This window comes from Marmota flaviventris, chromosome X (assembly GCF_047511675.1).
Source record: "Marmota flaviventris isolate mMarFla1 chromosome X, mMarFla1.hap1, whole genome shotgun sequence".
Lineage (NCBI taxonomy): Eukaryota > Metazoa > Chordata > Mammalia > Rodentia > Sciuridae > Marmota > Marmota flaviventris.
The window spans coordinates 46,787,271-46,859,359 of record NC_092518.1 but is presented as its reverse complement, the minus strand read 5'-3'; the positions used below and the strand labels follow the sequence as shown (position 1 = coordinate 46,859,359).

Genomic DNA, 72,089 nt, shown 5'->3' with positions numbered 1-72,089 from the left:
CATTTTGTTACAAGACATAATGATTGCCCATCATGATTACGATGGGCTACTCAAGATGGTCATTATTGGCAAAACAAAGTGGCACATCTGAAAATTCCCACTGAGCCAGGACTGGTAGGGGTGTTGGGGTGGGTCTATCAGTTCACTGTGGGCTACTGGGAAGGCAGGAATCAGATGCCTGCTAGCCACTTGACTCCTACTCAGACCTGACCCACCACAAGAGTCCCCACAGAAGGTATCACAAAGGCATCGGGGGTGTGGTGCCAGTTCCTTCAGTAGGACATGTGAAACCCGCCTGTGAGGGCATCTCTTGACCTCTGTCATTTAATTGAATGCCTCTCTGCACAGCACACCTAAGAATGACATGTTGTAGAGAGAAATCAAGATTATAGAAATGGCACAAACAATGCACCTTCATCCTTACATATTGCTCTGCCCAGGGCAGGTAGGTCTGGATCCCCAGGGGATCTGGCCACCTTCTCCTCCAAACTTAGAGCTAGATTGCCCCAGAGAATGGCGGGGATGTGTGCATCTCCATGTTTCCCTCCACAGAGAGAGACGGAAGAATGTAATTAATCCTCTGGTCCTCACCCAGACACGGCCAAGTGATCACTGGCTACATCCAGGACAGGAGCCCCAAATGTATTCTTCAGAGAAGACCCCTGGTCTAGGAAGCATGGAATAGCGTGATGTGGATCTCACCCATGCCATACCTCAAGTATCCTAAAGGACACTTCTTTTGCTTTCCACTCAAAATCTGTAATGTAATGATCACAATATGTAGAGTATATTGGCCTGTTCCTAAATGATGGGACGTCTCCTTCTGATGCCTCAGCTGCTGCTCCGTTACTACCACCATGGATATTAAAGTCATAACAATGGCCATAGTTTTCATTGCCTTACTGCCATGTCCCTGATACAGTTCAGAGTATGGATGGCCCCTCATCTTTCAATGTGTAAAACATCTGCTGCCACCATCCCCAACCTACTGAACAGGAAATGAAGGTTCACATAGGTAGTCACTTGCCTGTGTCCACACACCTTCTAATTACTAAATCTCATATCCTAACTCACATCTCCCTCCTGTTAAAACCAGTGGTCTCACTTCCAGGAAAGGTAAACTATGGCAGAAGATTCTGGTGCCTGTTCTTGGGGATCTGGATGAGGACAGCTTTTCCTATTTCATTAGGCCTGTCAACTGAGATCTAATCAGGAGTCCTGCCTGAGTTCATTCTTTTATAAATTAGGACACAAAAGATATCCTACACACATAAGGATGGAATGATGATCTTCCTCTTTCTCATGCCTACTCCATGGGGACAAAATATTAAATGAAAGACAAACAGAGCTAGTGAGCGATCCACGCATTTGTCACCATGTCCAAGAGACACTTGGTGATATCAGCTGGGTGGTTTTCACTTGTGGTCTGAGGTGTGGTTCTAGTCAGATGTGAGCAGGAGCAGAAGTGACCTGAAGGCTCTCCTGGCCTGGCTGCCAGGTAGACTCACTCAGCTGCCTGGCTTTTCTTGCTAAGTGCCAGATCTTTGAGGCACATGGACTTTTGAGCTCCGGCAGCCTCCCCCCGTCTCTTGAGGTCATTACAGCATGGTGGTGTTTGTGATCCCAACTTGAGCACCCAAGGATGAGAGTTTCAGGAGACACCCATGGAATGAAGTCTTATTCATTCCACTTCCACTAGGAGGACACATGTGTACCTCACTACTGTCACATTCTCTTGCCCCAGCAAAACCCGTTTTCAGCAGTAGGAGTTTGTTCCATTCTCATGGTATGAGGCTGAACACTTTTATGGAGGGAGGGAAAGAAGTTATTGACAAAGGCCATGTTTAGAGGAGTCCTAGCACCATGGGGCTTTGGTGAACCCATAGGACTGTATAGACTGGGAATGAACACCAACAGTGTAAACAGGCAGCGCTCAGACACAGCAGCTTCCCTTTGAATTACTTATTCCTAGAAACTACAGAACTGGACAGGTAGACAGGGATCTGTGGACAATGTTATGACCTTAGCTCTCTTGGCAAGGACAGAAAACAGAAAGCTACCTAAAGGCCCCTCAGAAAGAATGAAAGTACCTTGAGCCACGTCCACATATGGGAATGTATCCCACATTCCGGGCAGGCCTCGAGGTCTTTACATCATATCCAGGAATGAAAGCATCATCACTGTAATGTTGGGCTTGAGACCAGCGAAGCCACCAGGCCCTCTGTCCTCCTCAGCTCACAGAACTTCACTCATGTCCTTCTGGCTCATTTTAGTACTGCCCCCAAGGCACGCCCTGCTGTTTTGTGGGCATGTCTTGTCATTTCTGCCTGCAGAGCACTTCCTCAGGCAAGCCTTGGCTGACTCCCCACTCCCTAAGGCCCTGTTTCCCTGCCAAATCCTCTCCAGGTTCACCTTCATTCCCTGGTGTGCAAAGAAGGGTGCATCAGCTTGCTACACTTCCTTGCATGGCTGGTTGCCTCTCCAGGTTGCTAAGCCAGGACCTCACCCTTGTGCTACTCTATCCAGGACTTGGAGCAGTGACTGCAAACCCTGGAACTCCCATGGTGGGCAGATCACCTCTCATGGCATCTTCGGTGCTGGATTGTCCTACCTGTAGCTTTCCTCTTCAGATGTCACCCTTGGTCAGGCATTCCCTAATTGTCAGGAAGTACATGCTTCCATTTGAGATACACTTCCTGCTTTCTCTAAAATTTCAGCTATGTGGGCTTCTTAAAATGCTGACATTATTGCTGTCAGTCTCCTGCTCTCCAACTACAGCAGAGAGGTACATGCGAAAGAAGAAAACTTTAGTGTGGTTTTCAAAAAGAAATGGGAATTCAAGGGTGGAGGGAGACCAGCCAGCTCAGCTCAGGGATAGCAGTGGGGTTTTGTGGCCCCCTGGGTGAAGTCTCCCCAAGGTCTCCCCCGGGTCAATTCCCCCTGACTCTTCCGCATCTCAGGAAGTGTACAGAGCTCTTCTGTTCCTTGCTGTAACAGGTGTGTCCTCTAGTGCATACGTAATGACAATTGAATTCTGTAGTGTCCCACCTATCTGAACGCCTCTGCTGTGGGCATGTGAGGGAAGGAATGATGGGAATATTTTGTATGATGGGGAATCTGTAGCTCATGAGACTTCCTCCAAAGCTCTTGACGGACACAGGCAGAACCCACCTATGCATCAGAAGAGCCACCATGTATTAATTTACTTCTGTGCTTGCTCATTGCCTACGAGGCTCCCAAAGCTGCTCGTGATAGATGTCATCTCCTCAAATCTGGAGTCGTCATCCTTTTGTGTTCACTGTTGTGAAGCCAGAGGTAGCACAGTGCCTGGAGCATTGTGTGGGTTGTCAACAGGGAACTGTGGCCTTACTGAATGGGTCCCTCTTCTGATTTTTATGTTTCCTTAGATGGCCAAGTGTATCTACTAGAACTGGTATAGCTTTCAGTGCTCATGTGTCCATGCCAGATGCATAACAGAAATGAGTATTTCTTATGGTTTGCATCTGGAATGTCCATTGAAAAATCGTGTCCCTATATCCTGTGATGTAGGAAACAGCTGTCAGGACAAAGGCCATGAGGAGGCCCTGAGGTTCACACATGTCAACTCGTGTGTTGAAAGCTTGATCCCTAATGTTCCTACATTCAGGTTGGGGATTTTGGGGTCTCTTTTGACCATGAAGTCTCTGATCCCATTGGATCCCAGCATTGCATCGATGGAATTGTAATAGAAAGGACTCTTGGGAGGTGATAGGAACTTTAGGAGGTAGGGACTAAGTGGAAGAAAAGGTCACTAGGGCCTGTCCTGGGTGGGTATATATTTTGGCTCTCACATGAGCCGTCATATCTCTCTCTCTCTCTCTCTCTCTCTCTCTCTGGTTTTTGGCCACAGGAGGTGAGCAGCTGAATGCCAACACATCATCCCCGTCATGATTTTGTGGCTGACAGTATTGGACTGAAACTTTAGAAACAGGGAACTGAAATAAAGCCTTCCTCCTATAGGTTGCTTTTCTCTGGCATTTTTCACAGTGACAGACAGGTGACTATTATATTACTGAAGCTAGACAGAGGGAGGTTGTAGAGACTCAGCAAAAGGTTCAGGTGACCTGGAAAGGCTGAGGTTGAGCCTTGTTGAATGTGGTGCAAGCCCCGACCAAAGCAATCATGAAATTTTGTTGTCTCCTGCCAACGTTCCTTAGAAGAACCCACGGGTATGCTAGCAAAAGTTGGAGGATTGGAGGTAGTGCACGAAGGGCATTGCCCTCACCTACACTGGCTGAATGTCACACTCACTCATTCTCTATGGCCCTCCAACTGACCATAGATAACAATGTGTTGCTGCCACAGGCAGAAATTGAACTCATTTGGGGAATGTCTCCCTAGACCCACACAAATGTGGACGGTGCAGTCCTACATCTGTGCTTAGAATTGAGCCGAAACCTTAGAGTTTGTAAAGAAACCTTTCACAGGGAATGGTATGCAAATCCTTCCAAATTGTTTCACATCTTCAGTTCTCTGCTGAAATCACTTTGACATTCAATTCACCTCGATTAATGTGTTCTGCACTCTCTCCAGGGCTCCCAACACTTTGTCTGCTTGTTGCTATAACAACCTCTGGAGACATCAATATGCACAGGATGCCGTACAGCTGAACTGAATTTCCCTTCCAAAGAATGCTATAATCTCTTTGGCCATATCCAAGAGGGGCTCTAGTGTGAAAGATGAATATTTTGGCCTCACGACTAGGGTAGCAACATAACTGCTTGTCAAATATTGAAACCATACTGCAATGCTCTGGTTCCCACACAGCAAATTGGAAAGGGTCCATCTTGGGCATCTCTATTGGGGTGCCAGTAAACTAAGCACGTCACCTGCAACACTGAGGCCAGAGGCACCAGGACCTACACACAGGCCTCCCCCTTGCTTTCTCAATGAGAAGAGGCTTCAGTCTGTCTGCACTGTCTGATGGCTATTGCCCCAGCAATACCCGTGCCACCACCAGAATGCTTTGCTTCCTTGAAATCCCCTCTGATAAATTAATTAGTCTATCAAGTTATCATTGATCCTTACAGAAAACCTCAGGACAGGACAAAATTCAGAAAAGTTCTTTGCCAGGGTATAACTTGAATGTCCCTGGTCCACCAACCCTCATGCCCTGCTAAAGCTCGTGAACATAGCCATGTCTCTATGCAGTCCTATCTGAATTCTGAGCTTCTGAACTTCCACCTGAATCACCCAGTATACTCTGCCTACAACATTATAATTCCCAAGGTCATTTTGTCAGTCACCTACTTCCTGAATCCATGCTCTACCTTCCTTAAGTTACCATCAGTAATTCACTTAAATTGGTAATCCATCAAATGGATTATTCCACTCTTGAGGTTGTCGGTCTCATAATTTAATCTCTGCACATTCCTGCATTGGCTCATGAGCTCTGGGGGGGCCATTCCAAATCTAAACCGTACTAAGGGAAGTGAGAGTTGAAGGTGAGGGTTGGCGCAAACACTCAGGACATTTCATTCCAAACCCCGTCACAATGGACTTGGCTGAGCAGTTGGTTTGGTTACCTAAAGGATGAAGCTTTCCACCACGTTAATTGGTGATGAGTGGTCGAAACTGGAAGCTGAGTCCCTGCCATCCAGCCAACAGGAAAGCAGGCACAGAAAGGGCTCATGTTGTTCATAGATGTGGCTTATCTGATTATCCAGGGAAACAGAGCTGTGGGCAAATGGTTCCAAGCACCTCCTCCGAGTCAGTCTGTTGTCCACCTACAAAACTTTTCCATTGTGCCCATAGAGGAGTCACACCCAGCAACCATATATGCATGTACCAAGAGAAAAGCAGGAAGGCCACCAGCCAGGCAAAGAAATGAAGAGGAACATCAGGTAGAATGAGGAAGAAAGTACAGAAGAGAAGTACAGCTCTCATAAAAGTGGAGGGGCAATGTGAAAACACAGGGAATGAGGAAAAGAAGAAGCACTGCAGTCTGCACAGAGGCAAAATTACTATAAGAGAACACAGTTGTGCTTAGCTTCAAAGCAAGTATAATTCTCTCCATGGCTGGTGTTGTGGCTTCTCTAAAAGCACAGCAACCTCAAGCGTCAAAGTGTTTGTCCTGGGATTTGTGGGGAGGTTGTTGGGATTTCTTTGCCTCTTAAATCTCTGAAGAGAGCAGAGGATGAGAGTCCTGTTCATAGTAACTAGATCAGAAACCAGGTGCTTCCAGCAGAGAAACCATTTTCACTTGTGGAAGAGGCTGTTTCACCCAGTCTGGTACAATCATGGGACTCCAGAGGGAAGACTGGGAAAGGTAATGTATGAAATGCTGCAAAAATTAGCATATGTTCCTGAGCCCTGACACATTTCTCCAATCAGAGATGTGTGTCCCCAGCACGGTGACCTCATGTGAGGTACCTGGGAATGAGGAGTGACAGGGACAGCAAGTCTCAGGTGCCTGTATAGGGCTCTCCTAGGCAGGGGATTCTGCCTCCCACTGCCCACGAGCAAGAAGGACACTTTTCCTGCCAAGCTCTTCCAATGGCATTGTGACTAAGGCACCACAATGGTGATCCAGCTCTCCCAGCCTTCTCCTTCCTTTATCACTCAGCATCTTCACCTTTGGAAGCTCCCCTGAGAAAGTGGGATCACTCAGCCCACCATTGTCATTGACACCACTTGGCTGTCAGTGGCAGGACCAAACTAACCTATAGGTAAATATGAGGTTCATTTGCTGCACATGTCCATTCAGAATTCACCATTGAGTTAGCCCATCATACATTTCTTCAAGGGACCATAGGATGACCTTCCTTGCTAAGGGGAAAAACTTCTTGACTCACATGTACGTCACCGTCATTGAATGCTTAACTCCAAATGTACAATATTTTGGCATCCCCTTGCAGGTACTGTAGGCATCCCCCTTTTCAAGGGCTGCTGATTGCAACTCCTCTTCTCCTCACTTCCTCTCGATAATCCAACTCCCTGACACACATGTTCCATCACACCTGGTGTTTCTCCTTGCTACAGTCAATGAGATGATCAAAAGTGCATGGGATCTAGGAAGGCACCTGCACACTCTATTCTTTGTCCACTTTTGACAACAGGATAGGGAAAATGAGTTTCCAGAAGGATAATGACAAGTCACATTGGGTGGACAAAGAATCCTTGCTAGCAAGTCATCCTTTGTATAGACTAACACGCCCCCAACACCCCACAGGCATGCTAACAGCCCAAGCAGGGAGATGAGGCCCATCCTAGGAGTGGAAGGAATCTCATGCTAGTGGGATTCCAATCATAACCCAGGTCTTGGGATTACTGGAGGACAGCTCACTGTTTGTTGTCCCAAAGGAGCCCACTTTCTGAATCTGGCAGCACGGCATTGTCTGAATTCCTCCATGCCTCCACCCCATGAGGGCAGGACTCTCAGATTTCTTTCAACCACTGCTTGAGCAGCTGCTTCTCCAGTTGGCACATCTCCTTTTGCTCCTGCTGCTGCTGCTGGTGCACCCTTTCAGGCAAAGGCCAGAGTGGGTGGTGCCCAGACTGAAGATCAAGCTGATGAGACCCTGCACTAGCATTTCTCAGGATACAGAGTGGAGGGCAGAAATGCTCAGCCTTTGGCCCTGGAAACAGCCACATGCACATGGGAACCGATTCTGAGCTCTGTTGCTTGTGGAGTAGACTCTGTCTCCCTTTCCACTGGGTAAGCTGCCACATCATGGCAGTACCTGCATCTCTGGTGCCCCAGGAATGCTTTCTTCCTCTGAGGGAGGCCCAGCAGCTCCCCCTACCGCTCCCACAGGGTCTTCTCCTCCCTGTATTGCTGCTGGAGCTGCCCATCTGTCAGAGGGCATGGAGGCTGGAGTCAGAATGGGATTCAGACTTCTGAAGCCCTTCATTAGCTGTTCTGTGGAAGAACGCTGAGGAGCTGCCATGCCCTCCTTGGAGGACTCTGCAATGGTCACCTGAGAAGATCCTGAAACCAATGCTGGATTCCATTTATGAAGTGGATCCACGGGGATTGAGTCAGAGCTAAAAGCTGTGTCTTGTTCTGGTGTCTAGCCTTGAGGGTGAAGCTGGGGGTTTTCCAATTGCTAGGAGGCAAGTAGGAAAGTGTGCAGCTAGAAGGTGCCAGATTGTAACAAAGCGTTCTGCCATTGCTTCATACTCTCATGTCCTTTTAAGACAATGTCCAGCTTTACCTCTTCACTTAACCTTCCTCCCCTTCTTCAAATTCCTAATCTTGGAAATATCTATCAATGTCCATTTTTTTCTTGTGTTATTCATAGAAAACACTTGTACTCCAAAACCTAAATATGCTGCTCATACTTATACATATGAGTTTTAAGGCCAAAACATCTACTCTGGTTTATATGTAAACAGGTATAAACATTTCAAAAAGTTATGTTGGAAATGGCATATACAATTTGTAGGATAAAAGGTTTTTGCTGAAGTGCTTTGACCATGATTGAACCCACATTGGAAAATACTGTGATTCTTTTTTTCAGTTGTAGATGGACACAATACTTCATTTATTTTTTTGGTGCTTGGAATCAAATCCAGTGCTTCACACATTTTACTTCACACATTTTAGTCAAGTACTCTTCCACTGAGTACAACTCCCGCTTAATATTGTGCTTCTTCATGTTTATAGTTTCATATTTCAAATCTTGAAATTAATGGGGATGAAAAAAAAATTAAATTCTTAGGATTTCAATGGCAATGTGTTTCCTATGCATTCAAAGTAGGATACCATCTTTGTTTTAATTTGTTATACATGACAATATAATGCACTTTGATATATAATATATATATATACATATATATATATATATATAATTTTGGTATATTTTATATATATATATATATATATATATATATATATATATATATATATATATATATATATATAATTTCTCATTCTTCTGGTTGCACCTGATTTGGAATCCCACTGATTCTATTGTTATATATGAATGTAGGGTAATTATGTCTGATTCAGTCTACTATCCTTCCTAGCTTGCAATACTTTCTCAATCATGTTGTGTATCTGTGAATTCAGTGATCAAACACCCTGTCTTCTTTCATATATAGTTGTTCTCATTGTTTTTACAAAGGAAAACGTAGCCATGTATTATTTCTCTATTCTCTGTCAAGAAATTGTTAGGATTCAAATTTCTTTCTGTCAATTTTCTGGTTTTCCACCTGTGGAAACATGAGCAATAGAAAACATTGCTCTTGTACAAAACATCTCATTGAGAAAGAAGAGATGAACCAATGCCTACTCCTCCATTTGAGGCCAGTAGTGTTGCCAATGTTCCCCCATGACATTAAAATTCCACTACAAGTGTCTGACCTTAAAGTCTTATCCACACTAAATGAAACAACCATTGTAATGTGTGAATGTGTCTGCAAAAGCCACATAATACATCCTTTTCCTAGTACATTTTTCATTTTCAAACATTTGTACTATCACTTAAAAAAATCTCCTTATCTCTTTGTCTTTTCCATATCTGGCCAAATTACAAAGACTCCTGTTTATCGTTCTCCATAGTTCTCATATCTGCTGGTTTCTGCTTCATAGGCTTCTAAGCAGCAGGAGAGCCCTGTTGAACCTTAAATCACTTTCCTTTCAATCTGGCAACAGGTTGAACCCTGGCATCTCGGTCAGATAACTTGATGCATGCTTATATTCATAGCTCACTACTGGAGCAGACACCACTCTGAAGTCACTACTAAAATTTTGTTTGTACGTTTTTTATTCTCACTTTATTTAGTGTTGTATATTTATTCTCTGAATAAATTAAATGTGGGATGACTATTTGGTAAATAAATACAGAAAATACCAATTAAATTTGTATTTCAGATACATGAGTCATTCTTAAGACTCCGTTTCATGGGACATAAACTAAAAATGATCCATTTTTAATTCAAATTTATCTGAGCATCTTGTATTTTATTTGGCAACCCTATCTATAAGGAAACACAACGGCTTTGGGTCCTGTCCAATAAAACTTGCAATCTAATTAAAATAAGGTACTCCTGTTTATGTCACGGTCTCTGTTTCATGAGTCATGGGATTTTTTTTTTCCTCTAAAAGAATAATTCACATTTATTGTCTGCCTTCTGATGTGGCTGGGATGACCTGGGTGTGAAGTGGGACCTGGGTATTCTTTCAGGCATTTTTGTTTCTTTCATCTGTTGTTCTTAGATATACATGACAGTAGGGTGTATTCTGACATACATACATGCGGTGCAACCCATTACAATTTTGACCCCATTCTTGTGGTTGAACATGATGTGGAGTTACACTGATCATGTATTCATATATGAGCATAGGAAATTTATGTCTGATTCATTCTACCAACTTTCCTATTCCCATACCACCTCCCTTCCCTTCATTCCCCTTTGTCTAATCCAATGAACTTCTATACTTCCTCTCCTTCCCTTTCCTTGTTATGGGTTAGCATCCACTCTTCAGAGAGAACATTCTACCTTTGGTTTTATGGGACTGGCTTTTTCTTTTTTCTTTTTTTTTTAATATTTATTTATTTATTTTAGTTTTCGGCGGACACAACATCGTTGTTTGTATGTGGTGCTGAGGATCGAACCCGGGCCGCACGCATGCCAGGCGAGCACGCTACCGCTTGAGCCACATCCCCAGCCCCATGGGACTGGCTTTTTTCACTTAGCATGATATTCTCCAGTTTCATGCATTTACCGGCAAATGTGATAATTTAATTATTCCTTATAGGTGAGTAATATTCCATATACCACACTTTCTTTATCCATTCATCTGCTGAAGGGCACTTAGGTTGGTTCCTTAGCTTGGCTTTTGTAAATTGAGCTACCATAAACATTGATGTGGCTGTGTCACTGTAGTATGCCGATTTTAAGTCCTTTGGGTATAAACCAAGGGGTGGGATAACTGGGTCATGTGGTGGTTCCATTCCAAGTTTTTGAGGAATCGCCATACTGCTTTCCAGAGTGGTTGCACCAATTTGCAGTCCTACCAGCAAAGTATGAGTGTACATTTTCCCTCACATCCTTGCCAACATTTATTGTTACTTGTATTCTTTTTTTTTAATTTTTATTGTTGGTTGTTCAAAACATTACATAGTTCTTGATATATCATATTTCACACTTTGATTCAAGTGGGTTATGAACTCCCATTTTTACCCTGTATACAGATTGCAGAATCACATCAGTTACACATCCATTGATTTACATATTGCCATACTAGTGTCTGTTGTATTCTGCTGCCTTTCCTATCCTCTACTATCCCCCCTCCCCTCCCCTTGTTACTTGTATTCTTAATAATCATACTTCTGACTAGAGTGAGATGGAATCTCAGTGTAGTTTTAATTTGCATTTCTCTAATTGCTAGAGATGTTGAACATTTTTTCATATTTTTTTACCATTCATATTTTGTCTTCTGTGAAGTGTTTGTTCAGTTCCTTTGCCAATTTACTGATTGGGTTATTTGTGGGGTTTTGTGTGTGTGTGTGTTAAATTTTTTGAGTTTTTTATATAACCTGGAGATTAATACTCTATCTGATGTGCAGGTAGCAAATATTTTCTTGCATTCTGTAGGTTCTCTGATTATGTTCTTGATTGTTTCCTATGCTGTGAAGAAGCTTTTTAGTTTGATGCCATCCCATTTATTGATTCTTTTTTTAATATTTATTTTTTAGTTATAGGTGGACACAATATCTTTATTTTATTTTTATGTCATGGTATCGAACCCAGTGACTCATGCATGCTAGGCAAGCACTCTACCTCTGAGCCACAACACTAGCCCCCAATTTATTGATTTTTTTAATTTTACTTCTTGTGCTTTAGGAGTCTTGCTGAGGAAGTCTTTTCATGAGTTGAAAAGATAAAGAGTTGGGCCTACTTTTTCTTCTAGTATGCACAGGCTCTCTGGTCTACTGCCAAAGTCCTTGATCCTCTTTGAGTTGAGTTTTGTGCAGGGTGAGATATAAGGGGTTCAATTTCATTCTACTACATATGGATTTCCAGTTTTCCCAGCACCATTTGTTGCAGAAGGTACCTTTTCTCTAATGGATGCTTATGGCGCCTTTTTCTAGTACAAGATAACTGTATTTATGTGGGTATGTCTCTGTGCCTTCTATTCTGTTCCATTGCTCTTCAATTCTTTTTTGTGCCAATACCATGCTGTTTTGTTACCCACAGATGTGTTATATATTTTAAGGTCTGGTATAGTGATGCCTCCTGCATTACTTTTCTTGCTAAGGATTGCTTTGGCTATTCTAGGTCTCTTGTTTTTCCAAATGAATTTTGTGACTGATTTTTCTATATCTACAAAGAAAGTCATTAGAATTTTAGTGGAAATTGCATTTAATCTGTATAATGCTTCTAGTAGTATGGCCATTTTGACAATGCTAATTCTGTCTATCCAAGAGCATGAGAGGTCTTTCCAATTTCTAAGGTCTTCTTCAATTTATTTCTTTAATGTTCTGTAGTTTTCTTTTTTAATTTATTTTTTAGGTGTAGATGGACACAACACAATGCCTTTATTTTTATGTGGTGCTGAGGATTGAACCTGGGTCCCACCCTTGCAGAGGTGAGCGCTCTACCACTGAGGCACAATCCCAGCCCTGTAGTTTTCATTGCAGAGATCTTTTGCCTCTTTTGTTAGATTGATTCCCAAGTTGTTGTTGCTATTGTTGCTGTTGTTTTTGCTGCTGCTGTTTTTGAGGCTATTATGCATGGGATAATTTCCCTGGTTTCTCTTTCAGCTGATTCATCATTGGTGGATAGAAACACAATTGACTTACGGGTGTTAATTTTATACCCTGCTATTTTGCTGAATTAATTTATGAGTTCAAGAATCTTTTTAATGGAGTTTTATGTGTCTTCTAAATATATAATCATTTCTTTCTTTTGTCTAATTGCTCTGGTTAGAGTTTAAAGGACTATGTTGAATAGAAGTGGTGAATAGTGCATCCTTGTCTTGTTCCAGTTTTTAGAGGGAATGCTTCTAATTTCCCCCCATTTAGAATGATGTTGGCCTGGGGTTGAGCATATATACCTTTTACAATCTTGAGGTATGATCCTACTATTTCTTAGTTTTTTAGTATTTTGAACATGAACTGATGCTGTGGTTTGTTAAATGCTTTTCCTGCATTTATTGAGATGATCATATAATTCTTGTCTTTAATTCTATTGATGTTAATTGATTTCTGTATGTTGAACCAAACTTGTATCTGTGGAATGAACCCTACTTTTAAATATGTTTTTCTATGCAATTTTCCAGGACTTTTTAAAGGATTTTTGCATCTATGTTCATGAGGGATATTGGTCTGAAGTTTTCTTTCTTCAATATGTCTTTGTCTGGTTTTGGTATCAGTGTGATACTAGCATCATAGAATGAGTTTGGTACGTTTCTCTCCTTTTGTATTTTATGGAATAATTTGAGAAATATTTGTGTACATTCTTCTTTTAAGGTCTGGTAGAACTCTGCTGAGAAAACATCTAGTCTTGGGCTTCTCTTTCTTGGTAGGCTTTTGATGGCATCTTCAATTTCATTTCTTGAAATTGATCTGTTTAAATTGCGTATGGACTCCTGATTCAGTTTCGGTTAGTCATATGTTTCTAGGAATTTGTTGATGTCATCATTTTACTGGAGTATAGTTTGTCAACATGGTTTCTGATTATCGTCTGTATTTCAATAGAGTCTCTGATGATATTTCCTTTTTCATTGCGAATTTTCGTGATTTGAGTTTTCTCTCTCTTTTTCTTCATTAGGTTGGATAAATGTTTATCAGTTTTATTCATTTTTTCAAAGAACCAGCTTTTTGTTTTATCTATGTATATATATTTTTTTCGACTTCATTGATTTTGGCTCTGATTTTAACTATTTCCTGTCTTTGACAGCTTTTAGTGTTGACTTGTTCTTTTTCTAGGGCTTTGAGATATAATATTAGGTTATTTGGTGACTTTCTATCCTTTTAAAGAATACATTCAGTGTAATGAACTTAGAACTGCCTTCTTAGTGTCCCAGATATTTTGATAAGTTGTGTCAAAATTCTCATTTACCTCTAGGTATTTTTATTAAATCCCTGATTTCTTCTACTATCCATTGGTCATTCAATAGCATATTATTTAGTTAAGTGTTAAAGTAGCTTCTATTTTTTATTTTATCATTGATTTCTAATTTCATTCCATTATTATCTCATAGAATGAAAGGTATTTTCTCTCTCCTTTTTTTGTATTTGCTAACTATTGCTTTGGGGACTAAGATATGGTCTGTTTTAGAGAAGGATCCTTCTCTAAAATATATAAACATAGATAAAACAAAAAGCTGGTTCTTTGAAAAAAATGAATAAAACTGATAAACACTTAGCCAACCTAATGTGCTGCTGAGAAGAATGTGTATTCAGTCATTGATGGATGAAATATTCTATATATATCTATTAAGTCTAAATTATTGATTGCTTTCATTAGTTCTATAGATTCTTTATTTAGCTTTTGTTTGGAGGATCTATCTAGTGATAAGAGGGGCATGTTAAACTCACCCAGTATTATTGTGTTGTCTATTTGATTATTGAAATTGAGAAGGGTTTCTTTGATGTACATAGGTGGTCCACTGTTTGGGGCATAAATATATATGACTGTTATGTCTTATTGATGTATAAGTCCCTTAAGCAGTATGAACTGACCTTCTTGAGGATCTCTAACTCTTTGTGTATTTTCTCTCTGATTTCATTTCTTATATTATCTTTCACCTCATATATCAGTTTAACCATGAGTTTTCTGAATTCTGTCTCTGACATTTCCTCTACTATGATGTCAGTAGAGTCTACTATTGAGGTAGTCTGGGTCATTTGGGGTGGGTTTTTTCCCTTGTTTTTTCATATTGTTTTTGTGTCTACCCATCTATCTGGATAGATCTGATGCTGTAGAGTTTCTACCTTATGGGTTAATAGTGTCACTCTATGTTACTAGTACCTCACAGATTGGGGAGGGGAGCCCAATGATAGAAAAAAATGTATGCAAACAATAGATAGTAGTATACTATGTACTTAGTTCCTACTTTGATATTTAGTATTAATTGGTACAATATGTAGGGATAGTGGGATCAGCAATCTCCATCAGTAAAAACAGTACATAATCAGGTATTATATCTGGCTTAAAATCAAACAATAGATGTTGTCTATGCCTTCTACTATATTAATTTTTGCTGTGACACTGGTGGTAGGGGTAGATGTTATATACCTCAATTGGTATTAAGAAGTGTCAAGGGTGTTCACAATTTCAAAAGGCTGAATAGGGCAGATGCAGTGGTAACTTAGGATATGTTGTTAGTTTGAAAGGGGATGAAAAAATAGAGCTGGGCACGGTGGAGCACACCTATAATCCCAGTGGCTTGGAAGCCTGAGGCAGGAGAACTGTGAGTTCAAAGCCAGCCTCAGCAAAAGTGAAGCACTAAGCAACTCAGTGAGACCTTGTCTTTGAATAAAATACAAAATAGAGCTGGGAATGTGGTTCAGTGGTTGAGTGGCTCTGAGTTCAATCCCTGGTACAAAAAAAAAAAAAAAAGAGAGAGAGAAAAAGAGGATGGAAAAAAATAGAATATAAAGGAGGAGAGGGAGAATGGAATTTTGGTGTCAGGAACAGAGAAATGAGAAGGAGACAAGAGAGATAGAGTAGTGATAAAGATGATACAAAACAAAATCAAAATAATCTAATCATAAACCCTAACCCTCAAAATAAAAATAATGGGAAATAACACCTTCAGAAACAAAGCAAAACCAAAAAAAGTACAACAAAAAAAGAAGGAAAGAAAAATAAAAAGAAAAACAAGGCTAGAAATGAGGAGAGAGAAACAAATATGAATATGTGTGGGAATCCTTGAGTCAGTGCACATTCAAATAAAACAAAAATCCAATATGGAAACCCAAAATCAAAAAACAAAAGAGAACTACTGCCACAACAAACAAGCCACAGCAACAACAATGACGACACAATAAATGTTAAGAAATTAAGGAGTATTATCCACTAGTGTGGACAAAATTGTCAGTGATTGTAAGTGTTCACTGACTGTGCCCACTTGGTTTTCATTTCATTTCTTCTTGATATATGATCTAAGCTTGTGCGTATGGGACATAGGTTGTGTGTCCTTTTAATTGTGTTGTTCACTGTGTTGAAGATTGGGGTTTAACACTTCCTAATTTCCCTTCTTGGGAGATTAGTGTGGGCAGGTCTGGGGTGCGGGCCTGGAGGCAATGTGGCCTTCTGGGGAAGCTGGGTTGCAGGCAGGTGGAAAAGCAGCTGGCCACCTCTGGGTGTAAGTAGATCAGGGCCATGTGCTAGATCCTGGGATCTAGTGGGAGGCTGTATACAAGACTGGGCCAGTCTGGCTCTAAAGCAGCTTGCAGGGGCCCGGACACTGGTCCCAGCTGTTCTGTGCCAGAATCTGTGGGCCAGATTCAAAGCTGTATGCTAGCCTGGGTGGGTCTGGCAGTGAAGCAGAGGCCTGAAATACAGAGCTATGGGCCAGTGTCTACACTGTGGACCTAGTCGCAGAAGGATGGGTTGTGGCTGGGCCAGGGAGGGGGTTGGGAGACTGGGGACTGGGTCACTGAAGGGAACTGTTGAGTGCCAGACTGGCTTCTGCTCTGGCAGATCCCAGGGACTGGTAGATACCAGACTGGGGAAGGAGTAGGGGACTAGGTTGGTGCAGTGACCTAGTGAGTGGGCCCCAGGAATTCAGTGGGTGCCAGATATGCTGGTAGGGTGAGCTGAGAGCAAAATGCCCTCACATCTTCTTCCAACCTTCAGACCCACTATAGCTGGACCATCAGTCCCCACAAGCAGTAGGACTCACAGAACTGGGAAAGCCCAGCTCTCACCATGCCTCTCTAACCTGTGTTCCCCTGGGGGAAACGCTCCCAGTTTCTGACTTTCCACAGGTTTGCTAAGCTCAGACAGGCCCACACAGACCTAGCTGTTCCAGTTTCTCTAGGCTCCACCAACTGCAGTCCCAAGATGGCTTCTTGTTTGTTCTTTAAAATGACCAAAACATGGGGACATATCCCTCTGTAAATAAAGAATACTGCCTGTTTCTTTTAATGACACTTCAGCTCATTGGGGCACTGTTTCTAAGCCACATTATTTGTGTCCATTTTAGTGATGGCAACTGGTCCCCTAATCACTATGAAAGGGCTCTTGTAGCATAAAATGGACAGTTGTCCCACTCAGTTTCTTAATTCTTGTTCCATTAGATAGCAGTTCAAATAGCTTATATTTTATCAATATGAAGGCTAGCTATAATGAGGGCAATTGTAAAGGAGATCACATGATCTATTAATCTAATTTGTTTAAGCCAAACATTATTAAGTGCTGGGATCTCTATGACAGCTTTGACCAGTTTTTCTAGCAAGTCTGAGGTACAAGTTCTGCAGGATTAAGGACACAGGGAGTATCTGAGTGTACTAAAGCCCTAGAAACACTCTCCCTGGAATTAGAAAGAATAGAGACAATTAGAACTTTTCACTTTCGTGGTCTATACCAGGTTTAATTCTTGCCATTACCCATAGAGAGTAATATCAGTACAACATCTAACTTATGAGGATCATCATGTCAGTCCATTTCAGCACAAGGATGAGTCAAGTTTTTTGTAATGTTAAATTACATCTTAGGGGTATTTTTCATTAGTTTTTATTGATTTTATTTTTTTAATACATGACAGCAGAATGCATTACAATTCTTATTACACATATAGAGCACAATTTTTCATTATGAAAACTACGTATACTTTACTGGGCTACTGAATTTTAAAAAATAAAAAAAAATCATACTCTCAAAAGACATTTGTCACGAAGAGTCTCACTGACAGATTTGGACACATGTCTGACTTGGAGACAGAATGTATTCAATTGCACAAGATTCCTCATATTATTACTTTCATGTGAATTTGACACCAAACTTGAAAAGAATAAAACAAACATTTTATTAAAGCCCTTTTGAAATTGTACTAGTGCAGCGAAATTGCAAATAAACAATGGCCCATAAGCCTGTCATTAAAATATAGACAGAAACCTCAAGACCTTTTTCATGTGTATGTGATTGCTTTTATAAACACGTTTTAAGTTGGAACAAAGGACTAGACTACTACTTCACCAAGTTGGAGGCTGTCCTCGCTGCTGTAAGCTGTAGAAGTGAGCCTCCTTCAAGATCTGATTGATTTGGCAGTAATGACCTTGGGACAGCATATTTTCCTCATGGAAGAACTGACGGGTGTTCAAGTTGTATTCAGCAATAATCTGGTTTAAGCTGCTTTCTGGTCCACCTGCTTTCACTGGGCTATGAATGCTGCTGATGTTCCTTTCAATAACACTGCTTGAAGACTACAGATAGAAAGGCAGAAATAGGTTACCATTATGCCACAGTCACATTTTTCATATTCAGTTTGGAGAGTAGCAGTATCAAAGTCCATACAAGACTTAAAGGTTTAGAAAGTAAAGTCCCTGAAGGTAGTTAATTCCACCCTCACATCAACTCTATAAATGAAGCTAGGATTAACAACCACTATTTTACAGATGAGGAAACAGATCCCTGATTTGCCCAAGTCCCATAGCTAGGAAATGTCAGGGTGAGGACAACATAGGCCTTCTAATTCCAAATCCTTCCATATATCCTCAGCTCCTGCTTATACCACTCATTCCAAACATCAGATAAGTACTTTCTCCTCCTCTAAGAGAAATACCAATTGATGTTACAGAATTTATGAGAAATTAAGATCATAAAAAGTAAGACAGACTGTGGGTATAAGTTAAGATGAAGCAAATAAATTGTTGTATACATATATTCACTCACATATATGCATCCATATATACATGCAAATATGTGATGATTCTGTACAAATCTCCTGATGGTGAACATATACAGTCCTCCTTTATCAAATCAAGGTCCACATGTGTGCTGACAGGCAGTGGACATAGTTTTTTTTTAAATGAAATTTAGGTTTACAGTTGGCCTTTGTGATGCTCAGCATTCATCAGTCTTCTATCTGTGGATTTGGTCCAGTTTGTATGTCTCTTTTCTCTTAAGATTGTTTTTCATAACTTGGCATGGTGGCACATGCCTGCAATCCAAGCAGCATGGAAGGCTGAGGTAGGAGGATAGCAAGCTCAAAGCTAGCTTCAGCAACTTATCAAGACCCTTAGCAACTTCATGAGACACTGTTGCAAAATAAAACAATAAAAATAAAAAGATTGGGAATTTGGTACACTGGTTCAGCACCCTGGGTTTAACTGCTACTCAAAAATAAATAAATAAATAGAAAGAAAGAAATATTGTTTTTCATTGAAATAACATCACTCACAGTCTTTATCATCTCACAGAAGCCACTCAGGGATCCCTGAACCCAGTCATATTCAAGATTTTCTTGCCTTACAATGTTAGGGTTCTCAAAGGAGGAATTCATGGCAAGACACCTTATCTAGAGTTAACATTTCACAGTGTTAGTGTTGTATTTCTCACAAGGCCATCTTTTCTAAAAGCAACAGTAATATGACTTATACCAAGAATCATCATGAGCCAGGTCATTTAGAGCTACACATTTTTTTTATAGTTGTCAATGGACCTTTAATTAATTAATTAATTTATATGAGGCTTCAAGAATTGAACCCAGTGCCACACATATTAAGCATCAGCAGAGATGCTTTGAGTCCAGCAGAGATTTGCCATATTCTATTTGGGATAAGTAGCTGAGCTACAACACCAGCCCTAGAGATCCTGATCTAAAGTTATACACTACATTGCCCAGAAAATTTGGTGGGCAACCTACATTGCTCTTCATGCAATTATATTCCTATGTTAAAAGAACTATCTATGAAAGGGAAAAGAGGAGCAAATGAAGCCACATGTAAAAGTCATCAGCAAGGGCCATCAAATAGACATGAGGACTAGATAGCAAAACAATTGCAAAAAAATTAACCAATTATTTTGCTAGCCCTGAATGTAAAAATCTGGAACTCCATTGTCATATGATTTAGTTATGAATTTTCATAAATTAAGTAACTAATGTATTGGATAAATAACCCACCGCATGCATCTGGTTTCCTCTCAGTTGGCTTTCTGCACTGCTTTTGCTTTCAAGTACTGTCTGAAAAATAATAATGACAAATCATTTCCAGTGAATCCAATATTTATCTAACATTACAAACACATCCACTTTACAGTGTCATTAGGATGATGCTATGGTGAGAAACGGAATAATACACTTAAATTCATAGGGATAATGGAATCCTTTAGAATCATTGTGAAGAAAAACTGGATCTATCCAATATCTGTGCAATTTAAATAGTTTTATTTTTACTTTATTTGTGTAGAGACACAACTAAAACTGTTCATTGTGTGCTGCTGGGTAAACGCTCTAACACTGAGCTACATCCCCAGTTCACATCAAAAAAATTCTAATAACTGAAAATAAGAATCAACTAAAGATTTAAAAACAGCACGGTAGTCAAAGTGAACTGTAACTATCACACAATAAAACCTTCAGAGCCATTAAAAATGATAGTTTAGTTGCATTTTGCTAATACAGGAAGATGACCCTAACATCACTTGGGAAGATGGAAATCAGTACATGTAGTTTCTCATGTGGTTTTAAAACATTTTTAAAACATTTCTGCTGATTGGGCATGGTGGCTCATACCTGAAATACTAAAAGCTCAGTCTGAGGTAGGAGTATCACAAGTTCAAACCCAGCCTCAGTAATGTAGTGAGACCCTATCTCAAAATATAATAATAATAATAATAATAATAATAATAATAATAATAATAATAATGAAAAGCCTTGGGGGTGTGACTCAGTGGCCCTGCAGTTCAAACCACAAAACAAAAAAAAATATGATGAATATGTATAAATGTCAAAAACAGCAATACAGATAAAGATTTCAAATACTCTTTAGTTTTATTTTTGGGGTATCTTCACATTCTAACTCATGTACAACAAATCTATTACTTTCGGGAATAATAAGATTTTATTCATAAGTAAACTACAATATGCTACTATAAAACCAAGGAAAATCTGCTTTAGAATTCAGTCACTTCTGAAATCCATGCCAAGAGTTATAATGAACTGTTATGCTATAAATGGGATTTTTAGGAAGAAGGTTTATTCTTCTTTAAACTACTAAAGAACGTCTAAAGCTCATATACAATAACATCACCTAGTCCAAGAGTGCAATCTATGTAATAAACATAGCCCATACCAGATAATCTGTGCTTTGTTGCACTTCACCTTTGTGAATGTTCTTCCTGAGAGATATCCAGCTGCATGAATTGTTTTATTCTCAGATTCACTGGAAGAAAATTTTTGCTCCTTAACAGTATATGGTTTTAACTGTCACAACTTCAGTCTTTATTAAGAATCATTTAACCTTGCTAAGCTTGATTTAAGAAAGGAAACATTTTTTTTAACCAGGATGAATGAGATACTAAAGGCTTCATGATGGAGAAAGACTCATAAAATAGGAATCCTTCTCATACTTCTCTTAAGTGCTCATAGAAACTTCTCATCAGAATGCCTATCCGACTGGACAGCTACAAAGATCACTGCTTTTTTCTCTGATTTTAAATATACACTTAATGCTTATCTCTGTGCCAGGCAAATATAGTATAGAAGTCCTCATAAATTCATGTATGTGGCAAAATATTATCACATCCGTGAAGACTCTGAAGGACAGCTCAACAAGCAAAATTCACAAAGGCACATCACAGAAATCCTGGGGCCCAGGTCTGTGTGCAAAGTCGGGATTTTAGGTGTATTTGGGCCGTAATGAAATCTCCATGTTTACCCCATCAGCAGAGATGCTTTGAGTCCAGCAGAGATTTGCCATATTCTATTTGGGATAAGTAGCAGAATCACATGTGGGGCTTTTTGTCAGTTGGACTCACAGTTACGTGTCAGGGCCCCACTTCTGAAAGGCTCTTGAGTAGGTAAAATTTGTTATGACTCCAACCATTGTCTGAACAGGTACTTGCATATCTATGTGCAAGGATGAACTTTGCCAGGACTATGTAGGGATTCAATAGGTAGTTCCTGAGCCAAATCAAGGAGAATGCTTAAAAAACGACAGCACTGTGTTTATTTCCAATGAGGGGAATGCAGCAAAGAATGCTGACTAGAGAAAGGGGAGGTTTCTTAAAATGAAAGGCACATGAACTAGGCCTTGCAGGGTGGAGAGAATATTAATAGGCAGAGTGTGACCAATGGGGAGAAGAAGAAGACCACACGTTGGGTGAACAGTCCTTGAGGAGACAAAGTTAATACCATGTTGTGGCCAGTGCCTTCCAGAGAAGAGAGACTGGGAGACAAAATATGCAAGAAGAAGATATGGCTAGGTCATCAGGGTCCTTGGATGCCATGCTAAGAAGTCTGCAGGGACAGCTATTTGCCATTCAGAGACCAGCTCAGATCAACATTGAGAAGACAGTGAAATAAGAGGAAGTGAATGCAGATTTCAGCTTGGAATAAAGGTGAAAGAAGAGACACAAGGTTAGCTTGAAAGTGGAGTGAGCACATTAGCAGGTTAGTGGGACAAATTCAAATTCAAACTCTTCAATTCCAGCACTGTTCAAGTTTTACAAAATCACTAAAACCATCCCTCAACTGTATTTTCACTTTTTCCAAGGAGAAATCAAGAATTGACTTCTATTTAATAACATATGTTTTGCTTGAAAATGTATTTTCCATCTAAAAATAAGAGCAGTAAAATTATTATTTCTTGTTTATATATGTGGAATAAATATCTAGGACCTAATTCCTACTGATTGTGTTTTAACAAACTCTGTTTTTCCTTTCCATAGTCCTGTAGGATACTGATAATCATGCTGAAAGTCTGGGGCTCAGAAGTCTCTGAATTCAAGGAACACTATTTTTAAAATAGTTTCTTGGAATAATATTCTTCTCGTTACAGAGATCAAACTGAATCATTTAGTTTAGGAAATGAATGAAATGGAGAGAGGTTATCTGACTATATTTCCTACCTCTGTATTCTGAAAATCCTGAAAGAGAAAGTTTCTCTTAGTCCTTTTGAAATGGGAGCAGTGGTGATTGTCTTCTAAGTTGCTATCTCTTCTCCTTTTCCTGCAAATAGATTGCAAAGAATTGATCTTTCGATACCTAAATTGTAAGCCTATGCCAATACATATTTTTGATTTCTTGTCTAAGAAATTATGTCTGCATCTGCTGCTCAAATATATTTACAGTTGTAGGTACATTCACAAGCACTCAGGAAAATTACAAACAGGAACTCTCTGTATAGTGATGCTCTAAGTTTATTTTCCCCAGAGAGCTTCAGAAGTCACTGACACTTGCAAATGAACACATTTTTATGGCCAAGTTTTCAAAATTTATCTAAACATGTTCATTGTCTTCATTCCCTGAAATTACAGTTCCAGGTTATGTAATTTTAACTCCCTCCTTATGATAACTTTTAAGACTTTTGAAGCTTCCAGTGTCTATTTGCTCTTAAAGCCCTTATAGAGTGGTATAGAGACACTGAAGAGACATTCCTTGTGTGTTGTTAGAACATTACTGTTGGCTCTGTCAGTGAGTATTATGACATAGAGTTGATTTCAATTGATTGTCTCCATGAGATTGTGGCTGATGACATCCTTAAAATATTCTTCTCTCAACAATGTTTGTAATAATGTTAAGATTACATCTTCAGCCCCCAATCCCCTGATATCAAGTAATCAGATTGTGGTGTTTTACATTATGATTCTTGTAGACACCCTGTAACCAGACATTATTCTCATCCATTTTGCTAGAGATCACTTCTACATGTATGGCACTTCTAAGGATATAGCACAATGTAGTAATTTTATGATTTCTTTTCTCTCTGATCTTCCTGTCTATGAGATTGTACACAAAGGTAATCTTAGAGATCATGTAGATCAGCAGATTTTAAATTCTTTTCTAAAGTAAAACAAACAAAAACCTCTTTTATACAAAATAATATAATTCCCCTATATTTTAATAAAAGGGGAAGATCTTTTGTTGAGAACAGGGGTTCTTTAACCACACCCTTCCCTGGATCTGCTTCCCTGTGCCAACCACTAGTTTGGCCTGACTTCTCTTCTAAAAATTGAGGAAATGTCATACCTAGAAAATTAAAGTGACTAGATATTTAAATAAGTAAATCTGGTAGAGTTGAGACTAAAAGGGAAGTTCTCTTGAGACCTAGATCTCTGTGGTCAATATTTAAATAGTAAATATGCTGTATTGTTACTATAACCTCACAAAGATTACTACATAATAAAGAGTTTTGAACCTGAAAAGGCCAGGGCTATGTCCTGAATCTGTTAAGAACTAGCTAAATGTCCCTCAGTAATTGAAGTGGCAAAGCTATTATAGGAAGAGAAAATTTGTGAAGAACTGGATATCCAATCAAAGAATGTCTTTATCCAAAATAAGTTGTCAATATAAATAAATGACTTCAGATTTTTTGTGTGTGCTATGCTGCTTAAAAGGAAATTTTCTTCTGTAGGAAATATGTCCACACATGTGCAGTATGCCAAAGGAGCAGTAGAAATATTATCTGGACTATATCACTCCTTGGTATTTATCCTAAAGAATTAAAGTCATCATACTACAGTGATACATGCATGCCCTGTTTATAGCAGCACAATTCACAATAGCCAAATTATGGAACCAGCCTAGGTGTCCATCAATGGATGAGTGGATAAAAAAATGTTGTCTATACACATATTGGAGCTGTAAGGAAAAAATGAAATTATGTTGTTTGCAGGAAAATAGATGTAATTAGAGACATTTTGTTAAGCAAAATAGGCCAAACTCTAAAGGTCATGGGTCATATATTTTCTTTCATGTGTAAGCAAGAGAGGAAGAAGGAAGAGAAAGGTGAAGGTGCTGGGGTCTTATAAAAACCAATGGAGATCAGTAGAGGAAAGGGACCAAAGAGTGGGTGGGATACAGGAAGGGAAGAGAGAAGTTTTAGCCAAGTTACATTATTTTATTGTGTGCATGTATTAAAGTGTAACCAAAAATTCCATCATTATGTATAACTATAATGCACTGATAAATAATGTGGAAAGACGGAAAAATAAAAATATTAGCTGGACTTGGGGAAAGAAAGAACATTATCATTAAGACCAGGTCACTTCAAACATACTGTTTACTGTCAAGTGACTTGTGTTCTTACTTGCAATATCATTTTGGTATCTGGGCCCCTAAATTCTTATTAACATATTCTTTTTTCACCCCCTCCCTGCACCTGACCAAAATCAATAATCCAATGCATCAGGCTAACTATAGTTTTTCAATACTAGATCAAATCACCTTGAGATGCTTTTCAAAATCTCAGTTCTAAGAATTGACTATTATCCAGGATAGGGTTCTTGCAGGAATATAGTCAATCAAAACATGGAATAACAATAAAAGTGTTCCTATATATATCAAGGGAATTCTGCAGTACCTTATTTACTAAAACCTCACAAAGATTACTATCGGATGAAAAAAACAAACAAACAAAAAAAAAAACTTTGATCCTGAAAAAACCAGGACTATGTCCTGAGTCTGTTACCAGCCAAATAAATGACTTTCCATAAGTGAATTGAGAAGCCTGAAGCCAGTAAAAATTTTCAAGAAATGTGGTTGACATAGGCAAATGCTGACTACAAAATACTTAAGTGAAAAAAATAATCAGGCAGAAAACTATTGTTTGTATCATAATCCAATGTTATGAAAACACTGATTTTATATATATGTGTGTGTATATATAATATATGCATTCATATACATATAAAAATGACTGGAAATGCAAATATTATTTTACTCCACAATACTTATTCAGTGCTCAGTACATTCAAGGTGCTTTTCCAGGTGCTAAGGATAGAACCGAATCATCCACCACAGTTCCTGCCCTCTTAAGGGTGAATGGTGATGCTGTCTTTGGATCATGGGTTACTGTATTTTGACCTAGAGTCTTACTGAAACTTTCAACATTTTACAAAATATTTTACTTTTTAAACAACAACAACAACACAAAAAACTAAAAATATAAAATGATTTTTCAAAAATGGAAAAATTAATTTTAAAAGCAGGATGTTTAGGTAAGATGCAGTATGAACCTCATTTTTAAAAATCTTATTAATAAAGTCCAGGGAAACATCCCAATCTATTAAAGGTTAACTCTGCATGATGGATGCATTGGATTATTGATTTGGGTCATGTAAGCAGGGCTGGGGGTGGGGGTGGGGCCGAGGCAGTGAAATAAGGATATAGTAAATAAGAATTTAGAGGCACAGTCACCAAAACTATATAAAACTGGCTTTCTTCATTATACATTATTTGTCTTCAACAGTGAGAATGAATGATTATCATCAAGGATGAATATACTTATAACGCCAGGGCCAGTTGGGGAAAGGAAACAACTAGACCTTTCAGAGATGCCAAAATAAAAGGTATCTAGGCAGCCTCACAGGAGAATTGAAAATTTGAAAAACAAAAAGGTTTTGTTTCCTGATGGTGAATTTTCGCAAGGGCCCTCCCATAAGAGAGCAATCCAGCCCCAAAACCCGGTTGGCCTGGACACCGGAAGAACCGGCCTTTCTCCAGGAAAAAGTTCTGAGCCGCTTTTTCTAACGCGAGGGGCGGGCCACCAGGCGGGCCACGAGGCGGGCAGGCCACTACATAGCGCAGCACTGCCATCTGCAGGTCAGGGAGACAGAACGACACCAACCCAGGAAGAAAATCCATCTTTTCTGATGATTTTCGGTCGAAAACTCGGAGATCTAGGCTAAGGAAGCCAAGAAGAATGAGCTGGTACCAGCCAGAATGGCTCCAGCAAAGAGTACTGGCTCAGCAGCCTCCCCAAGTCAGGCCTTCGGAATCCTAACAGTAACTGGAAGTTCCTGTGTCATCTAAAGCATACAGACCAGTGGGCGGGGCTTGCCTAGGATTGGCTAGATCTGGGCCTACCCATGTGGGCACCCTGTGAGGTTGCTGTCAGTCTCCCTCTGGGGAACACACGAACTGTCCTTCCCAATTCTGATGTTATTCAGCTAAGGGATGGGACTGATGATGTCCAGGACTTGCTGACCCCATTCTCCACATTCAAGACCTGCACCAGTTGGGTCATTCTCCTCCCACTCACCTAGCCTTTGAATGCACTTCTCACATGTCACACTCACTGTCTTCTACTCAGTCCTCACCCCTCTGATCCTTCGTTGCGACATCAGCGCCCACAAGGCTGAACAGGCCACAGCCCAGAGCTTCTCTGTCCTCAGGGATATTCTCTGCCCTCCTAGGTTTCCCTACCCATGGTCATGCACTAGACGTCATCAGGGGAATCTAGGCCTGTCCATGATATCCATTTCTCACATTCCCTCCTCTGATCACGCACAGAACTACCTCCTGTTCTTCCAGCTCCCTCTCTAATGCCCCCTTATGGACAACCTTCTTTTTTTTTTTTTTTTTTTATTAGTTGCTCAAGACAATACAATGATCTTGTCATATCATATATTGCCATTCACCAAGCCCGTCCTTACCCAGCTTACCCAGCTTACCCAGAGCAATTAATTCTCACCTTAATACACATCCCTTCTGCTCCTTTTTCCCTCCTTCCTAATCTCTTGGTAACATCCCTAAATGGACAAACTTTCTGAATATTCCACATCTCTATTCCCTATTTTTTTTTGTTCTAAATAGTTATATATGACAGTAGAATACATTTTGACATATCATACATAAATGGAGGATAACTTCTCATTCTTCTGATTGTACGTGATGTAGATATACACAGGTCATGTAATCAAATGCATATAGGGTCATAATGTCCAATTCATTCTACTATCCTTCCTTACCCCCATGCCCCTCCCCTCTCTTCACTCCCCTCTATCTAATCCAAAGTACCTCTATTCATCCATAGTGCCCCCCTTATCGTAAATTAGCATTCACAAATTAGAGAAAACATTAGGCCTTTGGTTCTTTGGGATTGGCTTGTTTTTCTTAGATATTCTCCAGCTCCATCCATTTGCCAGCAAATGCCATAACTTCATTCTTCTTTAAAGCTAATTAATATTCCGCTGTGTATATATACCACATTTTCTTTATGCATTCATCTGTTGAAGAACACATAGGTTGATTTCACAGTTTAGCTATTGTGAATTGAGCTGCTGTAAACATAGATGTGGCTGTATCACTGTAGTATGTTTGCAAATCACATACAAAAACATTAAAAAGATAGTGCACCATGATCAAGTGGGGTTCATCCCAGGGATGCAAAGTTGGCTCAACATACAGAAATCATTAAACATAATTCATCACATCAATAGATTTAAAGATAAGAATCATATGATCCTCTCAATAGATGCAGAAAAAGCATTTAACAAAATATAGCACACCTTTGTGTTCAAAACACTAGAGAAACTAGAGATAGTAGGAATATACCTCAACATTGTAAAAGCTATATATGCTAAACTCAAGGCCAACATCATTCTAAATGGGGAAAAATTGGAAGCATTCCCTCTAAAAACTGGAACAAGACAAGGATGCCCTCTTTCACCACTTCTATTCAACATGGTCTTTGAAACCCTAGCCAGAGCAATTAGAAAGAAGAAAGAAATTAAGGGGATATGAATAGGAAAAGAAGAACTCAAACTATCACTATTTGCTGATGACATGATTATATACTTAGACTATCAAAAAATTCAACTGGAAAGCTTCTAGAACTAATAAATGAATTCAGCAAAGTAGCAGGATATAAAATCAACACCCATAAATCAAATGTGTTCCTGTACAACAGTGATGAATACACTGAAAGAGAAATTAGGAAAACTACCCTATTCACAGTAGCCTCAAAAAATACTTGGGAATCAATCTAACAAAAGAGGTGAATGACCTCTACAATGAAAACTACAGAACACTAAAGAAAGAAATTGAAGAAGATCTTAGAAGACAGAAAGATGTCTCATGCTCTTGGATAGGCAGAATTAACATTGACAAAATGGCCATACTATCAAAAGTATTATACAGATTTAATGAAATTCCTATTAAAATAATCTCTATCGTTTATCTACAGTAATCCCCACAAGCATCAGTACCAAATCTTCTCATGATGTTCATTGGTATTTCCTTGAGAAAACATAAGCAATCAAAGAGGAGTTCATATCACTTCCCTACACTAGATCTGTACTTGTGACCTCTGTTGACCCTGTGGAAGAAGTAAAGTGTGGGGATCCTACCTGATGCCAGGCCCTTGTCAAGGACCAAATTCTGATCAGACTCTGAACTCAACTAGGTCCTGACTGACTTGACTTTCTTTCTTTCTTTTCTTTCCTTCCTTCTTTCTTGGTACTGGAGATTGAACTCAGGGGCACTTCACCACTGAGCCACATCCCCATTCCCTTTTTTAATATTTATTTTTTAGTTGTGGTTGGACACAATATCTTTATTGATTTATTTTTATGTGGTGCTGAAGATTGAACCTAGGGCCCCACACTTGCTAGGTGAGTGCTCTACAGCTGAGCCACAACCCCAGCCCTTCTTTTAATTTTTGATGTTGAGAAGCTGGTCTTGAACTTGTAATCCTCCTGCCTCAGCCTCCCATATTGCTGGGATTATAAGCAGGCACCACGATGCCTAGATTAAGTTCTGACTTGCTGCACCCCTCCCCTGACTCAGGCAATGGCAAGGCCCTACTGAGGTGGATGGCGCAAGGTGTCCATCCTCTGGAGGAGCGCAGTATGTTTCTGGAAATGGGCTGGTTTGTTTTTGTATTCCTTTAATAAGTATAGTTGCGACTTCTCATATGACCATTAAGTATGAAGGAAAAAACATGACTTTCCCAATTAATGCAACTACTTCTAAAGAATAAATCTGTTTGCTCTAAATGCAACGATTCAGCTGTGGAACATAAATTCTTAATGTTTAATGAAAAACCCCCTGTAGGAAAAACAGTCAAGGAAGTTTTTGAGAAATTAAATTAAAATCTAGAGAAGAAGAATTAATGTTAAGAAGACAGATTAGTGCTTAGTACTGGGCAACTTGTTCGTGTTCCTGTGCACAATGGTTTGGTGCTCTTGCTCTTGTTTGATTAAAATTAGTAGCCTCTCTTTTCAAGTTAACCACTTGCCATAACCGTGGCGCCAATTCTAGTCAGTAAGTCAAGAAAGAATAGTGAAGGTATAGGCCAATAGTCTGGGACATTTCTAACTATTATTAAAAGCTAACTAAGCAGAAACAGCTCAAAGCAAAACGCGAACTGAAAGGAAAAAGTCTTGCTTATGCCTAAGCCAAGTTACATTCTTCTTATCTAATTGTAGCTACGTAATATTTTGTTTCTTTGAATAATGATTCCTGTTTTGTAACCACAAAGTACTGTGAGCCTGCCAAAATGAAATGTATATATGATTAACTTCACAAGTAAAGATTGGGATTCAGCACCTTCACTTTTGTGTCTGTGTTGTTTCTCCACCCCCTTTCACCGACTCCTCACCATCCATTGTCTCCTGAGACCCCCTGTTGGAGCTGGACTCCGACACTGACTCTTGAGCTTCTGTGTTGGTTTTTGAATTGTCTAATTTTATCAAGAATCATGAAAAGTCATTTTAGCCAGAATTGCTTATCCTTGATATCTGATCACCCTCAATATCTAATCAGGTTTCTCATTGTCAACCATCATCCAGGTGACATCTGATCACTCTGGCCTATCTTCAATAAGAATCTTGTTAGGTTGGTTTAGCCAGAATTTGCCTTACACTGATATTTCCTCTTAGTAATTTTTCATCCATTGACACCCTCCCACACTCTGTTCCTTGGCAATAAATTTCTATTTTTCCTTGTTATAGATGGAGTTGACCCCAATTACTCTCTCCTACTACAAAATGTCATTGTAGTAGTCCCTACACCTATTCCAATGGTTCAGAATTAAGTTGTGCCCTACCATTCTTTAACAAATGTCAAGAGTAAATTGTTTTTAATAGTCATGGTGTCTACAACTCATATACAATAAAATTCATAATTGGACCCCTGGACTTGTCACCCAGGACCCAAGTGAGAAACTTTGAAGCCTGACTTCACTCCTGAGTGACTGATTAGGAATCTGTTAGTGAGTCAGACTCCTAAACATTGCTCTTGGTAAACATCGGTTGAAGCTGGCAAGAACAGATTTTGATTCTTAAGATTCTGAGTATACTCTGCAGCTGAGTAAGGAGCCCAGGTTTCTTCATTTGAAAGGCACCTACTGGGCTGGAAGTCCTTCTTCCTGACTGTTTGCAGTGGGTTGGAAAACTCTTCCTGACTCTTTTGTTTCAAATAGGGAGCTACTTCCTGATTTTTGGTCTGGAAAATTTTTCCTGGCTTTTTATGAGGCTCCTCTTTCTATTTGATATTGTTTCTCCCATGCTGAGAAGTTCCTTATTGAATTCCTGCTGACTTATCTGTTCCTATTTATTTATTTATTGTGCTAGGTATTGAACCCAGGACTTCACACATGCTAGGACAGGCACTTTACCACAGAGCTACATCTCCATCCCTGTTAACTTCCTTCTTGATGGCATGTTTTGTTGAGGATAAGTTTGAACTTCAATGGCCTCTTTGGGAAACAAGAGCTCCCCAAACTGGCTTCTTTAAGAATCTCCCTTCCCATCATCTCTGCTCCTCCCTCCTCTTATTACATTAAATCCTCTCTTAAACTTCCTTGAATCTTTTGATATGTGCCCCTTCAAACTCCTACCTCCTCCATCCCTCCGTTTATTCCCGCCAGGCTTTTCCCTTCCCAATTCTTCCCCTTAGCTTTCTATAGGCATTTGAACTTTACACACCCTCTCTCCCCAACTGAGGTCTCTCAAGGGTCTCAGAGTACCATAAAAGCAACTGCCTGAGGCTGAAAAGGCAAAAGACTATTTGAAAATAGATACAATGTTTTATCTGGTCATATCAATTTTGGAGACATCCAGAAAACTTCATAATGCCACCCCAGTCTCTCCCATAACTGTAGTTCACAGCCTCCATAAGATTGTATGTCAGAACAAAAGAAAATATTAAAATTCTCCACAAATATTTATAACAAAAAAATTTAGCCCTTATAGAACTGGCAACCTCCACTTGTCCAATATTTTTTTAGAAACACAATTCAGATAAAATATAAATAAACCTCAAACCTGTTAGAATGGCTACTATCAAAAAGATAGATGACAACATGGGCTATCAAGGATATTTGTAGCCCTTGCAAACTGTTGGTGAATGTAAATTATTACAAGTATTATAGAAAACAGTATAAAGTTATCTCAAAAATTTAAAAATAGAACTTCCACTTGATCAGGAAATCACACTCTGGATCTATATCCAAAGAATATGAATGAGACATCTGTGCCCTATGTTCGTGGTAGCACTATTCATGATATTTAAAAAATGGAAACAATGTAAGTGTGCATCAACTGATAAAAAAAAGAACTTATAGTGTATATACACAATGGAATACTATTTTGTCATTTATGATGAACATTATGGACAGTATGTTAAGTGAAGTAAACCACACACACACACACACAAAAAACAAATACTACACCATCTCATTCATATGTATAATCTAAAATATTTGAACTCAGAAGACAGTAGCATGGTGGTTACCAGGGGCTTAGGTATGTGCACATTAGGGACACTGGACAAAGAATACAAAATTTCAGTTTTGTATTGTATTATATTTTGTATTTGTATTGTATTTTGTATTGCATTACTTCCTGGGTAGAGGGAATTCAAGAAATCTACTGTATAACATGGTGACTATCATTAATAATGTATGGTATTTTGAAAATCACCAATATTTTAAGTGTTCTTATCACAAAAAATGCTATGGCAATGTATATGTTAAATATCTTGATGAAACATTCTTTAATGTATACATATTTCAAAACATGCTAGAAATAATAAATGTACAATTTTCATCAATTATAAAACAAAAGTAACCATATATATATTTATGCACACACAAACACACATACACATGCACACATATGTACCTAAAATGCAGAGATTAATCTGGTAAGTTTTGTAGTACCATGTTAACCGATTAATGGCTAAAATTTTAGAATAAAGTGTATAAGACCAATTTTTGCATCTATTCTATATATGTATATTTGTATATAAGTATGCTATAAATACATGATATTTCTCTACTTATGGATAGTATTACCAAATTAAATTATCAAACCCCTTAATGTGGTTCTATTCAAATGGTTTAGAGATTAGTGAGTGTTTATATGAGCTAAATAAGCCTAAAACTCCCAGAAATATAGAAACTAAACCAAATGTGTTTCAAGTTCACATATCTTTGAAAATTATGAGTACTTTAACACTGTTGGCTTAATAAAAATAGTTGTGTTTTCAGAATTATCATGATTAATTACAATACAAATGTACATTTTATTATAGTTGGTTTTACTACTCAAAGTTAATAGTCAAACCATAAGAATGGCATCATAATTAAAATAAGTTATACTCTATGTATGTATAATATGTCAAAATACACTTTACTATTAAGTATATCTAAAAATGAACAAATAAAAAAACTGTTCAAAAAAAGTTAACAGGTTAATAGTTAACAGGGAAATAACTTGAGATAATGGCTAACTTGGTGTTATAATTTCTCTGCTTAAAAATTGGTTTCCAAAGTCTTTTAGGTAACTTGTACCCTAAGTACTATGCTAAGTTAAATAAAAGATATTTGTTAAATATATGTCATTCCTAAGGAAGATATATTACTGAAACATTCATTACTAAGCATAAATTTAAGTTTATGCAATTTTGGCTTATTTTTATATGATATAAAATGGCTGCATATCTTTGTGTCTTTTAATAAATATGTTCTCTTTACCACATCAAATAATTTTACTATAAAGAAACATATTTGTCAAAATTTGTGAGATGATATATTCAGAAACTTAATAGTTGGCTATAGAATTCTGGCATTGAGAGATAATTTACAATTTACTTTTCAATTTTCAAATTGAAATTTTGTACAAATCATTAGAAATTATAATTAAGATACATATGTAAACCTACTAGAATCTATAAGGATAAGTAGAAATTATACTGCATGAAAAGTATGTACAGAAAGTAATATGAAATTTTGTTAAGGGTACAAGAGAGTAACTTTTTTCTTGTAATAGAATGACTGTTCCAGAATGAAGAGAAAAAAATGTTAAGACAAAACTTGAATGAATATTTTTAGAAATTCTAGAAAGTTTGGGAAAAGGAATCTTGGAAAACAAATTTTGTGAGTAGTCAAGTGGGCTAAGATTTCAATGGGTTTATTTAAAATTTTATTATAAAAATGAACTTAAACATGAAAGTACACTGATGCAAAACTAGAATGACAAAGTATTCTTGTATTAGTGGCCTATTGTTTTGTTGTTGTTTGTTTCTTGGGTTTTTGTTTGTTTGTGTGAAGCCCTTAGTTCGATCCTCAGCACCACATAAGAAAATAAATAAATAAAATAAAAGTATAAAAAATAGTCTTTCTATGTAGCCCAGGCTCATCTTGAACTCATGAGCTCAATTGATCTTCCCAACTCAGCCTCCCAATTAGCTGGGATTTATAGGCCTTTGCTATCATATTGAGCTTTATAGGCCTATCCATTTTTCTTTTTTATTCAGAGTGATTTTCTTTTTATTTGTTCTTATGAGAGTATTTTGACATGTTATACATACTGTTGTTAATAAGAGATTGTGAGGAGCCATTCTGAATGAACATGCCTTCCAGTCCTGAAGCAGGTGGCTCTGACCAGTTAATACATTTCGTAGTGACTTGGGTGTTGTTCCAGCTCAGATAGCAAGGTGGATCTTCAGGTGTAGGCGTACCTGCTGGGGTTGAGTTACACTCATCTATTCCCTTGTAATCCTATCCCTTCTGTCCTTTATGGGTAAAACTTTCTAAGAACAGTATCCCCCCAAATAGAAGCTCACTTCCAAATGTGCTATCCTTTCTCTCATCAGCCTCTCATTACTTTCTCTTGCTCTCCCTTTTGGGAAGCTTGAGGCTGAGAGCCGGGGAAAGCCATCCTGAAGCTTGTGTAAAGGAATTTGTGTCTGTGTTTTATTTTGTCGCCTCAAATTCACATCAGCTGCCTGTGCTGGACAGGGGTGGCAAGAGATTGTAAAAGGGGTTTCCTAAAAAGTAATCTGCCTGAGAGACCCAGATTCTGTGTCCTATCAGGAAAATTTCCTGTATTTTATGCTAACATTAATCATGTTATTGATTATTTAAGAGAAACTAAGTATTGTTAGTGATATGTGACCTTATTCATCAAGTTAACATCTTTTGATCAACCTCTCCATAGGAGTCAGCTGTTTTTTGTTGCTGTGACCAAAAGACTTGACAACAATTTAAGATGAAAAAAGTTTATTTGGGGCTCGCTGTTTCAGAGGTCTCATCCACTGATGGTGGGTTCTATTGTTCTGGGCCAGAGATGAGGCAGAACATCATGGCAGAGGCTGTGGTAGAGGAAAGCAGCTCAGGACATGGCAATCAGGAAGCCCAAAGAGGCTGGTCCATTCACAGGAACAAAATATGTACCCCAAAGACATGTCCCCAGTGACCTACATCTTTCAGTCACACAGTATTTGGCCTATGATTACCACCCAGTTAAATCCCTTCAACTGGATTAAAGCACTAATTAGGTTAAGGATCTAATGATCTGATCATTTCACTTCTAAATTTTCTTGCATTATCTCACACATGAGCTTTTTGGAGATACCTCATATCTAAACCATAACATCCCCCAAATCAAATCCTAAATGAAATCTTCTTGAACTGAATTGGAGATTTCCCAGAGGTTCCCTGGGCAATCTCAAAGGATTTGTTCTTTTACTCATTAAGAAATAATTAGGTACATATGTTGAATTGTACAAAAAAGCATTAAAGGCATTATAAAATAATAAGAAATTCTTAATTTCCCCTAGGGTATGATTAAAATGTTGTTGCTGGATTTGTATGGGTTCCTAAAAATTTGTCAATACACTTACTTACTAAGGCATGCCCTGATAGGGCTTGGGATAAAACTTAGTAGTAAAGCACTCACCTAGCATGCGTGAGGCCCTGTGTTGGATCCCCAGTAATACAAACAACAAATAAACTTGTTATGATATAAGGCTATGGGTCATAATTCTGGTGTGTGTGTTAGAGAAACAACTAAATTTTTAACCATGGGTATTTTAAAAAATTATTTTTGTGGGGGGCGGGGCGGGGACAGGTGCTGTAGTCCATTACCTGTAAGCCCAGCAGCTTGGGAGGCTGAGGCAGGAAGATCACAAGTTAAAAGTTAGCCTCAGCAATTTAGTGAGACTTTGTCTTTAAAAAGGGGAGGGGTTAAAGATGTGACTCCATGGTTAAGTGCCCCTGGGTTCACTCTCTGGTGCCCAAAACAAAACAAAAACAAAATTTTTTTTTAATTCACAGATAATTATTTTTTTATTCTGATGTTTTCCTGAGAGTCCTTACAAACAAACATGAAACATCACTCCAGGATTGGAAAATTCTAATAGAGTATTCTTATTTTCATGGCAATAAAATTATCTGTACAAACTCAATAAGAATCTGTTCTCCCTGCAAAAGGATATAATTGGAAACATAAATTATATTAGCAAGGCTTTGATTAGAATGCTATATTTGAGAATGATATATAGAATCAGATATGATTAGGTAGTTTAAAGTAACTAGAGTTAAGTTCATGGAGCCAAAGTTCACACAGCCCCTTTGAAAAATTGGTCTTATACCTGGTGTACAGGGTTCTCAAGCTTACGTGAGTAATGAAGGTCACTCTTAGGTCAGTGGCAGCCCCAGAACCTCAAGATATACTGAAAACCATGAGAAAATAATTTGCCCAAATCTATACATACTGAAGACAAAATATAGTGGCAACTGTGTGGCTTGGCTTCCTGCCTTAAGAGATTTTCAAAAATCTACCCTGAGATTTCTTATGAAAACATCCAGGTAAGCAAGCTCAAAATGACAGAAGATGGCGGCGAGGGGAGTGCATTGCCCCCGTGTGCTGCTTCACTGTGTGGGAGTATGACAAGTCAGGACGGCTAAAGGCTATCTTGTTAGGAATTTCCAGCAATAGTGGGGTGCTCCGGAACCTGGAGGAAGGATTTCCATCGCACGAGGATCGGCTACGGGGACTCAAACGCAAGAGGTTTGTCACACGGAGGGTAACACTGCTTATTCAGCAAATCGCCCCGCGGCTAGAGTCTGCAGCGCGCGCTGGGAAACGAGGAGATAGCGACGCAGGGATACAGCGCTGCAGTTTCTGCCAGCCGTGCAAGAACCGTACTCAGGGCTGAATTCTGGGTTCGAGACGGGGGAAGGAAGCGGTCCATCTCGGTTCTCCACACCGGTCAGACCACAGAGGAGGCCAGCAGCCACCATGTTGGAAAGCTGACATCACCATCCCTGTTTTCGACTGACCGCAGCTCATTCAGCCATAGAACAGGTAATTTCAGGCTGCCATTCGCCTGCGGCTTGCAGACAGATTGCTAGGGTTCAGTGCCTGGGTGCTTCTTAGAACCTGATCTTATCGGAGCGAACACCGAGCGCGGGGCGGCCGAGTTCCGGCTCCCGGAACCGCCCTGGCCCAGGGCTGCTGAGCCTGCGGAGGCTGCTTCTTGGACCCTGCTCCTATCAGAGCATACACCAAGCACTAAGCAGCCGAATTCCGGCTCCCGGAACTGAGCCCGCGGGGACTGCTTCTTGGAGCCTACCCTTATAGGAGCTTACACCGAGCACGGAGCAGCTGAGTTCCGGCTCCCAGAACTTCCCTGGCCCGGGGCTAGGAGCCCGCGGAAACTGCTTCTCGGTCCGGGTCCTGCTGAGGGCCGGTCAGGACTCACCCGTTGCTTTGGTTGCCCGGCAAGGGGAACGAAATGCTGCCATTCGCATAGGATACCAACATGGCAGAGATCTGATGTCATCAGAAAGCAGCGGAGGAGAGAACTTCATCAATACAAGCGGCGACAGAAACAGTTGGTCTCCTGGTAGGGGGGGTGAGGCACAGACACCCGAGTCTCCTCAATTTGTCGTCGAGCCAGAGGGGAGGAGCCGGGCCGCCGCCAGCGCCCGGAGCAGGCCCAGCGGCTCGCCAGCGTGGTGACCGCGTGACCCCAATTGGAGAGGGGGCGGAGCGGAGCCGCCACCCGCACCTGCAAAGTGGGCAGACCCGCGACCCAGTGGTACATGGGCGTGGTAGGAGGGGCAGGGCAGAGCTGCCGTTCGCGCTTGCAAGGTAAACAGACCTGTGACAACCTGGAGGGTCAGGCCCAGTGGCCTGCCAGTGTGGTACACACGTCACCCCAACTGGAGTAGGGGCAGAGCAGATCCTTCTCCCACGCCCGGATCAGGCCCTGCCGGTGTGGTGGCCACGTGACCCCAATTGGAGTGGGGGCGGAGCGGAATCGCCACCCGTGCCCGCAGGGTGAGCAGACCTGTGACCAACCTGCAGATCAGGCCCAGGGGTCCGCAGGCGTGGTAGGAGGGGCAGGGCAGATCCGCCGCCCGCGCCTCCAAGGTAGGCAGACCTGCAACAGACCGGCGGATCAGGCCCAGGAGCCTGCCGGCGTGGTACACACACCACCCTAATTGGAGTAGGGGCAGAGCAGAGTCGCCAACATCACCCTGATACCTAAACCAGACAAAGACACTTCAAAGAAAGAAAACTACAGACCAATATCTCTAATGAACCTAGATGCAAAAATCCTCAACAAAATTCTGGTGAATCGGATACAAAAACATATCAAAAAAATTGTGCACCATGATCAAGTAGGATTCATCCCTGGGATGCAAGGCTGGTTCAATATACGGAAATCAATAAATGTTATTCACCACATCAATAGACTTAAAAATAAGAACCATATGATCATCTCAATAGATGCGGAAAAACCATTCGACAAAGTACAGCATCCCTTTATGTTCAAAACTCTAGAAAAACTAGGGATAACAGGAACATACCTCAATATTGTAAAAGCAATCTATGCTAGGCCTCAGGCTAGCATCATTCTGAATGGAGAAAAACTGAAGGCATTCCCTCTAAAATCTGGAACAAGACAGGGATGCCCTCTCTCTCCACTTCTGTTCAACATAGTTCTCGAAACACTGGCCAGAGCAATTAGACAGACGAAAGAAATTAAAGGCATAAAAATAGGAAAAGAAGAACTTAAATTATCACTATTTGCAGATGATATGATTCTATACCTAGCAGACCCAAAAGGCTCTACAAAGAAACTATTAGAGCTAATAAATGAATTCAGCAAAGTGGCAGGATATAAAATCAACACGCATAAATCAAAGGCATTCCTGTATATCAGCGACAAATCCTCTGAAACGGAAATGAGGACAACCACTCCATTCAAAATATCTTCAAAAAAAATAAAATACTTGGGAATCAACCTAACAAAAGAGGTGAAAGACTTATACAATGAAAACTACAGAACCCTAAAGAGAGAAATAGAAGATGATCTTAGAAGATGGAAAAATATACCCTGTTCATGGATAGGCAGAACTAACATCATCAAAATGGCGATATTACCAAAAGTTCTCTATAGGTTTAATGCAATGCCAATCAAAATCCCAACGGCATTTCTTGTAGAAATAGAGAAAGCAATCATGAAATTCATATGGAAAAATAAAAGACCCAGAATAGCAAAAACAATGCTAAGCAGGAAGTGTGAATCAGGCGGTATAGCGATACCAGACTTCAAACTATACTACAGAGCAATAGTAACAAAAACAGCATGGTACTGGTACCAAAACAGGCGGGTGGACAATGGTACAGAATAGAGGACACAGAAACCAATCCACAAAACTACAACTATCTTATATTTGATAAAGGGGCTAAAAGCATGCAATGGAGGAAGGATAGCATCTTCAACAAATGGTGCTGGGAAAACTGGAAATCCATATGCAACAAAATGAAACTGAATCCCTTTCTCTCGCCATGCACAAAAGTTAATTCAAAATGGATCAAGGAGCTTGATATCAAATCAGAGACACGCCATCTGATAGAAGAAAAAGTTGGCTACGATCTACATTCGGTGGGGTCGGACTCCAAATTCCTCAATAGGACACCCATAGCACAAAAGTTACTAACTAGAATCAACAAATGGGACTTACTCAAACTAAAAAGTTTTTTCTCAGCAAAAGAAACAATAAGAGAGGTAAATAGGGAGCCTACACCCAATAGAGCCCTAATATCCAGAGTATACAAAGAACTCAAAAAATTAGACAATAAGAGAACAACCCAATCAACAAATGGGCCAAGGACCTGAACAGACACTTCTCAGAGGAGGACATACAGTCAATCAACAAGTACATGAAAAAATGCTCAACATCTCTAGCAGTCAGAGAAATGCAAATCAAAACCACCCTAAGATACCATCTCACTCCAGTAAGATTGGCAGCCATTATGAAGTCAAACAACAACAAGTGCTGGCGAGGATGTGGGGAAAAGGGTACACTTGTACATTGCTGGTGGGACTGCAGATTGGTGCAGCCAATTTGGAAAGCAGTATGGAGATTTCTTGGAAAGCTGGGAATGGAGCCACCATTTGACCCAGCTATTCCCCTTCTTGGTCTATTCCCTAAAGACCTAAAAAGAGCATGCTACAGGGACACTGCTACATTGATGTTCATAGCAGCACAGTTCACAATAGCAAGATTGTGGAACCAACCTAGATGCCCTTCAATAGACGAATGGATAAAAAAATGTGGCATTTATACACAATGGAGTATTACTCTGCATTAAAAAATGACAAAATCATAGAATTTACAGGGAAATGGATGGCATTAGAGCAGATTATGCTAAGTGAAGCTAGCCAATCCCTAAAAAACAAATGCCAAATGTCTTCTTTGATATAAGGAGAGTAACTAAGATCAGAGTAGGGACGAAGAGCAGGAGAAGAAGATTAACATTTAACAGGGATGAGAGGTGGGAGGGAAAGGGAGAGAGAAGGGAAATTGCATGGTAATGGAAGGAGACCCTCAGGGTTATACAGTGGAGGGGGTAGAGAGAGAGGAGGGGAGGGGAGGGGAGAGGTGGGGAGGGGGGAGGGTGGAGGATGGGAAAGGCAGCGGAGCACAACAGACACTAGTATGGCAATAGGTAAATCAATGGATGTGTAACTGATGTGATTCTGCAATCTGTGTATGGGGTGAAGGTGGGAGTTCATAACCCACTTGAATCAAAGTGTGGAATATGATATGTCAAGAAATTTGTAATGTTTTGAACAACCCACAATAAAAAAAAAAAAGACTATGAATCAGTTAACATTCTCCCAGTATATATGTAAATAATCAGGCCAAATCTAATGAGACAAGAAACAAAAATGTCTTTAATTTCATTATGTTTCATCAGAAATGAGAATGGGTTGTAGAGAGAAATTTTGTTTCAGTAGAAAGAGACTCTAATACACCCTTGTGCCTTGTGGGTTATTAGATTCTAGCTCTTTTCATCGTCTCTGAGGTTTTGTTTTCTTCCTATAAACTGGATTTAATCATGATTTCTTCTAGTTTCTTCCAACATCTGGCTACAGCCCAGCAAATTAATGTTTCCAGTATTTTTCCCACCCTCCTGTATGGGCATCACTAAGAACTAAAATTACCCTTTCCCTAAAGCCACTGCAAGTTGAAACTGGATGACTTGATATAAACTTCAAAGAAATCACCTTTATGCCCACTGCTGTGTGGGTCACTAAAACAGAAAGTACACTGAAACATCTGCAATTATTCCCACAGACATTCTAACTGCAAATCAGGAAATTTAACAGATTGCCACTGCCATCCTCATGGCACCATCTAAAGATGCTATGAGCTCAAGTGTGGAAATTGTTTTGACTGGCTACTTGTCAGAGTCAAACTGGGTTTCCAAATATTAATCTTTGTTTTTCTATTTTTTTATAGAAATTCCCCTCATTTAAATACCTGACTGCTAACACCATCCAGCAAATATCTTCTACTACTAAGCCCCAGGTTGTACCATTGTTATTGAACATCAGACAAACACACAAAATGATTTATATTGTTCAGAGAAAAGTAAAAATGTCTCCTCTCGAAGAAGAGAGGAACTGACAAAGATTCTTTTTTTTTTTTTTTTGACAAAACTCCACTCAGGCTCCTCTAAACTCTCTTTTCTAGTTGGTTACTTTGACTTTGGGGCATCCATGTCTATTCTTGCATTGTACAATTTTAACAAGAATACTATTTCAGTTTAGCCAGTTTACCCCATCCTCCATATCTAATCAGGTTCATCATACTCACTATCCTCCAAGTGATGTCCAATCACCCTGCTTGCCTTCAACAAGAAATCTGTCAGGTTGGTTTAGTCAGAATCCCCCTTATCCCTAATATTTCTTTTTAGCAATTATCCAGGCTCTGACCCTCCACCCTGCTTCTTCACAATAAACTTTTACTTTTCCTTGTTGTATTTGGAATTGAGCCCAATCTCTTTCCAACCACTACAAAATCCCATTGCAGTAGTTCCTACACCTATTTCAATGATCCTGAATAAATTCTGCCTTGCCATTTTTTAACGTGTCATGAATAGATTTTTCCTTAATGCTCTTTACCTAAATTCCACACACCTTTCCACATTCTAAAAGAGTAGGCTTTTGTGGTGATAATTCCTTGTACTTGGTCATGTTTTCCATGTCTGCTGGATGATTTAATCAGGGGTGGATAGAATTTAAGAATTTTGCTTTCTGGAGCTGATCTTGGTTTCTTCTATGTTGTAAAACTCCACTCAGGCTCTAGTCACTCTCTGAATACTGGAGATTTAAGATGGTTACAATTCCTTCATGGAGAAATGCCTAGGATATGGAGCTTGGAGTCATGAAATGTTTGTAGAAACAAAAAACACACCTGGAAGAAATGCAGAATGCCACTATTTTTTAAATAAACTTTTTTGAGAATAATTTTAGATTTACAGAAAAGTTGCAGAGAGTCTCCATATATAATTCACCCAGTTTCCCCTATTGTTGCATCTGATATAACTATGGAACACCTTTCAAAACTAAGAAATTAATATTGGTAAGCTAGAGACTTTATTTACATGTTCTTACTTTTTACATTGCTATTCTTTTTCTCTTTTAGTATCTCATTTAGTTATCATGACTCCTTAGTCTCTTTAATCTCTTCTGGATTATAAATTTCTCAGGATTCAGGGTATTATAAGAGGGGAATACATAGAAACATGAGTTATTCCTGATTATTTAACCTTGATTGCTTGATTAAGGTAGTGTTGTTTGCTATAAAGTTACTATTTTTCCATTCCATTCTGTATTATTTGGAAGTGAGTGACTTTCCAGACTACACTGAAAAAAGGAAGCTCCATTTCCTATAAGGGCATAGTGTCTACATCAATTGGAATTTTTCTGTAAGAAAGATTTGCAAAGACATTTCTTAATTATCAGAATTATTTTTCTTTATTATTTTATCAGTATATAAATGATGTTAGTTCCCTAGCAAGAAGTAAGAAATATGAGAGAGAATTCCATAAATTTCCAAGAGAGCAAGAGATCCTCCCCAAAATGCCTTATCCCTCATGCTTATTCCTAAGAAAATATATTTTCAGTAGAGAAGCTCCCTCACTCCCCATACCTGTGTTAAAACGAGCACCACAGAGTTTGAGCATCCCTCTGTTAAATCTCTGATACCAAAACAAACAAACAAAGTGGTTTTTGGTGTGGTGGCACTCACCTGAAATCCCAGTGACTTGGGATGCTAAGGCAGAAAGATCACAAGTTCAAGACAGGCCTCAGCAATTTAGCAACACCCTGTTTCAAAATAAAAATGGCTGGGAATGTAGCTCAGTGGTAAAGTGCCCCTGGGCACAATCCTTCAATCCCTAACACCACAAATATGCTTTCATCTACTGGGCATTGCCCCTTTACCCTTAAAAATGGCAAAGAAATGATGACAGACAAGGAGAATAAAAGTCACTCTCTGAATACTGGCAGATTTAAGATGGTTACAATTCCTTCAAGGAGAGGTAGCATAAATATGGACTTTTCTGGCATTGCTTTGATCAAAAAAATATAGAAGCATTGACACTATGCCAGTTCCAGGCTTAGTCTTAAAGGGAACTGTCAGTTTCTGATTTAAACTTTAGGAGCCCTGAGATCCCATATGAGATGTCCGGCATACCTGAAGGAAAGAACAGGCAGAGAGGCCCTGGGATAGTAGGGAGAGGCAAAAGGGAACAGCTTATCCCATCCTTATAAGCTTTTCCTTCCAAAGTGTCAGATATATGAATGAAATCATCTTATATAATCCCCACCAGATCAGTGACCTGTTGAGAAACACTGAGTGCTGAGACACACTGAGAATACTATTCTACAGGTAATACCCAGTAGAATAGAAGAACTGCCCAGTCAACAAATTCATGAGATGTAATACAATTTCAGTGTTTTTAAACCACTAAGTTTTGGAGTCAGTTTGACCAAAAAATAAAAAACCTAAAACACAACCATACTTCTACTACCACCTTATAATTCATTCTTTCCAATGCCACGCTTTTAAAAGTGTAGGTTACACTATCTTGTTTCATTTGATCACCTCTCCATTCATCTTCAATACATAACAATCTGTCCTCTGCCTCTCCAGTCCATGGAATTTTTCCTTAACACAATCACCAATTATTTTCTTATTGCAAGAGTTAAATGCTTTACTGTTGCCCATATTTTACTTGGTCTCTTTGTATTCCTGGGCATGGTTGAAATTCCTTTCTTTGTGAAATTTTCTCATTCTTGAACCCCTGTGACAGCAGCACCTTCCAACCTCTAACTGCTTCTTCTAAGTCTCCTCTTTAGGTTTCTTTTCCTCCACTTGCCTAGTAAATATTATGGTACTCTGATATATATATGCATTCTAAGGACTATACCCAAAGTTTTCAATCATTGGATGCTAATCACTATTTGTGCTGATTCCTTCCTCATCTCCATCTTTAAAGAATTATAAGCTGAATCAAAGACCTTGTACAGCCCGGGGCCTGAAAGGCATCTTGAACAGGCCTTGTAAATTCATCAGATTGGGGAATCTCTCTTTCTCTTCCTCACCTTTCCTTCCCTCCTTTCTTCCCTCCCTTCCTTCTCTTCCCCAGTATTCCCTGAATCTGCTCTGGAAAAGGCCAGGTATTATCAACTCTATATTTACAAATATTTGTGTAAGTTCTCTACCTGATGAGAGATCCAAAGTTCCTGATTAGGAGTTAACATCAAATAGTGTTTCCACTATGCCTTTAATGCCTTTTTGTACAATTCAACATATGTACCAAAGGAAACACTATACCAAATCCAGAATTGCAATGTATAAGGCACAGACAGAACAGAGAAAATGATAGGGCCTTTTGGATAACGAAGAAAGGTAAAAATTCATTTCCCATAATAAATCAGGAGATGTGACTAAAATTGATAATAAGCCATATATGTTTAACATACAGAAATAGGAAAGTAAATACCAGAAGAAAAAACTAAAAGTTTAAGGTGAAGGATATCAGGATAAGGAAGAATGGCACCAGAAATTGCTAATTGTAATAATTGCTAATTGTAATAATATTTTACCTTAAAACTTTCACACCTTTATTAACTTGTTAAAATAAACATCTTGACTAAAAAATTCAACTTAAGATAATTTGTAAAAATTTAGCCAAGCATAGTGGTGCCCACCTGTAATTCCATCTACTCAAGACTCTGAGGCAGGAGGATTTCATGAAATCAAGGCCAGCCTGGGCAACACAGTGAGACCCCCCATCTAAAAATAAGATTATTAGTAAGAATTAGCACAACTAGTATTTGTCTCTATCAAGTGAATTTGGAGCAATTTCAATTTTCAGGATAACTAACATTTTAGGTCTTATGCAATTTTGTATTAAATGTTTGACCAAATTTGACAGTAACTCAGGTATAAAGGGTCTTCACAAGAAAGAAAAAATATTTCATTATTAAAGTGATTATTTTTATTTTCCATACCTTAGGATGTGGGACTTGAAGAACATCAGGTTCAATGTAATTGGGGAAAAATATTTCAAAAATGTCTTACACAGAGTTTTGTATAGGTCTGATTTTTATTTTCTTTTTGAAGGTAGATTTTGTTTCCACAGCTGCCATCTATGCTTTCCATATATGGAGTTTTAAACTAATACCATTCCAGGGCCACATTCCAGACCTACTAAATCAGAATCTCTGGGGATGGGGCCCAGACATCTCTCATTTCTCTAATGCACCATGGGAGATTATGTATGATGCACAGCTGAGATTAAAAACCAAAAAGTATTCACTCTATTTATGCTGTCTTAATTTTGTTGATGCAATCTGATATTACATCCCTTTTTATTATTGAAATGTCTTTTTCACGTTTATTTTATCAAAAATTTCCCATTCAAAAGCTTTTTTTGCTATTTAAAGAGTGTTTTAAAATAAAATCCACCGTTATTGAAATGTATAACTCATCTTTAAATGGTTTCATTACTTGCTGCAAATATTTTTATCATATAGCTTGCTTACTTGATAGAAGGCTGAGAGGAAGGATAAGAGCCTCACAGGTTGAAAGGGCTTTGGAATTCCGTTGTCTTAGTAACGGCTCTGCTTCTCATCCGCACTGGGTCACTTAGCTTAGGCAGGGGCCCCTGTGATTGAAGACCAGAGACAGATGGGGAAACAATATCCACTTCTCTTTGTAGTCCTATGTCAAGAGGTTGAAACAAAGAGCTAATTTTGGTTTCCAGGGAAACTGAAGCTGAGTCATCAAAGTCAGGAGGAGAAAATATTAACTATAACACAAAATGGAAGATGGATTATAGTAATCCATCTGTAGACATGGAATTGACATCCGTGTGTTTATTCCAAGGATTCTTGTATATACACATACGTGTATATACACAAGCAATGCTTCCTGCACAGTCAGAATGACAGAAATTGATCAAAGAAAATGTACAGGAAAAAGGGTGGGGCAAACAATGAAACAGGAAAAGTAGGTTACCCAGACAACTAATGGGAAGAACTACTTAAAAAAAAAAAAAAAAAAAAAAAAAAAAAAAAAAACTACATCATATCTTTCCATTCAAGATTTATTTTGACATTGAGTTCTGTTTTAACTTATATTTAGTTATCTGGCTAACCAGCATTCTTCCCTTTTTTTAATAACTATGATAGGATATCTCTGAACCTCAGGATCCTATGATGTTTTGTGGTAGCCCTGGTGTTTATGAGATACTAAAATGACACCTCCTGCACAGAAGTTTCAGTCACACCAGTTGATCTTCATTTATGCAAGCCTATAAACAAGAACTGAAGGAAGAGTTTTTGTATCCAGACTTACTTGACTATGGTGCTTCTTGCTGTTTCTAAACTACAACTTGCTTATACTAAATGCTGAGGGTGGGAGACAGAGAGAAGAAAATCTTTACCCTTCTCTCTTTGTACTAATACAAATCTTGCAGCAGATGAGAAGGCACAGACACAAACCCACAAAGATACAGTAATCAGATCCTTGACAAATGCACAAAAAACATACATTGGAGAAAAGACAGTCTTTTTATCAAATAGTTATGGGAAAACTGGATATCCATATGTGAAAGGATGAAACTAGATTCATATCTCTCACCCTGTACACAGGTCAACTTAACATGGATCAAAGACACAGGAATTAGACTGGAAACTTTACAACTACAAGAAAAAATGTAGGGTCATTACTGATTGTGTTAAGGCTCTCATAAACCAACCATTTCACCTCTAAACCTTCTTGCATTGTCTCAACTTGAGCTTTTGCTGGACACCTAATATTTAAACTATAATAGTTAATTTGCTCATTGATTGACTGGATTATAATTTTGATGTCTTTATAGTTCCTTGATATTAATACCCTGTCACAAGTAGCTAGCAAAGATTTCCTGCCATTCTATAGGTTCTCTCTTCATGTTCTTAATTGTTTCATTTGCTGTGTGGAAGCTTTTAATTTGATGCAATCCCATTTATTAATTCTTGGTATTATTTCCTGAGCTCTGGGAGTCCTATTGAGGAAGCCATTGCCTGCACTTATATGTTTGAGTGGCTCTGCAAAAGGTATCCTCTCAGTCCCAACTTCCTTAATGGGAGAAAAAGATATGGGGAACATCTCAGCAGCCATCACCCCCAAAGATCCCAATGATGCTCTCCACCACTGAAAACATTCACTGTCTGGCCACTAAGTAACTACAATTTTCATCAACACTAACCTCATCTGACAGCTATGAATAAACACTGCACAGCTGTGCCTTCCATGATGCTAGAACCACCACACATTTTCCCCTAGCATATCCCTCACACATCATCAAAGGGGAAGATATTTCCACAGAGAAACTAGCCCATAAAGTCTGGATGAGGTGACTGCTCTACCAATGTGTAGATATCAATGGGAAAAAAAACAAGAACACAGAACACAACCAAAAGAATACACTAATTTCTCAGTAGCCAACCTTGAAGCAAGGGAGACATACAAACTGCAAGTCAAAAAAATCCAAAATAATTGTTTTTAAGAAGTTTTGGAGCTGGGGATATAGATCAGCTGTAGAAGGCTTGCCTAGCATGCATGAGGTCTTGGGTTTGATCCTCAGCACCATAGGGAAGGAAGGAAGCAAGCTCACTCAGTAAACATAGAGAAAAAACAAAAGGTCTTAAGAGACTACCATGAACAACTATCTGCCAGGAATAAAATAACCAAGAAGAAATGGATAAATTACAAGACACAACCTACCAAGACTAAATCATAAAATAATAAAAAATCAGACAAATGCATATCAGTAATTAAAATGATGATAAAGGATATTGGATCAATAATAAAAATTAAAGAAAAGCCCAGGAATTCTATTTTCACTGCTGAATTCTACCAAACATTTAAAACAAACTAATACCAATCCTCCTCAAACTCTTCCAAAATAATAAAGGAGAAGGAATACTTCCAAACTCATTTTATAAGGACAACATTACTTTGATAGCAAAACCAAACAGGGATACTACAAAAAAAAGAAAAAGGAAAGGACATTTTTCATATATTTGTTGGCCACTTGTAATTATTTTTTTTGAGAAGTATTTGTTTAGTTCTTTTGCCCATTCATTAATTGGGTTACTTGTTTTCTGGGTATTAAGTTTTTTGAGTTCTTTATATATTCTGGATTCCCTATCAGAGGAGGAGGAGGCAAAGATCTTTTCCCATTCTTTCAGCTGTCTCTTCATACTCTTAATTGATTCCTTTGCTGCGCAGAAACTTTTTAATTTGAGTCCATCCCACTTATTGATATTTGATTGTACTTCTTGCAATTCAGGAGTTTTGTTAAGGAAGTCAGGGGCTACACCAGTATGTTAGAGTGTTGACCCTATGTTTTCTTCTAGCAGTTGCAAAGTTTCTGGTCTAATTCCTAGGTCTTTTATTCACTTTAAGTTGACTTTTGTGCAGGATGGGAGACACAGATTTAACTTCATTGTTATACATATCCAATTTTCCCAGCATCATTTGTTAAAAAGGCTATCTTTTTTCCAACATATATTTTTGGCACTTTTATTTGGTATTAGATGACTGTATCTATGTGGTTTTGTCTCCGTGTATTCTATTGTATTCCATTGGTCTTCATGTCTATTTTGATCCTATTTGGTTATTAGAGCTCTGTAGTATAATTCGATCAGGTATTATGATGCCTTCAGGATTAGCTGAAGCTCTTCTTGCTCAGGATTGCTTTGGCAATTCTGGTTCTCTTATTCTTCCAACTGAATTTTAGGACTGTTTTTTCTAGTTCTGTGAATAATGTCACGGGTATTTTTATGGGGAGTACATTAAATCTGTGTAATGCTTTGGGTAGCATGACCATTTTGCAATATTAATTCTGCCTATCCATGAATGTGGGGGAGTTTTCCATCTTCTAAAGTCTTCTTCAGTTTCCTTCTTCAGCTTATTCAAGTGGTACAAGCACAATGATGTTTATCACAGTGCAATTCATAATAGCCAGTTCTTAGAACCAGTCCAGGTGCTTGTCAACAGATGAATGGATAAATATTGTTATGTGATGTATGACTATATATGAAGTTAACTGCTCTGTATCCACTAATTACATTCTCGTTTCTCCATTCAGCCTCTTATTAATAAAAAAAAGTATCTATTGAATGCCTATAGGATTCATAAGCTAAATGCAATGGAAATTTGAGCATTGATATGGAATATTAGTTTGCTAGGGCTAATGTAACAAAATACCACAGAATGGGATAAACAGACCATGTAAACAATGGTGATCTCATGCGATTATATCAACCAGTAAATGTTGAGTGTAGCCATCTCATTTTGTGTAAGTACATCCTATGATGGTCACACAATGAAAAAAAAATATAAAAATTTCTAAGATTATCACTCCAGACTGTCCTACAAGATCAAAGTGGAAGAACTTGACAGGCAGACATGATAAGGTATGGTTTCTGAGCACAGACTTCAAATACAGAAAGACGTAGGTTTGTCCCTTCTCACCTTTAGGTATATCATCTGTAAACTGAGGGTAATATCTACATCAGAGTGGTTGTGCAAAGGGTTATAGGAGGTATTGCATGGAAAGTAGGCCTAACCCATGAGAATTAATTTCCATATCAGAATTTTCTCAAACTGCAAAAGGTTATGGCAACTAAAATTGCCAGAAAGATATTAATGTCAATAACATTTCTGTTTCCCCTAACTCCCACAAGTAATTAGCCTAACAGAATCAAGAAATACCATTTAAAAGCTTTAAGATACCGAACTTATTGCATGTTTGTAATTCTCAGATGAAATAAACAATCCATGCCAGGCATGAGTGGTATATACCTGTAATCCTAGCAACTTGGGAGGCAGAGGTAGGAGGATCCCAAGTTCAAGGCCAGCCTCAACAACTTAACAAGGCCCCAAGCAACTCATCCTGTTTCAAAAAAAAAAAACTTAAAAAGCTGGGAATGTAATAAATATGTAATCAATATGCAGAACAAAAGAAAACAAAACCTTTTTTCCTCCCCCTTGTAAAACTCACTTTAACTGAGGCAGACTCATTTTAAATTCTAAGGTCTCTGTGGAGATCACATTATTAGAACACACTTGACATCAGCATGTCTTTTCTGAAATAATTTCAGAGTATATAAGCAGAGGATGATCTTTGTTAAAAATCTAACAAGGGAGACAGTATCAGAAAGTGGTTACCACAGAGTAGAATGCATTTTCCCATCAGACAAATCTATGTCCAGTGGTAGATTACCTGTTTCAGTTTTCCATAATAAAAAAAAAATTAACAGGCATATTCAATACCTTGAAAAATACAGATACTTGTTTAAACTTCGTTACTCAGCATTTGTATGGAAAAATACTCCTCTTATCTGCCTACAGCTGTTAAAATAATGCAGTTCACATTTGTTACACTTGGGGCACCAATGTATAAGGAATGGTGATGTATTCTAATTACATTTGCATAGAACTCTCTGATACTTGACCAAAAATGAATACATATTAATTAGACATTGAAAGACCAGTACTTTAGTTAGATTTTCTTGGATTTTAGGAAATTTCTAGGGAGATATTTTGATGCTGAGATTTATATCTTTATGTTTTTAAAGCTAGCTGAAATTGTGCTTCTCCGCACCACCCCCAATTCCTTTCCCTCTAGCTGTCTGAGCCATGGACAGAGGCAATTTTACCAAGATTCCATCACATTCAAATATGAGGCATATTGAGAGGTCGGCAGCATAGAGCCAGCAGAAAGAATGGAAGGTGACAGTTAGGATTCAAGCTCATTCCATATGGTGATTAAACCTATAGGAAAATCTGTGTTTTTCTTTGTGCATTTATATGTGTATGCAAAATAATTAAGGATAAATGAATCTTTGTTTATTTGGATTATACCCATCCTCCATAAGATTCTGCATTGTGAAAAGCAATTTTGTTTTATCTCACAAGCTCACCAATCAAGCATACTCAGCTTCAGTTTCCTTGGTAACCGACCTCTGCTTCCTGTCTAGACTTCTGGTCATGAGAAGAGAGAAAAGGAAAAACACAGAATGGGGGAGGGAGGGCTAGAAAATATTAGCCTTTATTCCCCCTCCTCTTCTCTATCACACAATCTATTTCTCTACCACTACCATCATCCTTTATTTTAAAAAAATAAATGAACCATCTGTTGGTGAGGTTGAGTGTGATTAATACCACCTGTATGTACTCCAACCCCTTTGCCTTCATCTCTGCAACAATTTGTTCCTTCAAAACCTTGGCAGAACAGATATCTTTCTTTGTATCCCATCCTGCTTCTCTCTGCCTCTGGAACATAGTATTCTTACCATTAAGCATATACACTCCATCTTTTTTTACTCTTCTTCCTCTTTTCTTTTTGTCTACTGAAATAAGTGAGGGCAGGGAATAGTGGACCCATGGAAGACACAGAAGCCAGCATGGAATCACTAGGTGGAAACTATTCTAAAACCCATGCTTTGGGGCATTCCCACTATCGTATCCACATGGCACTCCAAAGCGAGTCTTCTTACCGGAGCCTTGCCCCTATCTTCTCCAGTTGAGCATTGTATTCTTGCTCTAAATAAGCTCCATGCCACTATTCCAACCCCAGCCTCCACCACCAATCTTCCCACACTTACCACTCTGTGACCCTTATCACATCCTAAGGGAGGGAGAGATTTCCGAGAATTCCAACTCTCTGCGATAAGCTGCAGTGCTGACAGGCCCCAAATATGTTTCTCTCAGACTGGCTTAATATTCTCCATTTCTGAGCTCTAATCCTTAGTTGCCACAGGTTGAAAGGAAACAGTCGGACTTCTCTTTCTTGGCTTAAAATACTGCTACCTATTATAGGTACCTGGACTTCAGGGGTTCCACACTCCTTCCCACCCTTTTCCTACCCTTTCTCCTCACAGTTCTTCCAGCCCTAGCACCTATAAGACCTCAGGTGAGATATCACTGCTAATATTATCCCTGTGGAAAATAGAAGGAAAAAAACAAAGAGTAAATTTTGAAGGAAGATCTTGAATAACTGGCAGGTATGTACCCAAATTTCCCTCTACTCCTAAATGACCCAGGTGTCTCTACCCATACAAGTATGGCCCTGGCCACCCTTTCAGAGGCTTACCTGTCCATAGTCCCACACTGGTACTGAGACTCTACAAGTACACCACATTAGCTTCACCCATATCCACAGGTTTCAGCAACAAACTTCTACATTATCTTGGGGTAAGTGGGAAATTTTAAAAATATAATTATATGCTAATTTGAACCAGCCTCAGTGAAATATATATATATATATATATATATATATATATATATATATATAGAGAGAGAGAGAGAGAGAGAGAGAGAGAGAGAGAGAGTGTTAAAAGGAAGAATCTGAGTCTACACGCAAGTCATTTATATCTTCCTCTGTTTTCCTTTTAAATAAGAAAACCTAAAAGTAAATAAACTGAATTTTCAAAATGTTACAGTGAGCAAGTCTGAGAAAATAAAAACAACAGAGAAAACATCAGTAATCTTTGTCCTACTAATGGATAAATGAATGTTAAATATTTGGGAGAAAAATATTTGATAATTATCTCTGAGATACATCAGAATATCTATTTTGTTAAGAAATTTTAAACATAAGGAAAATAATTAACATAATGTACATCTGATTAGGAAAGAATTCATGAAAAGGAAATAAGCCACAAGGTAAATTATTCATCAGTTTGATTTAGTAAGTAGTGATTAAAATGCAAAGCAACCAAACATTTTATACACTGTTGATGGGAGTGTAAATTAGTATAATCTCTTCCAAAAACTCTTTGTCAGTATCTCCTAAAATTGAGAATATACATATTATATATAGTGCAGCAATTTACCACTCTGGCATATACCCAACAAGAACACATACATATATACCAAAAGATGTGTACATGAATATTCATATAACACAATTAACTTTCAACTAGAAACTTCTCAAATGTCCATCAACAATAGAATCAATAAATAAAATGTGATACATTGACACATGGATAACTATATAGTAATAAGAATGAAATAAACTCTACACAACCTGCAAGAATTTCATAAACATGACATTGTGTTTAAAGTAATCAGATACAGCCAGGCATGGTGGTGCACACCTGAAATACCACTGACTTGGGAGGCTGAGGCAGGAGGATCACAAGTTCAAGACCAGCCTCAGTAATTTAGTGAGACCCTGTCTCAAAATAAAAAAGGGCTGGGGATGTAGATCAGTGATAGAGCATCCCTGGGTTCAATCCCCAGCACCAAAACAAAACAAAAAAAGTAACCAGATACAAAGAAGTGAATATATATTATTTATGTATTTATTTATTATATTATATATTATTATTTATCTCTAGTCCAAACACAGGCAAAACTAATCCCTGGCCTTAGAAGTCAAAACAGGGGAGTAGTCTCTATCCTTGAGAAGGGGGTCTTCCAGCATCTTCATGGCAATGAAGGACAACCTAGAAATAAAGCTGCCCTGATGAAGTCCCCATGGCCCCATGAAGACATGTAGGCAACCTGATCTTCACCAAAACACAGGGTTATCTCTGCTGGCTAGCCTGGATTGATGAACTCCCAAAGGAGTTCTGTGAAGCCTCCAGCAAACAGCATTCAACTTTATTTATTTATTTTGGTACTAGGGATTGAACTCAGTGGCACTTGACCACTGAGCCACATCCCCACTGAGTTGCTTAGCACCTCACCATTGCTGAGGCTGGCTTTGAACTGGTGATGATCCTCCTGCCCCAGCCTCCTGAGCCACTGGGATTACAGGCATGCACCACCATACCGGGCCTATTTTATTTTTGACCCTCTTGAAACTATATTTTTAGGTCCCAAAGACCTTCATCTGTATAAGGAATATAAAGACAGTTCAATAAAATAAACAAGCAGAAAAGATTTTCTCAACTATTGTGTGAAATAGAAAACAAACCAGAAGTAAGGTTTGCTGGACACCAGGCAATTACGCAACAGCTATCTTCAGAAACAAAAGGGGAAAGCAGAAATACCCTAGATGCAAGCAGTGACAAAGAATGTGATAGAGTAGAAAATGGAGAAAAAGAAAAGAATGAAATGAAGAGGCACAAAGTAGAAAAAGTCATATGCTTCAAGAAAACACTCTGAATAGTCCCAGGAGATGAGGATAATAAGGAGTAGAAAAACAAAAGTGGAAAAGAAGAGGCCTAACTACAATTATAATGCTTATATTAAGAGAAACTACTAGGTTATACGTTTGGTGGTCTAATGCTCTTGAATTTGATATGAACTACAACATAATCCTTCTTGTCATTGACAGAACCCCAGGTTGCATGTGATTATTCAGATTCCTCTGTGTTTTTTAAAAAGACATTTAGCCTTTTTAAAAAATATTGTTTTTAGTTGTTGATAGACCTTTATTTTAGTTATGTATTTATATGTGGTGCTGAGAATCAAACCCAGTGCCTCATTCATGCCAGGCAAGTGCACTACCACTGAGTCCCAGCCCCAGCCCTGACATTTAACCTTTTTAAGGTTATTAATTTAATTTCTTCTTATTTTGTTGTATGAAATTGCCCTTAACCATTAAGGGTTATGAGGATATTTGCACAGATTTATACAGGTCTCCAATCCTTCTTATCAATGCAGTTATTATTCACCATTTTCTATCTTTACCCTATCATATCAAATGCTGAGTTAAATATTAATTAGCATTTCTTTTAAATGACCACTCAACATAATGGTTAAGGATGAGATTTCCTCTCTGGGACAGAACCCAAGAACAAATTCTTAGATACACAATGTTGGCATACTGAAGATGAAATTAAAATTGTCTTTTAGTTTTGAGGACATGTGGAATGTTTAACAATTGTAAAATATCTATTCAGTATTAGAAATAGCTAGTTGGCAGCTTTATATTTCCCAAACTCATGTGGTTAGTACAACACAGACACAGTTTATACATGTAAAGTAGTGACTCTTTTTGTGTCATTCAAAATAAAGACAATGATCCCCCCCCCCCCAGGGCCAACACCATTGAACTAATCTTTCAAAGTGGATACTTTAGGTTTTAAAGCTGGAATCAGCAGCAGCCTTGAGATAACTCAAATTCAGACAAAGAATTTACATGTAAATATAAACTTTTTAAAAGAGTGGTTTTCTTTTGGAAGTAGGATTAGGATAGTTAGTATTCATCTGTAAGTCATTATTATGTAAATATCATTGTTGCTGTTTTGATAATAGGTCATTTCATTAATTCCAGTTTATATTATGAGAACACATTTAGAATTATCCTGGGGTTCTATTTATCTTGGAATATCTTTAATGTACATGAGATTTATAGTTGAAAACTTTATTGTAAAGACCAAGTAAAAAACAAATGTACTAGGGCTGGGGTTGTGGCTTAGTGGTAAAGCACTTGCCTAGCATGCGTGAGGCACTGGGTTCAATTCTCAGCATCACATTAAAAAAAAAAACTAAATAAACAAAATTAAGATATTGTGTCCATCTACAACTAAAAAAAAATTTTAAATGTACTATTTCTACAAGATAAATGTATTGAAATGTGAGAAAACAAAATCAGAATAGGAGATGAGATAATCATTAAAATTGGACATAGTGGAGACTGTGGGATGATGGTCAGATTGTGTTATTTTATCTGCATGCTGGTGACAGAAGTGTACTGAATTCATGAAAATCTACTGACCTGTATACTTGTAATATATGCACCTTTTTATTAAAATGGTATACTTTAATATAAAGGGATTTTTAAAAGAACATGAACATTTAAAATACAAATGACAATCTCAAAAATATTTGTCCCATTTTGGAACTACAAAAGATAAAAATTATGAATTTTTAAATGACTACTGAAAATCAATAAGCATAATAACATTTCAAATAATGTGCAGATAGTATAAATCAGAAATGAATTTATAAATAGATAATACAAATGCCTGACAAATTATTAAAAAGTTTTGAATTTACCCATTAATATAAAACCTTGAAAACAAAATTAAGATATTACTTTTCTGGTCAATCTAGAAAAAGCTAAAAATAGTATGATTTTTAAATGATCAAGACTCTTAATAATTGTTTTTAAGTGATATGCAATTTTCCATTTGAGAATTTTGAGAACACAAGGCTTAGTAAAAGAAAATGCATTTGTCTTGAGATTCATTAGTTTTCAAAATTTAGCCAGTAAGCATTTTTCTGGTTAGAAATTGGGTTTCACATTTAAAAAAGGAAACTCACTTTTCTGATCATGTACATATATATGTAATTTTGTATTTTTTCTGGAAAGGGGCTTAGTCTATTCCTTTTGTGATGAATATTGTTTATTGAAAGGATAAACAAAATTGATAAACTCTTAGCTAGAATCAAGAAAAAGAGAAAACATTAAATAAATAAATTATATATCAAAGAGGAGGCTTCATATCTGATACCACAGAAAAACAAAGGATCATAAGATACTACTACAAACAATTAGGTCCCAAAACTGGATAACTTAGAAGAAATGAATAAATTCCTGGAAACATACATCCTATATCCTATATAAACTAAATCATGAAGAAATAGAAAATATGAATGGATCAAGAATTAAGAATACAGACTCGTAATCAAAAACCTCCCATCAAAGAAAACTTCAGGACCAGACAATTTCATGAGTGAATTCTAGAAATCATTTAAAGAAGTTTAATGACAGTCCTGAAACTCTTCCAACAAATTGAAGAGGAAGGAATACCTCTTAGTCGGTAAGACCAAGTACTAGGTAGTTGATAAAAAATGGAAATTCATCCCCCCCCCCTTGTGGAGGCTGGAAAGTATAACATCAAGGTTCCAGAAGGTTCAGTTGTCTAGTGGGGCTACATATTTTGAAGGACTTGGAAAAAGGTAGAACGGCAAGATACTAAATGTACATGATCACGATTTTATTAAGACCCTTAATCCCTTCATGGGGGAGGAGTGATCTAATCACTTCTTAAAGGCCTTGCCTCTTAAAACACTGGCAACATCTGAATTTTGGTAAGGGACACATTCAAACCTTAGCATTTATCCCCTGGCACCCAAATTCATACCATTCTCATACCAAAAATATATTCATTCCATGTCAATAATCCCAAAAGTTTTAACATATTCCAGGATCAAGTTTAAAGACTAAATCCAAAGTGTAATCTAAATATCATATGGATAAGACTCAAGATACTATTAATCTTGAGGCAAATTTCTCTCCAGCTATGATCCTGTGAAACCAAAGAAGTTTTATGCTGCCAAAACATAATAATGGGAGAGGTATAGGATAGACATTTCCATACAATAGTAAAGAAGAAAGGGGAACTTGTATCATGTAAGTCCAAAACCCAACAGGGAAAGCAGCATTAAATCTTTAATTTATTTAATTAATTTATTTATTTTGGTATAGGGGATCAAACTCAGGGATGCTTAACCACTGAGCCACATCCTCAGGCTTTTTTTTTTTTTTTTTTAATTTAGAGACAGGGGTCTCCTGAGTTGCTTAGATCCTTGCTAAATTGCTGAAGTTGGCTTCAAACTCGTGGTCCTCCTCCCTCAGCCTCCCAAGCCACTGGAATTACAGGCATGTGTCCCCATGCCTGGCAGTATTAAATCTTAAAGTTTGAGAATAGTCTTTGTCTTCCTATCCTGCCTTCCTGACACTGGGGCAGGGACTGGATTCCCAAGGCTCTAGGGGAACTGTGACCCAAGGCTTTTCTGAGTAAAGCCCATGCTACAGTTCTCATGGTTTGGAGTTGGATACCTATTCCTCTCCCAGGTTGATATTGCATGCTGCTGGCTCTTGTGAGAAATAGAAAGTTTGATGGTCCATTTTTCAAAATATAGTATTTAGCCTTAATTGGGATGTAAAGTTCCAATCATAGTAGCCATTTTGTGATCCAGTTGTTACCATTTTAAGTATAGCCCTTCTTTTTATCCTCCCTAATTTTAAAATTATGTAGATTTTAACCCCAAGTGCCGCAGTCTGGCTGGGCACAAATCACGAGCCACTGAAGCAGGAACAAACTTTATTTTTAAACTGCAGGAGAACACTTCACACAGCTCCCGGGGAATCCTCCCGAACGCGCCACGAGGCTTGTCCAGGAACCCCCAGCCGGAACTATCTCTCCCGGAAATCCCTCCTCCTGCACTTCCCCAACCAATGGGAACTCTCGGGGAATCCCCGGAAATCCCCACGAGAACTCCAAAATAGTGCGAGAACTCAAAAGTTGCGGCAGAGGCGGACAGGCAGAGGCGCCTGTCAATCAATACTGTTGGCAAAATGCCAGGGGCCATACAGACTCAGCCATAGCTCTCAGCATCTCCCCCTTTTTGTTTAATTAAACAACAAGCAATGTGGCTTAGGGACCGTGCCTGTTAGGCAGTCCAATTCAACATATGGTCCTTACCCGTCATCGGATGAACTGACCTCTAGGCGTCAGCCTCCTGTCTTAGGTTGGTACCACTGCAATTGGATCATACCCGTCACTGACTACCGGTCCAGCATACAGCCATACTTGTGGATAGGTCTATGCACCAGTGGGGGGGTGAGGTTCTTTGCCTCACCTCTGTTGGCCCCCAAATTTGGCCTTGGTGCCAGTGGGGGAGTGAGGTTAATGTGGCTTAAGGACCGTGCCTGGTAGGTTGTCCAATTCAACATATGGTTCTTACCCGTCATCGGAAAACTGACCTTTAGGCGTCAGCCTCCTGTCTTAGGTTGATACCACTGCAATTGGATCATACCCGTCACTGACTACCGGTCCAGTATAAGCCATTGGCCCCCAAATTTTAGACCATCACTAGCAGAAGGGAGGAGGATGCAAAATGCTATGACACTAAGCCAATTGAGGGCTCCTTTGAAAAATTGTACCACCGGTGACACCATCAACAAAAATACTCCAGCACTACCACAATTCGCTGTACCAACAGATAGTTCACAATGCATACAAGTGATACATAGTCCAGGCAAGGTCTGCAAGCAATTCAAAGCAGAGGAATCTGTCAATATGTCCATTTCCTCCCAAAGTAAATCGACTCCTTAATTGAGCATTACTTGTGGAGTTATTATTCATTGATGCATCAGTTTTTACAGTTTGTTGTGATAACTATCGAAGAAGCTGTAGTTTGGTTTTATCTTTGTCTTCACCGGCACTGGGATGAAGATAGGAGTTCTGGCAATGATGCTAAGAAAAAAATTATGTAACATTCCAACAGGCACTAAGAAAACAATTTTTTGAACAATTTACATTATCCTGAACAGAATTATTAAATATCATGAGAAGGAAAGGTGAAAGTAAACAAACAGATCTGTTAACCTCCTATTAGTTCACATATTAAAACAATTTTCAACAGCTGTTTACCCAATCTAAATTAAACCATTAAAATCACGTGAATAAAAAAAAATCGGATCCATTTATTCATGAGCGCTCCTCATATATGATATATGGACATACGCACATACAGACATACAACACAAAACAGAAGTGTGCACACATAACATACAACACTTAAGACAATAGTAAAGGCCTTGAAGCTTTACCTAGGTGAAATCTCCATTGCAATGCTTAAAAACTCCACAGTCAAAAAATAAAACTGATCAGAAAAACATTAACCTAGGTCTGTATGAGCTCAAAAATAAAATAGAACTTTATGATGTGGGAAAAGGCAAATAATAAAATAAATATTGAAAAAAGCATCCTGGTTAATCACTGTCGCAGATGTAAGAATAGCCAAACTGGAGTTCTGGATATCAGCTGTTATGGATTTGAGTCAAATCATCTTCCTTTTGGCCTGTAGAAATTGTTTTAGTTAATCTCTCTGGAATCCAAATCGGCTGCTGTTCTCCCTGTGGAAAAACACAAATTGCTGAAGTTGGCAATTTGAAGTTGGCAACTCCAGACAATCACTGGGTCAGGACCTTTCCATTGTCCTGTTAGAATATCCTTCCAAAGTACCTTAGGCTTATGTACATTTTTTGGACACATATGCCTTTCCGCAGCACTAAGCCCTGAGGAATCCAAATTTAAAAAGTTTAGAGTAAAAAGGGTTATTTTAAGTTTATCTTTTGGTGACATATACCCCTTTCCAATTCCCTCTTTTTGCTTTAGTAAGTACATTTTAATAGTTTGATGAGCTCTTTCAACTATGCCTTGTCCTTGTGGATTGTATGGAATTCCTGTTATATGAGTAATGCCAAATGATGAGCAAAATTGTTTAAAAGAGGTAGAAGTATAACCAGGACCATTATCTGTTTTTAACTGTTTTGGAACGCCCACAGTGGCAAAATTTTGTAAGCAATGAGCTATAACATCTTTAGTTTTTTCTCCGGAATGAAGGGAGCCCATCAAAAATCCGGAAGAAGTATCAACTGTAACATGCAAATATTTTAATTTTCCAAATTGTGGCAAGTGTGTGACGTCCATCTGCCAAATATGGTTAGGTATCAGTCCTCTAGGATTGACTCCAAGATTAACTTGTGGTAAAAAGGTTACACAATTTTGACATTGTTTTATTATTTGTCTAGCTTGTTCCTTAGTTATTTTAAAACGCTTTTGTAAAGTATTAGCATTGACATGGAACCTTTTATGAAAATGTGTAGCTTCTTCTAGTGTAGAGAAAATATGTATGTCATGTGTAGTTTTATCTGCTAAATCGTTGCCCAAACTAAGGGCTCCAGGCAATCCTGTATGTGCTCTGATATGTCCTATAAAGAATGGATCTTTTCTGTCCCAGATTAGACTTTGTATAGCAGAAAACAAAGAGAAAACAGTAGAGGAAGGGGAAATCCTACCAGCATCTTCAAGGGATACTATAGCATTAACTACATACTGACTATCAGAGAATAAATTAAATACAGAATCTTTAAACATCACAAAAGCTTGTAAAACTGCATTAAGCTCTACCTTTTGAGCTGATTCTTTGGGTACTAAAAATGTAAAAGTTTGATCAGGGGTAACTACTGCTGCTGTACCATTATTTGACCCATCAGTGAATACATTTGGAGCATTCATGATAGGGGTTTTTCTTGTCATTTTTGGAAAAACTACAGGATGCGAAGACCAAAAAGACAACAAAGGATTAGATGGTAAGTGATTATCAAATGAAACATTAGATTTACACATGATTATTGCCCAAGTATTTAACTCATTAGCTAACTCATCAATTTGATCCATAGTATATGGAGTAATAATTTTATTGGGAGAAATTCCAAACACTCCCTTTGCTGCTTTTATTCCTTTGAGTATTAATTGTCCTACAGCCTCAGGATACCTAGTAAGAATAGTGTTAGGAGAATAAGATAAATGTATCCACAATAATGGACCTTCTTGCCAAAATATTCCTGTAGGAATATTTTTTGTTGGTATTACAATAAATAATAAAGGCAAAGTTATATCAATTCTATCCAAATGCATATTTTCCATATATGTTTCAATAATTTTTAATGCCTTTCTTGCTTCAGGCGTTAACATGCGGGGTGAATTTGGATCTGATGGACCTTTTAGGATATCAAATAGAGGTCCCAACTCTCCTGTTGGTATGCCTAGATAAGGCCTTATCCAATTTATGTCTCCTAATAACTTTTGAAAGTCGTTAAGTGATTTGAGTTGATCTACTCGTATTTGAATTTTTGGTGGACGGACCATGGTTGAGGATAATAGAACTCCTAAATAATTAATTGGAAAATTTAATTGTACTTTATCTATTGCTATCTCTAGATTATAATTTTTTAATAAATTTGTAAGTGTGGCATAACATTCTAGCAATGTGTTTTTATCTTTGTGTGCTAACAATACATCATCCATATAGTGAAATATTTGTAGTTTAGGATTTTGATTTCTAAGTGGCTGGATTGCTTTGTTAACATAAATTTGACACATAGTTGGGCTGTTAGCCATCCCTTGAGGGAGTACTTTCCATTCATATCTCTGATCAGGACCTTCATGATTCAGTGCAGGGATAGTAAATGCAAAATGTGGACTATCCTCAGGATGAATTGGAATTGAAAAAAAACAATCTTTAATATCTATAGCTAAAACGTACCAGGTTTTTGGCAAAGCAGACAATTGAGGAATCCCCGATTGAGCAGGTCCCATAATAACCATCTCATTATTAATGGCTCTTAAATCTTGCAATAATCTCCATTTACCAGATTTCTTTTTAATGACAAAAATGGGAGTATTGTAAGGAGATACGGAAGGTTGTATATGTCCCTCCGCTAATTGTTGCTTGACCAGGTCATGGGCTGCTTGTATCTTTTCTTTAGTCAGGGGCCACTAAGGAACCCATACTGGTCTATCTGATTTCCAAGTAATTTTTATTGCCTCAGTGACCCCTTCTGAAAACCCAGTCCATGTCTATTTATTCCCTGATCTATTTGAATGGGTGCTGCTATGCCTTGTTCTCCTAATCTTTTTTCTTTCCTGAAACCTTGTCTAGCCCTAATAGTGGGCGCATTTGGATTGATGTTATTTGTTAATGTCAAACCTAATTGATCTAGGACATCTCGTCCCCATAAATTTATAGGAAGATGATCCAATACATATGGCTGTATAGTTCCTTCACATCCTTCAGGATCCTTCCAATCTAATACCATTGCACTTCTATGGGGATTAGTTGCCACTCCTAGGCCTCGAAGCGTTTGAGTGGCTTGTTGTAACGGCCAATGTTGTGGCCATTCTTGACGAGATATGATGCTAAGGTCTGCACCTGTATCCAGTAGCCCATTAAATTCATGTCCTTGAATATTTAGTTTTAGCATGGGGCGAGAATCTAAATTTAAAGACAGCATAGCCCAATCTACACCTGTGGAGCCTAATCCCCTGGAACCTCTTTCTATAGTACTACTGGAAAATTTATCATGTAGGCTGGGTATTATTAATAACTGTGCTATTCTATCTCCTGGTGAAATTACTGATATACCCTTTGGAGAACTAGCTATAATTTTTATTTCACCTTCATAATCGGGATCAATTACCCCGGGACTTATCATAAGTCCTTTTAGCGTAGAAGAACTGTGTCCTAACAATAAGCCTACTGTTCCTTGGGGAAGAGGTCCTTTTACTCCTGTGGGAATGATTTGAACTCCCATCTCTGGAGTTAGTACTGCTCTGGCGGAGGCGCAGATGTCCAACCCTGCGCTCCCTCTGGTTCGTCTGATGAGAGATCTGATGGATAATGTGTCCCGGGCACTACCCTGATGGTGTTGCTGGGTTCCTCCATGGTGTTTCTGGGTTCCTCCAGTGCCCCGTACATTTGTGGTCGTGGGCCCCGGAGCATTGGGCCCCCCTGTCCGTTTTTTGGCAATGGAGCTCGATGCCTTTCTCCATGATATCGTGGGTAAACACTTGGTCCTTGTCTGTTTTTTGATAACGGAATACCCTCTATGGTGGTTTGAGAACGGCATTCATTAGCCCAATGTTTCCCTCTACGGCATCGTGGCAAATACCCGGTATTCTATTCGTTTGATATCTAGCTTTGTTAAACCCTCCTCCTATGGGGCAACTCCTTTTAAAATGTCCTGTTTGATCACAATTATAGCATGTTTTTGGCCTGGCATCTAAAGCCTGTTGTACTGCTGCTAAGACTTGCCCTTGTTCATTAATGTCTCTACATAATTTAATATATGTGTTTAAATCTTCATGTCTCCATGGTCTAATGACCTCTCTGCAACAACGATTTGCTTGGTCATAAGCCAGTTGTTTTATAAATGGCATTGCCTGTTCTGTATCCCCAAAAATTCTAGAAGCTGCTTGAATAAGCCTATCTACAAATTCAGCGTAAGGTTCATTAGTTCCTTGTATTACCTTAGATAATTGACCTTGTAAACCTCCATGCCCCTGTAAAGTTTTCCATGCCCTAATTGCATCTACAGAAATTTGTGCGTATACGCCAGGATCATATTCAATTTGTTGCCGTTGACCCTCATAAGGTCCTTTTCCTAACAACATATCTAGATTTCTTTGAGGGTAACCGGCTGCTGCATTTCGCCTAGCTGTCTCCCTGCAAAATTCTTCATTGGCAACCTTCCATAACAAATATTGTCCTCCATTTAGCACAGATTTACACATACTAGCCCAATCTGCTGGCGTCATGTCCAAGTTGGTAATGGATTCGACCATGCTTACAGTGAACGGTGCTTGAGGACCATAGGTTGTTACAGCCTCCTTTAACTGCTTCACTGTTTTGAAATCTAAAGCACGGTGAATTCGCTGCCCTCCTGCCTGCTCAAGTACAGGGCATGCTAATCTTTGAGGTCCTGTCTCAGGATCCCATCTATCAACTACGGGGTTTGAGGGCCACTCAGCTATCTCCATAGGGGGAGCTGTTGGTTGAATTACGCCCTCTGATGATAGAACGGTGTTAGTAGCAGCCTCCTGTTGTAGCTTTTTCCCTAATAGCTGTTTCTCCTCTAAGCTTTCTTCCTTTAAATTTTCTTCCTCTGTCTGACTAGCTTGAGAGACCTTCTCTTTTGCTTGATCTAAAATGTCTTTCTCCATGGTCTGAACCTCTAACAATTTACTTAACACTCTTTCAGTTTGTTTTTTACTAATTTCTAATCTGTTATAAAGATAACGCAACCCAATAAGATAACACAAAACAAAACCGAAACAGAATGAAACAAAAACGGAACAAAAAATTGTTGTATCAATTTTCCTATTTTCTTGATATGTGCATTTGTGGTCTATTTCTATCTCTTCCTCAGGGGTGAACAACTTCAAACCTTGAGCCAACCATTTTTCCCAATCTGCCTGAGAAAATTCTAGGGATAGGCAGCTTGAAACAAACACAAAACAAATCAAAACAAGAACACATTGTTTTTTAAAATGGTCACCCATTCTCTCGCCTTCCCTTAGGGGCAAGTAATTTCACTTACCCCGAAGCTTCAGACGTTCCCCGCACGGGCCACCAAATGCCGCAGTCTGGCTGGGCACAAATCACGAGCCACTGAAGCAGGAACAAACTTTATTTTTAAACTGCAGGAGAACACTTCACACAGCTCCCGGGGAATCCTCCCGAACGCGCCACGAGGCTTGTCCAGGAACCCCCAGCCGGAACTATCTCTCCCGGAAATCCCTCCTCCTGCACTTCCCCAACCAATGGGAACTCTCGGGGAATCCCCAGAAATCCCCACGAGAACTCCAAAATAGTGCGAGAACTCAAAAGTTGCGGCAGAGGCGGACAGGCAGAGGCGCCTGTCAATCAATACTGTTGGCAAAATGCCAGGGGCCATACAGACTCAGCCGTAGCTCTCAGCACCCAAGCTCTTCCTATCAGAGTAAGGGGCAGCGCTGCATTAGGGATAAAAAAGGTGGACTTCCACTCCACATATACTTGCTTATCAAGACTTTGTTCTGTAGCACACCCTGAGAAACCAGCCTCTACCTCAAATCAAAGCCTGTCCAAGGAAGGGGGCATGACCCTTGTCTTGGAAAGACCCACAGAACACTCCTAGGCACATACCCACCCTGCTGAGTTGTTTATCTATAAATAACAGAAGAGACCTTTGGAGCCAGGTGTCCCTGACTCAGTCAGGCTAGGTGAGAATCCATAGCAACCCCCTAGCAAACACCAATCAGCGTGAGACAGGGAAAATACCTGGGATGCCAGATGACCTTCCCAGGAGTTTATGGTGGTTGATAACATGTTGGGAAACCATGTAGTTCAGCACATACACCCCTCAAGGCTTAAACCAATCAGTTCAAAACGAATCCCCCTCCTGTACTAACCAATAACCCCTACCCAACTTGTTCCCGCCAATGAATGTGCTAATCAATGCTAAGAGTTGTTGTTTGATTTTTCCACGGTGTGTGATGATTTGCTAAGAGATGCTATGATGTATGTGAAGTCCCTGCCTTCCCCAAAGAGTATGTAAAACTGCTACAAACCCTGGGCTCAGGGCCTCTCAGTGTCACCATTGCTATGCGCGCAGAGGACCAAGCTAGCTAGCAATAAATGCCTCTTTGCTGCTTACATCCATCTTAGTCTCTGGTGGCCTTTTGGGGGTCCTGAATTCGAGCACAACAACCCTTCTGCAGAAGTAATATTTGCCTTGCTGAGCTACTTCCAAGCACATCTTTGATTCCTTGGGGCACCCCAGTATTTCCAATCATCTACAGGCCTAGGATCTTGGTGGCAGCCCTTAATGAACAGATTCATTAAGCATCACTTAGTGGGGGCTCTCTGCAGTAGTTCCAACCCCACAATTTATGGCCTGGACTTTGAGGTTCTTTGAGTCATTCTTTGAAATGTAGGTAGAGATAGCTATGCCTCCTTAGCTCTTGCACTTTGCATGCCCACAGAATTAGCACCACATGGATGCTGCCAAAGCTGACACTTTATGCCTTGAAGAGTGGTGGTCAAAGCCACACATGGGACCTCATGAGCCACAGCTGGAGCATTCAAAGAACACTGCACTGAAATTCAGGAAGAAGAAAATTGACAAGGCCCCTGGCAGAAGAGTCCAGAGCTCCAAGATGATATGTCCTTCTTTTCAAAGTATTCTGCCTTAAGACCCTGGCACTCTGGGCCTGTGATGGGAGTGGCAGCTCAAAGATCTCCAAAATGCCTTAAGGGTCATTCTTCTATTGTCTTGATGATTAGCACCTGACTTCCTTTTATCCATAGTAATTTCCTTAACAAATGGTCTCTTGGCCACATCTTTTGGTTTTCTCTTTGGAACATAAAATTTTATTCTTTACATGGTCAGGCTGAAAATTTTCTAAATTTTTATATTCTGCTTCCATTTTGGTTATAAACTCCATCTTTAAATCATTTCCCTTATCTCACATTTGACTATAAGCATTTAAGAGAAGCCATGCAACTCCCTGAATACTCCCCCTAGATAATTCTTCCTCCAAATATCCTAGTTCAATGTTTTTAAATGCTGTCTTCCATAAAATACTAGGACATAGCTAAATCCTTTGCTACTTTTGGTACGAATGGTTTTTCCTCTAGTTTCCAATAATATATTCCTTATTTACATCTAAGACCTCATCAGAATGGCCCCTACTGTCCAAATTTCCACCAAAGTCCTGACCACAACCACTTAATAATCTTTAACATGATTGAGGCTCTGCCTATAGATCTCTCCTTCTGACCCCTGTTGGAAATATAGGGGGTCCTGGCCACCCCAGGACTTGAAACAAACACTTGGAGACAAATCATCTCAGTCAGCAAGGCAAGAACTTTTACTTCCATGTGCAGAAGGGCATACATCAATCAAAAACAAAGCAGGTGCACACAGAATAGGCAGTCTGCTCAACTTATATCCCTGACACACAAGAGGATTTGGCCATTGCCCATTGGTGGAGGCTGACCAAATAATCTTTGACATCAACAGTTACTGAGGAAAGGGACACTTAGCTATTGCTTGTTAATTGGGACTGATTGCCCTGTCTCCCATTGGGTCATTCAAAATAAATATACCTTTAATTATCCCCACCTGTCTGTTCACAGCAATACAAACTTTTTCTAGCCTGTTCCTCCAAATTCTTCTAGCCTCTACCCATTACCCATTTCTAAAGCTGATTCTACATTTATAGGTATTTTTACAACAGCACCCCACTCTCAGTATTTCTGTCTTAGTCCATTTGTGTTGTTACAACAAAATATCAAAGATTGGGTAATTTATAAATAATAGAAATTTATTTATCATAGTTACAGAGGCTAGAAAGTTCAATATCAAGGCTCCAGCATGTTTGGTGTCTAATGAGGGCTGCTTTCTGCTTCTAAAATGATGCCTTCTTGCTGTATTTTCTGGAGGAGACAAATATTGTCACATTGACAAATACAAAAAATTGACATGGCAGAAAGGATGGAAAGGGCAAACTCATTCCTTCACATCTTTTTATATGGGTGTAACAGAAAAGCAGGGAGCTAAAACTCCAAACCTTGGTTCTTGTGTTCCAATGAAAGAATATTTAATGTCAGACACTAAAAGTCATGCAAGAGGGCTTTATTAGAAGTGAAAGTGAGGTGAAGGTAAAGTAAAAGCAAAGTGAGTCTTAAGAGAAAGCACTCTCAAGGAAGAGAGTGGGCCAACTCTGAGCAGAGAATGACAAAGGAGACAATGCTGTCCCCAATTTTATTACAGTTTGATGTTTACCTTCTGTACTCTTTACCAATCAGCTGGTCAACTCCTGCTTCACATCATGTGGTAGAGTTTTTGACCTCAGTTCATTCTCTCCAGAACTGTCATGGTGGCCATCCTATTTAGGGGGGCTTCATCTACAAGTCAATCCCTTGTTAATGTGGGTACTGGGGTCGATAGATGGTCAAAAGTTACCTTAGTGCACCTGCACTACTAAAGGAATCTTCCTTCCCAGACAATTGGCGACACTTAGGCCATAATTCCTAGCTTTACATCAACATCAATGGACCCTGTCAAGGAGTTCGTCCCATTAATCCTTTTCTCTTATAATATTTCCCAATTAGCTCCTTTTGCTTCTGTTTATTTTCTACAAATTAACTACCTCCTTTGCTTTCTTGTCTACTTTGGAAATAGTTTAAAGAAAGACTCTAAAGTAATTTAAAGAACACTTATGACCTTGCCTGCATTTCACTGCTCATTGCTAGCTACTACCTAACATGGATATAAATAATTCATCAGGTTGGAGCCCTCATAGACTAATTATCTTCTAAAGGCTTCACCTCTTAATACTGTTGCACTAAAGATTAAGTTTCAATATGAATTTTGGACTGGACACAAACATTCAAACCATATTACTTCCTTAGAGGCCATATCTCATAATTGGAGCCACACTAAGGGTCAGGGTTTCAACATATGAATTTGTTTGGTGGGGGCATTCGGTCCATAACAAAGTATAATTAATGTATACATTTGAAGGTGTACACCCTCAATATACAATCAAATTTATAAAAACTTGTTTATTTTTTTTCTAGCTCATTTTATTTATTTTTTTCTTTAATTTTTATTGTTGGTTGTTCAAAACATTACATAGTTCTTGACAAATCATATTTCACACTTTGATTCAAGTGGGTTATGAACTCCCATTTTTACCCCGGATACAGATTGCAGCATCACATCGGTAACACATCCACTGTTTTACATATTGCTATACTAGTGTCTGTTGTATTCTGCTGCCTTTCCTATCCTCTACTATCCCCCATCCCCTCCCCTCCCATCTTCTCTCTCTACCCCATCTACTGTAATACATTTCTCCCCCTTGTTTTTTCCCCTAAAAACTTGTTTAGATATTGCTTAATATTTGTTATTTTGATGTCTCATATAAGCAATTATCATAGGAGATGTCTCCAGAGAAGGGTTGGAGGAGTTCCCAGAGGAGAGGGGTAACTCAACTCAGGAACAGTAGGGTCTTTGGCATACATCATGGAAAAGAATTTCAACATGAGCCAGACAAAGGCATAGATAGAGGTTTACTTAAGAAGGTAGCTACACATTCAAGGAGAATATGTATCTCAAGATTAAGGCTATCTCAAGAATAAGCAGCCTTGACTTGGGCTGGAAGTCTAATATTTATAGAAGGGCTGTATCAGGAGCCGGACAGGAGGTGGAACAAGGGTGGAGCTGCACAATTTTGTGCCAGTTTTTCCTGTACTTGTGTGTTTCCCTCATTTTAGAAGGGCATGGGCCGAGGGTATGTTGCTCAAGATTTACGACTGTAATTTCATCATCTCAATGCCTTGTGGGTGTTTCCTTTAAGAGTCAGTATTTCTCTCTCTTCATCCTAAATCCCTATCTCACAATCTCTTTCTTACTTGGTTATAATACAAAATGAATCTTTTACACACTGCTGTGGTCTGAATGTGTTCCCCAAAATTCATGTATTGGAAACTTAGTCCCCAATGAAACAGTATGGTAAGGTTGGGCCTTTGGAAAGTGACTGGGCCACGAGGGCTCTGCTTTTGTTAGTGGATTAATGCTGCTATAAAAAAGGGCTTGAGAGAGTGAGTTCACTCTCTTTTGCTCTTCTACCTTCCTCCACATGAGGACACAGCAAGAATGTCCTCACTAGGTGGACTCTGTTGTAGCAACACAAAATGAACTAACACTGACTCTTGCACACACACACATATTCTGTCATGAACTTACACTCTCACTTTGTTTGATATTGCATATGAGGACATTCTGATATCGCATACACTTAGATGTTTGCCTCTAAATGGGATATCACCAAAACATGAGATAATCAGGCACACATGCACACTACTATGCAACATAGGCATCAAGAAATAAAATACTGAAGGAAAGACTTAAAGATGCCTTTGACAAGCCAGGCATGGTGTCCCATACCTGTAATCTGAGCAGCTCAGGAGGCTGAGGCAGGAGGATCACAAGTTCAAAGCCAGCCTCAGCAATGAGGCCCTAAGCAACTCAGTGAGACCCTGGCTCTAAATTTAAATAAATATATATATATATATATATATATATATATATATATATATATATATATAAATAAAAGGGCTGCATATGTGGCTCAATGGTTAAGCACTCTTGGGTTCAATCCCCAGTACCAAAAAAAAAAAAAAAAAATGTCCATGACAGAGGAGTGATGTGGGGTTGAGTGCAGAAAACAGAAAAATATGAATACATTAGCATTCAGTTCAGATGTAGAAAGGCCAAGCATTACAAGTAACACACAATTCCTAGGGTAAATGCCACCTCATAGAACTAAATTCAAAATTTATACATATCCATCCTAAAAGAGAATTAAAGCAAGTTTGACAAGACCAATAAGATACAACAAATCTTAACAAGTAATTTTACTGATAGAACAAAACTGAACAATCTTCATGAAAGATGACAAACCTACATGTCAAACAATGCATCATTCAAAAAGTACTGCACACATTTTTAAAAAATTCTAGACATGCCAAGGGAAAAGTGTAACATAGAATCAACAAAACCTGCAACTAATGGGATCAGATCTCAAGATGTCTAAACTGTTTGAATTAGTGGAGAAGTTAAAGAAAATTTGGCCTTCCTCTTATACCCTTGCCACCACAACTACAACCACGGATCCCTGTGTATAAAAGAAGTTTAATAACTTGCCAAAGGTCATACAGCGAGTGGTGGAGCCA

The 72,089-nt window shown here is 38.8% G+C and overlaps 1 protein-coding gene across 1 annotated transcript; it reads right to left on the bottom strand.

Moving 5' to 3' along the window:
- Window positions 1–18,134: 18,134 nt before the first annotated feature.
- Window positions 18,135–53,150, bottom strand: Vcf2 (VCP nuclear cofactor family member 2). Its single transcript, XM_071606066.1, has 5 exons — window positions 53,143–53,150; window positions 26,586–26,789; window positions 23,014–23,113; window positions 20,066–20,125; window positions 18,135–18,365 (listed from the first exon to the last, which is right to left on the bottom strand). Exons 1-5 carry the CDS (start codon window positions 53,148–53,150, stop codon window positions 18,135–18,137), a joined length of 603 nt encoding a protein of 200 aa, XP_071462167.1.
- Window positions 53,151–72,089: the final 18,939 nt, after the last annotated feature.

Coding starts and splice junctions, on each gene's coding strand:
- Vcf2 (XM_071606066.1), bottom strand. Junction 20,126..23,013: donor AGGATTTTCAGAATACAGAG/GTAGGAAATATA, acceptor ATTATTTTTCAG/ACAGTACTTGAAAGCAAAAG. Junction 18,366..20,065: donor GAGGAAACCAGATGCATGCG/GTGGGTTATTTA, acceptor TTCTATCTGTAG/TCTTCAAGCAGTGTTATTGA.